Consider the following 65,704-nt stretch of genomic DNA (forward strand, 5'->3'; position numbering starts at 1 on the left):
AACAACTAAACATCTTTTTTTTATGAATGTAAAGAAATATTAAACTTATGGGATCAACTTCGAACCTTTCTGTCTTCTAAAACAATAAATTTAGATTTTATTTCCTGGCAAAACATTCAATTCGGTTTATCCATTAAAGAAAAAAAAATTGGAATTTTTAATCAATATTCTAATAATTGTAACAAAGTATTATATCCATAAATGTCGCTATGCAAAATGCTCCCTCTCAATCTCTGCTCTCAAAAATGAACTTTCCCTTTTCAAAAGATGTCTGAGAAAGATGCAGAATTTAAATGCAATTAAATTGTTTGAGTTAATTGAAGAATTTCAGTTGGTAGTCCCCACTGATTAATTTACTTTAACTACTATTATTATTTTATTTATTTTTATTTATTTTATTTTATACTTTGTTCCACACTGTGCATTTAATTGTATTTTTCAAAAGTAGGAGTTGTGATATTTCTTCTTGTATTGAAATATTTGTTATTGTCTTGTTATTTGAGATTGTTACTGTTTTCTTATATATTCAATAAAAAAATAAAAAAAGTGGAAATCTAAAAAAAAAAAAAATTGTTTGCCAACCGCCATTACAGCCAACTGATTCTGATTAAAACTAATTTTTGAAATAAATTATTTTGTGTATTTTTTTTACATAACATTTGCATACACAGTAATCTAGCGTACTTTAATTAAATAAATCAATTCAAGCTAAAATGTAAGAGTCTATAATTAGGCTATACTGAGCCTGATCTATTTCTACCATCTATTTGGGGGATATTTATTGCCACACTTTGGGCCACTTAAAACCAATTTAGCATGCTGACCTATGTCCTTATGACCACAGTGTACCAATCTTCTGATGGCTACTTCCAGCAGGATAATGCGCCATGTTATAAAGTGAATCATCTCAGAATCATTTCTTGAAACTATTCCACTTAAGTAATTGTGAATTGAGCATATTGACAGACAACATTTTATTTTTTATCTTAAACGCAAATTTTTAAAAAAATAATTACTGCTCTAAATGTATTGCTCTGTCAGCTAAAGATCTGTTTTGGTCTCTATACTTTAATTAAATAAATAAATTCAAGCCAAAATGTAAGAGTCTATACTGAGCCTGATCTCTTTGTATCAGAGATTTTCTTACCTTTTAGAAAGATGTCACTTGGGGTAAAACCCCCCCTGCAACCCTGGTTTGCATTTGTATAGCTCACAGCATGTTCATTTACATGTTAAAGCCTCCCCTAGAATTCCATGGGGGGGAGGCATGGGGGGAACACTGCCTAAGAGAGTCCACGTCAATTTCTGACAATTTACGGGAGTTTTCGGCGAAGCCTGCAAATTGCCGTAAACTGCAGCTAACCTGAAGTTCCACGACAATCTACAGTGCCGTATATTGACGAAAATCCCACTTTTCATGCAGTGAGATATACTCAAAAATAGTATTTTCTGTGTTGGCAAAACAAAGTACAATCAGGCAGTAATATCCAGGTTTTTCCTCTATACATCCTTATTGCAGACATAAAGCAAACAATCCCTGAAGTCTTTCAGCAAGGAGTTTGCATTTTCTCCCTGTGAATGCATAGGCTCTGTGCTTTTACTCCAGCTTACTCACACAAGTAAAACACATGACTGCTACATCAACTGGCCTCTCTCAATTGCCCTTAGCTGTGAGTGTGTGAATAATGGTTTGTCCTGTGTGACTGTGTTGCTCTGTGAGGGACAGTAGACCTGTCCAGGAGATAAGTACCATTTGCAGGATGGATGGATGGATGGATGCATGGATGGATGGACGGATGCATGGATGGATGGATGGATGGATGGATGGACGGATGGATACATTGATAGATTGATAGAGGGATGCATGCATGGATGGATGCATGAAAGGATGCATGGATGGATGATGGAGGCATGGAAGAAGGCATGAATGTATTGTTAAATGGATGGAAGGATGGATGGATGGATCCATGGATGGATGCATGAAAGGATGCATGGATGCATGGAAGGAAGCATGGATGATTTGATGGATGGAAGGATGCATGGATGGATGGATGGATGGATGCATGGAAGGATGCATGGATGGATGCATGGATGGATTGATGGAAGGATGCATGCATGGATGGATGCATGGAAGGATGCATGGATGGGTGGATGCATGGAAAGATGCATGGATGGATGATGGATGCATGGAAGGAAGCATGGATGCATTGATGGATGGATGGAAGGATGCATGGATGGATGGATGGATGGATTGATAGATGGATGCATGGAAGGAAGCATGGATGCATTGATGGATGCATGGGAGGATGCATGGATGGATGGAAGGATGCATGGATGGATGGATGGATCGATGGATGGGTGGATGCATGGAAGGATGCATGGATGGATGGATGGATGGATGGATGCATGAAAGGATGCATGGAAGGATGCATGGATGGATGGATGGATGGATGGATGCATGAAAGGATGCATGGATGGATGCATGGAAGGATGCATGGGTGGGTGGATGCATGGATGGAAGGATGCATGGATGGATGATGGATGCATGGAAGGAAGCATGGATGGATCGATGGATTTTGAGACTGACATAATACATCTGTCTGCGAATGCCATTTTTGGCATTTTGAAGGCCATATCTGTCATAAAATGGGACAGATTGACCCAGTATTCAAGGTCAGGCAATCAGTAGGAAAATTCAAAATCTTATTAAAAAAAAACAAACATAAACAGACAGAAAAGAAGCATGGAGCTGTGGACCACAGCGGCTGCAGGAAGGGGTCGAGGCACCACCCAATCACTGACACTCTGCTTTAACAGTTTAGTCCATCCTCTCAATAATAGGCAGGATCATCTGATGCACTGCCAAAGAGATGCAGCCCTGAGCCACCCAGAGACAATAACCAGAAAGTAATTTGACTATGACAAAACACAGCAGATAACTTAAAAGTTTAAAAAGTATGCAAGCCAAAATAAGAAAAGCTTACAGTAAAAGAGAGGGCTGTTTTTCCCCCCAAAGCGTGTCAAGACAACTCAGCATGACTAAAGTGGGAAACCCCACCAACCAATCATATCTGTCCCCGGCTTCATCGCTCACCACCTTGCAGAAGCTAAAATTTTCATTGTCAGGCACCAAATGAAAGATAGGCAGGTATGCAGTTTATGATTATGTGTAAGTCTCCTCGTGTGTGTGTTCATGGTGGCGTGTGTGTGTGCACGCTCCCTATTGAGAAGGGCCTCTTATTTAGATAACATTAAGTCAGGATGTGCTGCTGGCCAAAGCCTACAAGACTTTGAGACAAAGTCCTAAACTTTATGAAAATACAAACCCAAATAGCCTGTTAAACTGCACCCTGTAGCAATACCTGATTAGAAGCAAAATAGAATAAATTACGACTTAGGCATTTAATTGTTATTTTAGCTGGAATTTCTTTCTATCACAACTTTGAATTGCAGCTGGAGGCAGAACAGACTGTAAAGTGCAACGTAACGTACTTTCAAGTGGTATGTTTTCTTAGTGCTAGCTGTCCCAACCGGGGACATACTTACATACATTTATATCACATTTTTGCAGCTATTTCTAGAAATAATCCATCTTCAGTTAGAATAATACATTAAGCCACCAATGAAACATTTTCCATCTGAACAAGGAGCAATCAAATCATCCCTTTAGACGTCTTCTGGCATGAAGTATGAACTACAAAATGAAACATGATCATTTGCTCCATAGCTCCTTGTAAATGTGTTCCAACATTTCAGCTTAATATTTTTACAACCATTTAACATAAACCATCATAATTCTTTTTTTTACATTTTCACAAATGAAAGTCGAAGGTCTTTTATTTAAGGTGTTTGTTTCTGTTCAAACCCCTTTTCGCCAATACTCCTGAGGAAAATGTAATAAATCAGTTACACTTTCAATTCAGCTGTGCATTAAAGAACATCAGTGGATAAACAGCATCTTGAAGCCCATGCCAGACATCATGACCCAATGTTTGAGCATTGCACAGCTCACTAATACATATTTCTAAGTGGAAGAACTTGGAAAATAGCAGGATGTTCAAATACTTATTTTCCTCACTATATGAAGTTTACTTTGACACTCTGTTTTTACATTTATTAAAAACACTCTCCTCTGTATTGTTCCATCTTTAGATCACAAAAAAAATATCCTTTCTGTTCAAAACAACATTTTTAGTTGGAACTGTAATAATAGAGACTCTAGATTACATTTTTGCAGAAAAAACTGAATTTCAGAAATTAAAGAAAAATAAATTGTACTTGTTAGCATTCAATCTTATATATTTAAAAATGTTTTATATATTAAGTTATTAGCTTGACTGAATATGTATTTATGATATCAGAAATATTTTTTTTTATATATAGTTAAAACAATACAATGAAGACCAGTAACAATAGAAATGTAGAATTCTGAAATGTATTTCTAGATGTCCAGAGTGTTTATTCTAGATATGAAAAATGTAATTTTGTTTGAAATGGTAATTTTGACAGGGATTATTTTTTTTAGATATCAGAAATACATATTCAGTCAAACTAATACATATCAAAACAGCTTGCCATAGAGTGTTGTAACCACAATAATATTATGGGTTTATTTATTGAATGGTATTGGATCTATTTAGGTCAAATCACCTGTCAGCAGGTGTAAATGAATTCTAAAAATGTTGTTCTAATAGATAGGACCTGTTCATCATATCATGGGGTTCCTCCCGTTTGATTTTGTCAGTGAATACTAACTGGCTGTTTGAATTTAGTCCCATAGAATGGCTTCAGATTGTGCCAGTAGGCTCAGTAGGTTTTTAACACCAAGTGAATCCTAATCCTAACCCTACGGTAATTCCTTTTCCCCCCACGGAATTAATTCATCTATTTATGTGTAGTCTGAAAATAATTTCATTAGTACTTTATGCGCTGTAAAAATGAATAAAAAAAATGATCCACATTTCAAACAAATAAATTTAATCCTGTTTACTGAGTTGTAGAATCCTCTCCCTATAAATATTTAATTCTCTGTGGAACAATGCCGATGCGGCGAGAGAGGACACTCCAAATTTACTGAACAAGACCCCGACCAGCTTAGCTCTGGCGAGATTGTTAATATGCCATCTTAAACAGAGGTAGAGTAAACGTTCATTGTGACACAGAAAACTCAAAGTTTCCCTTTTTTCATGTTAAGAAAATTGAGAGTTTTAAGAAAAACCTGCTAATTGAAATGGACCCAGATTCTCAAATAAATTATGTAGGCTTGGGAATAAACAGACAAATAAAAGGATTTATGTTTATGATTCATTTTCATTCAAAAAAATTTAAACAAGAGCAAATGGTATAGATATTGCTTTAAGATGCTGTAGAGAGGGTTTAAAAAACATTTGACATGTCTAACTGACCACTAGATAGCATGTACTCTCATGCTCTGTCTCTTTAAGCTTTGCTAAATATTTAGTTTCAGTTTAGTTTGAACAGAGAATAATTTAATCTATTGTTTGGGAAATCCAGAGCCACAAATTAACCTAAGAGAGCTGAAACAATTACATTAAATTATTTATAGCTAACTCTAGAAAAACTAATACCAATATCCTAAAATTATCCTTGCGATTTTGTGTGAAAGGAGCTGCCTCTTTAATATATTTTATTTAAACACTGTAATCCATTAAATAATGTCTGAATGGTGTCTCTTTTTTATTTACTGCATAAAACATGCAAAGACCTTGGGGAGAGGGCTACTTTACCCTGAAAAATGTTTGCTTCTCTGTGGCATCCACTATTTGGTTAACTTCTAAACCGTCCCTTCCTGTGGTGTGTTTCAACATCCTGAAATATGTAAAATAACAGTAGCCAAGAGCCGTAAATCCCAGCTGTGCTTTTACTTATCAGATGCAAACACATGCACTGCTCTAAATCAGTTGAAGGTTCTTTTTCCTTTTCTCTCTTAACCTGGAAATGTACATCAAGGTTTAATGAAATTTCCCACTTTGATAAAAGAAAAAACCCTGAGAAAGCAGGAACAGTTATGAAGATTGATGTTTAATTAATTCTGGATTAAGAAAAAGATAACTCCATAATGATTAATAGGCAGCAAACTAGAGCAGCTATCCAAACTGAAAACACGTAGACAGGAAGTTATATTCCCCTCTGATGTATGGGCTCTGTGGACTGTGTCTTTCAAGCTCATTTTCAAAGTAGAAAATAGGAGGGGAAATGAGCATTGCGAGATTGTAAAAGATTTGGCTTGGGTGTGTGGAAAACTAGCCTGTTCTTGGCTGAGGACGCCAAAAAGCCTCACAGCTGCTGTGCCAATTGTATTAGCAGGCTAATTGGAAAAGCCTGAGAAACAGAAGCTCACTGAAACACCTTTATAGCTTGTCTGCAATTAGTTTTCCATGTGACTGCTTGGGAAGAATTAAGTTATTTTTCTTCAATAGCCATAGCCAGCCCTGTGGGAAATATAACTTATAACATTTCACAGCCAATATAATCAGACTACAAAAGATACCCTGGAAGACAAAGAGGAAAGGCCTTCGTTTTGTCAAAATAAAGGCAGTAGGACACATTAACTGATCGAATGATAAATAACACGAGCTCAAAATAAGTGAATTTGCCCTTAATTTCCAGAGGTGTCAAATAATGAAGTACAAATACTTCATTACTGTATTTAAGTACACTTTTTAGGTATCTATACTTTACTCCATTACTTGTTTTTCTTACTACTTCTGACTTCTACTCATTACATTTTCACACAAGTATCTGTACTTTCTATTCCTTACATTTTTAAAACACATGTTACTCTTTACTTGTGACTTCAGTTTAATGTTTATAGATATTTATTTCACGTCATGTGCGCCATCCAATGCAGATCATTGGCTCCATCCACATCTAGTGAAAACTAGTGTAATTGAATGAGTCATATAACGCAAACACTCATTGGTTAGCTAAAGGAAATCATCAGAAGCAAGCAGGTGTTCTTTAAACTGCAAACGTGAATTTTCTATGCCATGCTACAATGTTGGATTCAGAAAAAGATGTTGAAATGTCTGAAAGGTCGGACACAGGCCAGAGCGTATCGGAAGATGGAGACCAACAAGACCTCCCTCATCCTTGGCCCTATCTCAAAGAATTTCTCAAAATAGTTGAAAAATTGAGCTTTCAATTCATATAGTGTCATCTGGTCGTTTAAAGGTTACTTTATACTTTCAGTACTTTTTGGAGCACATACTTTTTCACTTTTACTTGAGTAAAGAGGTCAAGTTGATACTTCAACTTTTACCAGAGTGTTTTTAACTGCAGTATCTATACTTCTATACTGTGTGTACCTTGAACACCACTGTTATTTGAACAGATAAATGAGATGATCTACCAATGAAATTAGTATTAGTCAATTATGTCTTTGAAGTAAGATTTTTTTTTTTTCATTTTAAATATAAATTATCTTATTGTCTTACCTGCTCATTTCAAGAAAAATGACTTGCATAGATTTCTGTTTTTCACTGGAAAAACTATCTAGACATAAGCTAGAATTTCCTAAATTAAGTGTATTTACCCTTATTTGAGTAGGTAAATTAGATAGTTTGCCAATGGAATTAGTATTTTTATTCTTAAAATAAGATACTTAGATAACATGCACTTGAAATCAGACAATGCAATTGTGTTTTCTTATTTTATGTGGAAGTTGTCTTGTTCTATTGGCAAAATGTCTCCCTTACCTCCTCAATCCAAGAACAAATGTACTTATTTTAAGAAAAAATTACTTATCTAGATTTAATTTTTTTCCAGTCTGCAGTTAACTCACACTTTGTAGGAGAGACTTGCTGCTCTTGGTGCTGTATAAAAGACACAAGGCCACCTACAAACCCAGGAAGCTGCTGAATTATCACAATTACAATAACTACATGGTTGCTAATGTGGGAGTTTGGAGGAGTTTTCGAAAGTCACTGCATGGGACCTTAAAACAACTGGAGCCAAGATATGAGGCTAGCAGTGACATACTTCTCCACCGCATCCCAATGCAAATCTCTGTGTCTTCCCACAGTGGCTCTTAAATGACCAGAAATATGGAATTGGCAAAGGAATTCATATATGAAGGACAGTATCTAACTTCAGGTGTTTTACTAGTACAGTACCATTAAAAATGAAAGGAAGTTTGCCTCATCATGCAAAATGTGTTAGCTTGACAAAAAGAAAAACTAGAAACAGATGTAATCTGTAGAAGGTAAATACCTTTTCAGGAAACATTAGCCTGCTTATTTACCCATCTAAGTAGGTTTAGGAGTCTAAAAAGTGCATGTACTTCCTGCAGAAGACGAGGAGAGCCCACCTGCCCCCACCTGTCCTCCCCACCTTCTACAGAAGCACCATAGAGAGAGCGTTCTGACCAGCTGTCTCACTGTGTGGTGTGGAGGCTGCAGCGCCTCAGACTGGAAGAAGGTGAGAACAGCAGAGAAGATAATCAGAGCTCCTCTTCCCTCCATAAAGGACATTTCATCCCAGCGCTGCGTGTCCTAACCCCTTAACATTTATCAATGACCCCCACCATGGACTTTTCTCCCTGCTACCTTCTTGGAAGATGCTCTACCAGCATTGGATGCAGGTAGAGCAGATTCAGAAACAGCTTCTTCTGTGAGGGCCTAGGTGCTGGAAGAATGCAGACAGCCAGGCTAGGAGAAATGAGCAAAGTTTATTCTTTGGTTCACAGGCTGACAGTGAAGGAATGTGTCTCTGGAAGCAGGGGCAGTTGGAGGTGGAAGGCAAGCTCTCTGCAGCAGTTGGAGAAGAGGGAGGTGGGTGGTGTGGCTTGGTAGCTGGAGACTGATTTGGAGCTGGATCCTGGGTAAATAGAGCACAGGTTAGATTAATTCGTTCAATTTCAAAAGCTGAAGAAATAATTTCCACAAGGGAGAGAAGTTGGCACATCTACCAACAAATGGTGACCATCAGGCAGTGAGCACACAGGAAGCCAGGCTTTAAATACTGCTCCAGATGAAGATCAGTCTCAGGGGTTACAACCTAAACTGCACCTAAACAGGCTCAGACACCACATCTTCCCCACCACCATCAGACAGCTGAACTGTTAAGAAAACTTTTAATCATGTCACCAACTACGCATCACACTGATAACGCCAAACCCAAATTCTGCATATTTGCACCATACATTTTTAATGCTTTGAACTTTCATATCAATGCGTTTTTCCACCATTTTTTTTTCATTTCAAATCTTATTTTTCAACCCTTAATGTTTGATAGTTGTTTGAAAATTACCATGTTTTAGCTATGTCTACAGTATAGACCTGCCATCAGTAAGTATATCTGGAACCCACCAAACAATTGGACTAAATAAAGCCATCAGAATGCAACGATTCATTAGTCTACAGTATAAACAGAAAATGTCAATAAGAGGCACTAATAGTCCTCCAGGATAAAGCAGGTCTTATTTGGCAGCAGAGCTGCCAAGGTGTTGCAGGAAGTTGTTTAGACCTCAATTTGGACTATAGGACATTAACCAAAGCATGACGTTTGGCTTTTGGCAGACTAAAGAACATATTATTTGGTGACTAGCAGTCAGTTTTGTTTGAAGGAATGTAACCATGTGGACTTTATTGAAAGAGCTGCACAAAGATTATTTCTGTGTAACTGGCCAGTCTTTTCTGGAGGAGCTGAGTCATCTCAACTTTTTCCAACTCAGCTGTTCCATCCCTGGTCTATTCATGAGGCAAGCCAAGCAGTGTCCCCACAAACCACAGTCGCTACCTGAACTGCAAAAATAGCCAACCAACCTGATGCACTGACTATGGATGATGTTAAGCACCATATGTGACCACTGGCTGATTCTCAGTCAGCGACTCCACCTGAAGAGTTGGAGCAAAATATGCTAATGTCTAAATGGTGTCCTGAAAAAAAAGAAAGTGGTAACTAGCTGGATCTATGCATGTGAATAAGGGGGGATCCAGACTTGGGTCGGCATTCAAAACTTTGCTTACTGCCTAGTAGGGTTGTCAAAAGTATCGATACTCAAAAAAGTATCGATACTGAAACGTTGTATCCGGATACAATACTCGTTTTTAAAAGTATCGATACAGTGCCGTCACCAGTGGCACCTAAGCAGTCATTCATCTAAAGTGCAGAATAAAGGACAATGCACTTTCAGAACACTGTGTGATTGAATAATTCTGTGCTCTTTTCAGTTTGAGACTTTTTTTTTGTGAGAGGTGCAGCTGCTGAGAATGATTTTTGTTTCTTAACTGGTTTGGCTAGTGTCATTGTTATGTGTGCAAAGCATAGCCAAGGAAGGAACACTTCATTTTATAAGTTTTTTATCAAGCTTGCTTAATATTGTGCACAGCATACAACCTTTATTGTATTTATTTATTAATGAAAATATTTCTGTAGAATTTTGGAGTCTTTGTTTTTATCCTTGTAGTATCGGAAATGGTATCGGTTATCGAATATTTTCCTTAGTATCGGATCGATTTGAAAAGTTTAGTATCGTCAACCCTACTGCCTAGAGAGTTTTGTATCTCAGCAATACAACATAACTCCCAAACAGTCCAAAGGTCAAATTCTGGATTTAATCTGCTGCTCTGGCATCCTCCCTCTCAACATAACAGCTGATGAACTCCCCATAACTGATCATTTCTTCTGTCTTTTGCAGTGAATCTTACTCTCTCTATCTCTAACATATCACGCCTCATATCTTTCCAGAACATAAAGTATATTGATCCCTCCACCCTCACTTCAGATATCCACTCCTCCTGCCTCCTTGACTTTAATAAGTTGTTCTCCCCTGATGATCAGGTCTTTTACTACAGCATTGATCTCCATAATATTCTTGACTCACACTGCAAAAACAGTCTCCAAATGAGTAATAATGTCTTAAATTATGGATATTTACCCTTAATTTGAGCATGTAAAAAAGATGATTTGCCAATGGAATGAGTATTTTTACTCTTAAAATAAGGTATCTAGATATTATGCACTTGTTTTTTCTTATTTTAAGTGTAAATTGTCTTGTTCCATTGGCAAAGTGTCTCACTTAAATCCTTAAATAAAGAAAAAATGCACTTATTTAAAGAAAAAAATACTTATTTAGATTTAATTTCTACACTAAAAATGCACTTTCTCCACTGAAAAACAGATTTGCTTCTTTCTCTGTCCCCGCCTCCTGGTTCACCCCCAATCTCCGACGCATGAAAGTCAAAGATCCAGGAATCCGTAGCCGAACAGGAACTGACAGATCCAGGGTCCAAGGAATCACAGGAGGGCCCAGGCACGTTCAGAATTATATGAGCCCAGCAACGAGTTCAGACCGACATGCTTGGATAGAGACAGGTGGACCCAGTGGTTGAAAGGAACAGAGACAAGACGTGGTACCAGGAGAAACTGCAGAAATTTAACCTTGCTCCGTTCAGGGGCCAGGATCACAGGACATAAAACTGACTCCCCCTCACACCTTGAGCCGAACGGGCTCTGTAGAGAAGAGCCAGGACCCAAGCTCCACCCGCATGCTGTGCCCAGAATGGGCTCAGCGGAGAAGAGCCGGGACATGATCAGGAGACAGGAGACAAACACCAAACCCTCTCTACACACCGGCTCTGGGAGCAGGGACATGAACCATGGAAATAACTCAAACTGAAACTTCCAAACAGAAACTACAACAAAAAGGAATAACTAATGACCCGTTAGCTGGGCTGAACCATATGTAAAGCAGAAGGACTAGGTGGATAAGATGAAAGATATTTAAAGAGCGGGGAGGGTATGGCATGAATGAGGTGAGTAATTAGTTAGCTAATTGGGGCTGCGATCATGACAAGAACTGAACTCAGTGTTTTTCTACTGCATTTTGCACCATATCTATTTATGTTGTGCCATATGCCATGATCATGGTTTTTGGACATTGGGAACCAGTGTCCATATTTCATCTTGACATGATGACCAGAGGAGAACATGCAGCTTTGGTGAATAACAGCTCTGAGGCCCCCCCTTTTTAGTCAAGGCCTCCAAAGCAGTCACAGGAACTCCCACAGAGCAAAGCAAAGTGCATTTATTTCAAAGCTGTCTAAAATATGACCAATCACTGGCAGAGTGACTTTGTCCTGCCTTGTCCCATGCTTTATTATGCTCATGAATGCCCTTTGCCAGATCTGGAGAAAAACCACAGATTTTCTCGCCGCTTTACCCTGAATTTCTTCAAAGGTGCATGTTTATTTATAACTTGAATAAAAATTTCTCTGAAAAAGGTCTTGTTCAGTAATTTTTTTAAGACCCCTTCTGCAAACAATACAGGGTTTGCATTTTGGAATCCTATTGCTTCTACATGCAGCAACCACACAATGATCACTTAGATCATTACAGAAGACACAGTGGAAGAGAATTTATGAGGCACATTTAGTTAAGATCAAGTCAATCAAGGTAGATTTATTTGGACTTTTGGAATTAGGCCTGATGGGATCATTGACTGACTTAGTGAGATTAATATAATAACAAAACCCTTTAAAACCATCAGAAGTTGCACTTCACCAGTCCCAGTTGAAATCTCCTGCCAAAAGTAGTTCAGTGTAATTTAACTGATCAAAAAGCTGTTTTAATGAATAGAGTACCTCTTTTAAAGCAGATGGAGGCCTGTAACACCCAGCCACAGTAATATGTAATAATTTGGCTATTTCTACATCCAAGGCCAAAAATTCTAGTTGTTTACCTATTTAATTTTCCTGTTGGAACGGTGTACTGTAGATTGACCCTGAGGTTCTGGTGCCTATCCGCCTTTGGCCACCCCTCAATGTACATTGGTTATTGCCGCCTGGCCACCATTATAAAAAATGTTCTGGCTCAGCTCTGCTCTGAGCTGGCCTGGTGTCTCCTTGGGGTCCCCCCAGAGCAGCTGGAGGAGGTTTGTGTGGATCAGGAAGTCTGGGCATCTCTGCTTAGACTGCTGCCACCGTGACCAGGCCCCCGGATAAAGCGGAAGAAAATGGATGGATGGATGACTTTTTGTTAAATTTTCGGCGTTAGCTGGACGAGAACCTCCCAGGAGTGCATTTCCTCTCTGCTAGCTTCATGCTGCTCTGCTTGTTTGCTCCTCTGAGGTCACGCGGAGCCACAGGCTGCACTAGTCAGGCTCCATCACTGTGCAGTGTTACCTTTAAGAGGCAGAGGGCTGAACATCTTTGACAGCTTTGGAGTTTCAACCCCTGCATGCTCACATTCTTCACCTTTCAAAGCGAGGTGTGGTTTTAAAACCAGCTTACACCTCTGTGTAGACACCCTGAGGTGTTATGAAAAGTGCTTTAAGCTTCCGATTCACATTGATTAAACACTTTGTAAAAAACAACAAGCATCCACTAACAGCATTCCAAGCCCCTATCACATGAGAGACCATAGGAGAACAAGTTACTCTCTGTGGAAATGATGGGAGAAAGTATTTAACATGCATCTCTTCCTGTAAAGAAGTTTGTTTCACCCTCCAGCTATGGAGATGATGGGTCAGGGCAAGGTGAAACGTCAAGCTTAGCGGCAGTAAGAAAACAACATCAGGAGGAATGAAGCAATGTGCAGCTGAGTAGCTTTGAAGAATGGAAGCAAACACAGTTCATCTTTATCCTGAAGAATTTCACTAAAGCCAGCATGTTTTACTTTTTCTGCTAACTTTGCAACTTTTCAAAATTCAAGATATATTATTATCAAAAGATCCATATCAACTGTAATTTTCCTTAATACAGATCAAAGTTTTTTTTATAGCAGAGATGAACCAATATTAAATTCTGTAAATCCTGGAATTTTGTATTTTTTCACATTGTCATCATTTTACTGGTGAGCTAATTGTTCACCCTTACATAAAATAAAATAAAAAAAGTACTTATTTTTATACACTACATAAATTTCATTTCCATATTAATCTTATCTATTTTAATGACAGAATATCAGAAGCTTTTAATTTCTCTGATGCATTTTTCCAAGCTGGAACCATAGCAGGAAGTTGAAACAGGATTCCTTCTCGAGCTTCGTTCAAAAACTCCTGGAATAATGGGATTGAAATTTTAGCCTTTTATTTTAACGCATATTTTTCTCACTTTGGAGTAATGTAGTGATTGTTTTCCTTTATCCAAAATCCACTGGAACAGTTCACACCTGAATGCTGCAGGGCTAAAAGTAATGGAAGAATTTTTATACAAAGGTTGCCTATATTCACTGATCAGCAGCTAAAGCCCCTGTCACACCTTGATGATTTAGGCCCCGTCCACACGAAGACGAACCCTGGCCTAAACGCACAAATTTTTCACCAAACCAGCCTCTCATCCACACGAAGCCGGCGTTTCGGGGGGCTGTAAACGATCTTTTTTTTATTCAGCCTTCAGAGTGGGAAGATTTCGAAACGCCGTTTTCGCGTTTCCATCTTTACGCTCTAACCGCAAATTTTTTTTTACACGCATGCGTCATAGCGTCGCCTCTATAAGAGGATAAGAGACAGTGTGCAACTTGCACACTGTCTCTTATCCTCTGCACTGTTCACACTTTGACCACTGCTGCACTTTTTGTATTTTTCTATAACTCGTGCCATTGTGAAATATCAATGCAACGTTCATAAGCTGTATGTAACGCAATTTCGTTCTGTATGCACCCTGTGCATACAAAATGACAAATAAATAAAGAAGTCTAAGTCTAAACACGCATGCGCGACCAGTATCACAACAACAATGGCGCCGTTGCTGCTAATGCTACTCCCCCTGCTGTCGGGCTTACAACAGAATCTTCTTCTTCTGGAATATCTCCAGGAAGAACAGAGCAATATCGACGACATAGTTCAACACCTGAATTTGACTGAACCACGAAAATGGACCCGCAGGGCAACCATGTATAAATATTAGTGCGCATGCCCAACATTTCGTCGCCTATTTTTGCTTTGGCACCACAGCGCATCTTACAGGCCTGGCATACATTTTGCAGCGTTTTCATGCATTCGTGTGGACGCTCACATTTATTTTACGTCTCCGTCTTTACGGCAAACGTTTTGGAAAATATCAGCGTTTCGTGTTCGTTTTGACTTCGTGTGGACGGGGCCTTAGACCAGCGTATGCCTGACGTATGAAAAATCTGGCAAAAACGCTGGCATTAGTTGGAAAAGTTATTGCTAAGTTCAGTAGCATAGTTGTAAAAAAAAAAAAAGAAGAAGGGGGAGGGTGAATTTTTTTTTTGGAAGTATACATATCCTGGTTGATATAATCTATTAATCTAAGCAATATGGATTGTATGGTTGTTCCATGTCAGGTACGCCGGTCATTGACCTTGATCAAGGCTCCTTACAGTAGAACTGCAGTCAGTCAGTGGCATGGCTATCACTGCCCCTACATAGAGACAAATGCAGAGGACTAATTTCCCATTGAGATCAGCTTCATAGTCATGGAAGGCCACTTATTTGATTTTATTTACTTTGCTCAGGCTACTCGTAAGCCCACAGCCCACCAAATGTTCAAAGGGCAAAATTATTGCCATCACTGTTAATATATAGTCGAAATTTTACACATTCAGTAATAAAATGTCACAGGGGGATGGTATGGGGGGGGGGGGGGGGGGGGTCATTTAAGAAGGGGGATGCCATCCCCTCTCATCCCCCCTCAACTGGATACCTTTTGTGTAAGTTATGAGCTCGCTGAAGCACGTCGACATAGGGCAAGTATGTTGGGAAATTTTGAGCATTCCCAAAATTTCCCAATGTATTGGGATGATGTATGATGGTTGATGTACATTAAGCGTAAGTTACTCATAAGTTGGGGCGTACTTATCAAGAACTCTCTTTCGTATGTCAACATATCCGACGTGTTCCAGACGACCGCTGAACGGGTTTCTAACTTCCAGCTGCTGTATAATGCCGTATTGGCCGTGTTTCAGTATCCGTTAGTTCTCCTCCAGACTTCATCCCCATCATAAGCCCCATTTACTCTACCCTTTTGACAGTGTACTCAGATCGTCCGAGCATGGAAACCGAGATGTGTGTAAATGGCATGCTAAACTGAAACGGACCGTGCCAGACACAACCAAACTGTGCTAAACTGGTACTAGTTCATCAGCAGGGCTCAGCACGGTTCACTTCTGACATGGTTCTGAAATAGCAAAGAGTGCATGAGCAGACCGCGTCATCTCCTTACAGTCAGCCTCCGTAATCATGAAATTTCACACATTCACAATACTAGCTTCCCTACCATGCCACATGATTACGCTGCCGTGTGTTAAGCATGAGTTAGGCTGTCATTGGACATAATTTCTGGGCTCATTATGAATACACTGTGTATAAGCCCAAAATTGAACAAATACATAGAAAGTTCAACTTATGCCAGCCTTTTAGGATTCTGGGACGTCAGCCATACTCTAGATAAATCGTCAAGGTGTGACAGGGGCTTTACTGAACATTTTTGATGATCAGCTCAGTGATTAAATCTTTTTATTTTAAACAGTCAACCTGCATTTTTGTCCATAGCATGGCAAACCATGACCAAGGCACTGTAGCACCAAAGCTGCGTGACACACATTTCCGTGATTCCCACATTTAAAACATCTTGAATCTGAACATTTAGAGGAAAAGCTTTTAATCAAAGCTGTAGAATAGGAGATTTTGCTGATGTACAAAGCTGTAAGAATGTTCTTCCAAAAAAAGTTAAAAAACAATCCACTGGACCCGTTTTGCTTCCCATGTAGGAAGCTTTTTCAATGATGTAAAAATTTTGTTTTAATTATTTGACAAAAAATAACTTACAGTACAGAAAAATGTACTGCATGAATTCAAAAATACAGTAAATATAAATATCAATTTTTTTACTGGAAATAAAGCATTCCAACCAACCTGGGTCTATTGCATCAAACAATTCCCTCCTAAGCCAAATAACTAGGTGTGGTAACCTTGTTGAAAACAGCTGCAATCAGATGGTTGCATTAACTGGCATTCCTTTACATCATTGTGGATCTATTTTATCCTACTTTTCTAGACAGATTTTGTTTTTTTAATCAGCCACAGTACAGGGTTTAAGCATGATTAGACTGTTTAAATAAGAAATTAACTCTCAAAATTATCAAACTTTTAAGTTGAAGTTGTGTTTGTCCAATAGTGGAAAGAATCAAAATAATGGTCAGTGTAGAACCGAATGTCTCAAAAAAAGAAACAAGAACTGTTTTTTTGTTTTGTTTTTACGGCTTTCACGGTTCTTAAGATTATAAGGTAAAAATTTGATATTCGATCTTAAGTCATATTTTTCTCTGTTTCAACTATAATGTATAAGTTTACAAACATTTTGACCCCTTTCTGACTGCATAGTTAAAGACAACGGGCAAGAATGTAGCAGGTGCCTTTGTCCCATGCACAGTGGGGCGGGGGGGGGATTGCATGCCCATGTAGGAGTGTCATGTAGAGGGTGTTGGTGCAACGGTAAAACTATATTTTCTGCCAACAAAATTCAAAGAAAGCCAGCACCAACATTAGTTCACAATGTGCAAAAGTAACATGCCATTAAATATTGTGATGAGAAAAAACAAACACATTCTTATTAATTAAAACTAAAGTGCTACAAGACTTAAACTGATCTATACTTTACTCCATGACTGGGGAGCTTTAAATATTCTTTGCGTTTTAAATATTAGATGCATTATTTCACAACAGTCATACTGTTGATGCCTTTCCAGAGCAGGTTTTTATATTATTTCAGTGCAAAAAGTTTCAGTCTGTATAATTCTTATTGTAAGTATATAAATCTTTGGGTTTAAATCTCATTGAGTAATTCCTGGTTAAAAAAGGATGCTGATAATAAATAATAAAACCAAAGACGATCATTTTTTTTTATTTTATTTAGAACTTTATTGAGATTCTTTTTAGAAGACATTAAAAACACAGCTTAAAAAGATTGTTTCACAGTGGCTCATTGAAAAAGAAATGTAAAAACAAATCAAAATACTGTAACTTTTCCAAACACTTGTATGACATTCTTCAGCTCAGTCTTGTTTGTTCCACAGGTTGCATCATCATCATAGCATGTAGGAAAACCTTGAGGGATTTATGCTCATCTGTTTTTTTACAGCTTCTACACCCAAAACATCTGGGATCTCTCCCTCCGTGTGCGAGATTGGATGTGTGACCTGGCAAACGCTGCAGAAAAGAACATTACAGGCTGACAAGCGACGATTTCTACACTCTCATTCTCACGGCGGGATGAGTTTTTCATGGTGCTGCTTCCAGCTCTCCTGCCTGGTTTCCCTCGGTGAGGTCGTCCAGCTGTGAGACACAAACAGTAAAAAGATAGAAAACCCTTATAAAATTCCATTTACAGAATACAGGGCCGGGTATAAACACTTTGTTTCTCTATTCAACTCTTAAATACCACAAAACATAATTAGAAAAAAACACTTTATGATGAACATTAAAGCAAAGTCTCAAATTTTGAGGAGATTTGGGTTTTGAATTGTCGGTATCATGTCATATATGATACCACAGTGCTTCTATAATGGCATATTTTTGAGAATACCATTTAAGTATATAACTAATTAAATTAGAATATAATAAAAAAAAGATTTATAGCAACTCTATTAAAAAAAAAATTATATGCATTCATGACACGCAGCCTGATATATTTATATAAAGTATTATTTTGTGTGTTATATTTTGATTATTGTAGCTGAAAACTCAAAATTCACAATCTCAGAAAATTAGAAGACATCTGGTATAACTAACATTCACCACCTTTGAAGCTAGCAGCTTTCCTCTAAACCTGATGGCGGCAGCAATGATATCACTTAAAAAATGTCCCACTTTGACATTTTAAAGTTGGTGTATTAACCAAAAAGTGACAACAGAAATATAGCAATCGTTGCACGCAGCATCACCGCGCAAGTTAACAACTGGCCATCAAACCGCAGTAATGGAGGCAAACAGGCGTGGAACTCCAAGGATAGTTGAGAAGAAAAAGGAGAGTCCAAGATTATTAGGTGTAAAGAGGTGCAAGAAGATGTTTGAGGGATAAAACTGTAAAACTGGAGTTGCATTGGGTAAACAGTCTAACAGCTCAATAAACTAAAAGATCAGGAAGCTTTCAGATGTTACTGCAAAGTTTACCGACATGAACATGTCCTTCCTGGTAGTTCTGCTGCACTCCCAGCAGATGGCGCCCCATCTGTTTATGTCCTCTCATCTCACTAAATACTGGGGTTTTATTTAGCCTCAAAAAGGACAATAAAAACACTATTAGAACGAATGCTCGGATTATATCGACTTGATTGCAGACATATAGCATTACTTTATACCTTTAATAGATGGTCCAATTTTCTGAGTTATCGAATTTGTTGTTTTCATTAGCTGTCAGTTATAAAAGTAATGTAACTTAAAACAGTTCAGATACATCAGTCTGTGTGCGATGAATAGATATTATATACAAGTTTCCCTTTTTGAAAAAGAGTTCCTTTGGACAAAAAAGATAAAGTTGGAGGAAATGGTTCTAGGCCCCCAAACGGCCCTGGGCCCAGGGTGACTGACCTGATTATCCCTCCAAATGAATATTATTCTGCAGCAGGAGGCTGTTGGGTCAAAATCTATTCTTTTAGAGAAACACAGAAAATTGTTTGTCAATGCAGCTCTGCCTCATTCCAAATAAATACAGTGGGAAACAGTTGCATTGTTGCAAAAATCAGACAGATCAGCCAACAAAGCGCCTCATAGAGAAAGAGGGGTGTTTTTCTTTCTTTAAATTGTAATTTTATATTAAATTGACCTTTTTTTTTTTTTTTTAGGTTTAGGCAAATAAAAAATAAAATCAGGAAGTAGAAAAAAAAGAGGAAACAAAAATGCATTGTTTTCCTTAAAAAGGAGGAAAAAAAATTCTGTTTCAGCAAACAAACTTGAAAGTGAAGTAATTTCCATAAGTTTTATGGAAAGTATGGTTTAAGTGGAGATTGTATAAACATGTATAAACATGGATTATCACCACTTCAGCAGCTTTTCCTGGTGTTTCTATTATTGCATTTATCTTTCGGCAGAATCTCTCCAATCATCTCCTGCTTAGTTTATCTTAAAGCTAAACAGGAGATCAAAAAGACTTTGATTGATCCAAGATTGTGAGACCTTGTTAAATGAACACTTTCTGCTGAGTGATGTCAAGGAGGATAAATAACCCAACATCCTCCAATGATCTCTCCATGGTTTAACAACCAGCTAAGCTAGCTATTATTAGAATTAAAACTGTTTAAGTGTTTAACTGTAAAAGTTTAGGGCTGCGATTAAACATTTTTTTGCAAATCGATAAGTCAATTTTTTTCGATTAATCAATCAATAATCGGAGGTGAACCAGGTGAAATTAAAACTTTTCCCCTAGAACAGTTCTGGGTAGAGCATATTGACAGATGAAAAGTTTTTTTATATATCTATATGTATAGATATAGATATAGATATATATATCTATATCTATAGATATATATAGATATATATAGATATATATATCTATAGATATATATAGATATATATATCTATAGAGATATATAGATATATATATCTATAGAGATATATAGATAGATATATATATATATATATATATATATATATATATATATATATATATATATATATCTATATCTATATCTATATCTATATCTATATCTATATATATATATATATATATATATATATCTTCAATTCAAAATGTTTACCAAATGTTTTTCTTACAATTTTGGTGTAATAACTGCTCTAAGAGGGTCTCTGTCCATTAAAGGCATGTTTTAGAGTCTCTTCACTCCCGTTATCGAATAATTAATTAGTTGACGATTATTTCGACAATCAATTAATCACGATTAATCTGATTGTTTCAGACATACTGAAGTTTGCTACAGTTATGCCTCTGCAAACCTCATAATGGATTTTATTCCTTTCACATTGCGCTTTCCAGATCACATTCTCTTCAATTCTGGGTGCAAGCTTTTGGTTGGAATGAGAAGCATTTCTATTGGTCTGCGTCGACATTATAAACAATAGCAGGTATTCATTTGGGCTTAAAGTCAAAGGGAAGCGGCTGTTCCAACCGTTTTCAAACCGTTTTCAAACTTAGTGCCAGTAGGTTCCCAATGGGAAATTCTATTGGGACCAAGTAGCACTAAATTGGTGACTTAGAAACGACACTGTCAAGGAACGCTATGGACAGAGGAAACATGCAAGAGGAGGAGAGTTTAGTGTCGGAGGTCGTGGATGAGTCTCCTCAGTCATCCATTTTTTATTTAGAGGAGGAAAGCGGGGACGAAGATGTTGTGGGAGAGGACGCCAGGGCGGCAGAAGCTTGGTTTGGTGTAGAAGGCTTCCAGCCGTACATGTTTGAGCCCTTGCCTCGCAACGCTGCCAGTTCTGTTAGCTCTACGCCTGCTGAAGACACAGACGTCCATCCCTGTGAACACTGGGACGGAACTCAATGGGAAAGGAAAGGAGTCTGATTCCTTATTTCAACCGTTGCGTATATTAGCTGCGACATATGAATCAAGATGCTATGACCAAATAAATTTGATTGACAGATGACCGTTGATATATGATTGGCCGAATTTAGGTGTTCAGGCTGACGTATACGGTAACTAACTGGCCTGCATAAGATAAGGAAAAAAACCCACAGATTTTAGGACAGGATCTTTTCCTAAAACAGAGATTTTCTACATTTTGGGACAATATCGAAAGAGTCCATTTATATACATGTTTAAACCAGAATGATTTGACATTTAAATATTTTTTCAATACGACTTTAAGTGAAGAGAATGTAATCTGTAAAAGGCCTTTAAAAAGATAGAAATTTGCAAAAAACTAAATCTGTAAAACAGAAATCTAAAAAAGATTCAAAACTTTAAATCTGTAAACATTTTTTGCAAGAATAAGAAAAAAACAACAATTATAAGGCTTTGCAAAGATTAACATTTGGACAACCCATACTATTTAGGAAAATATAAATTTTGCTTGTAACAATGTTTGAACAAAATTCACTCCTTATATTCTGAACCTTTCATATCTTTAGCATATAAAAGTAGAGTGGAAGGAAAAAAAAAAAAATAAATGAAAATATTTCCCAGGCCCTGTAACTTGGAAATAATCCAGCCGCTTTCTCTCCAATGATGTCAAACAGAATATTTTTTAAATAGAAACTGAATATAGAATATATATATATTTTTTATTTTATGATAACAAGCAAACATGATTTAGACAGAAGAAGAAAAAAAGTCTCCATGACATGTGGGCCTGAAATATTTTGCTGGGTCAGCAGTTTACAGGAAGGGCGTCATCTCCTGTGTGACCAGCAGCGTGATGTAAGGCAAGATACACAAACCCACCCATTCTCATTTTAATTCCTTAATAAAGACTTTGCATTGACTACCAGTCATTTTTAACTATTTAATAGCCTTAATAAAATTCCAAATCCCATTTTAGTCCTTAAAAAAAAAACAAAAAAACAAAAAGAGAGCACAGCGAGATCCTGGCCTTAAAGGTCAAAACACAGAATTTTCTCACTTGGTTGCAAGTAAAATAAATAAAAGTGTAAAAAGTGAACCTCTTGGGTGTCAGCAGGCACTGGGATGTCGTCTCCCTGTTCAGACTGTAGCTGGCCTCCATCAGCCTCTTCATTGCTCTCTGCTGCCACCTCCTGGGTTTAAAAAGAAGTGCAGTTTTATTTAATCCTTTTCTGATAATGTTCAAATCTGAGAGATTTTCTATTTAAAACCTTCTAACGCTAAAACTGGCATTGATTCCTAAACCAAACTCAGTATGAAAGAACCAAGAATTCAGGTTCCTAAAGATTTTTGGTAAAAAGCTGAAAGACTGACAATTATTATTATTTGACTTGTATAGAATACTGCCACTGGAAAGCAGTGATAAGCACCTCACAAAGGAAGCCAGGTGGATTCTGGGAACTCGTGTCGTCTGCAGCCTCTGACGTTTCCGGATTGTCCGACGTTTCCGCGTCGTCCTGCTCCTTCGCAGGTAACGGCTCATGTTGGTCTGTGGAGCCGTTGCTGTTCTCGTTGTCGCACACAGACTGCCTCTTGGGTGTGTTTACGCTGCTGAGGCTGAGATCAGAGTCTGACGAGCTGACGCTTTTAGATGGGATGCTGCACTCCTCCGCTGCAGCGCTCTCTTCAGAAATGCTCGGAGACTGTTGGGCGACTCTAGTGGCAGCGGCCTCTTTGCCATTCTGGGTCGAGGGATGAATGGAGACGTGATCAGCTGGGAAAGCTGTGTTGCAGGGGATGGGGTTAGAGATGACCAGCGACTTTCTTTTCTTTGACTTTCCAGCCGAGTTGCTTGAAAAGAAAAGAAAATTCTCTTAGTATGTAATAATTAATAAATATAGCAAAAAATAAGAAATGAGATTAAATTAAAACCAACTCCCTTTGAAATTACAAACTCAGGATTGACATCTTGTGTAACCATTTTAATGCAGTGCAAAAATTGCAGTAGATTAAAATGTTTTCTTTAAAATATCTGTATTTTCCCTTGTTTTGAGATAGGAAAGACGGAGTGTTGGGGCCAGGCTAGAGATTTTTTTATTTCAAGAATAAAGTTGTAATACTATCAGAATAAAGTCGTAGTCTTAGAAGAATAAAGTCTTAATATTATGAGAATGAAGTCATCATTCAACAACTAGTTTCAGAAAGAAAGCTTGGAGCTCCGACCAGCTGATTATGGCCGACCAGCTGCATCAATCAGCAACCTGAGTCCACTTTGACATCCTGCCCAGTTTGATGCTGGTGCTAAAAGATTTCCATATTGGTCAAACCAGACCCGAAGCATAACTTCACATGATGCTCCACATTGCTCTTTTTAGGGAAGAAAGTGCTTCTTGTAAGAATTGTCATAAAATACAACTTTATTTTCGTAATGCTACGACTTTATTCTCAAAACAGAAAACAAATCTCTAGCCTGGCCCTAATACTCCGTCGTAAAAGACTAATTGCCAAAGGAAAAAGATCATTTAGGATAAGAAAAAGTACCTAATATATAATGAACTTATTTTGAGAAAAAAAATCATTTATCCACAGATATTATTTACCTGTTAAAGGACAAATATTGTCTTTTCAAGAAACCTTTAAGATCAGTTTTTGCATCATTGAATAACAGTGAAGGTATTTTTTCCTTCTACAGCCTCACAGAGGTTTTTTTAATGGGATGTCGTTTGCTTAACCCCTAGAACCCTACGGACCCACCGGTGGGTCCAGCTGCCACGTGACCTCGTAATTTTAACAAACCCCCTAGTATTGATGTAAAAAACACATTTGGCACAGTTTGGTGACATTTTTGGATAAATGTGCCAAAATGGCCTCTCTGCCTAAGAAATTTCTCACTAATACCATTCTAAAATAAATATGATTCATCTGATTGAGTCCAAATTTGGTATATTTTTACACAACATTTAGATTTAAAAGTCTGTACTACTTTTTTGTGCTATAAATAATATTTTGGTAGTGTTTTGCAATGTTTATTTCAAAGAAAATTTTGGCGAGGTTCAAAAAATGCAAAATATTTTGTATTTTGTCCCTAATATTTCAGGCAGGGTCAAAGCTACAATGGTGCTGACACCAGAAAACCATTCTATGACATCTTACCTTTACAGACATACCAAAAGTTTCTTCTTAAATCTAATAGCTGTGAGGCTATAAGTGATTTACTTTTGTGTGTTTTTGTCAGGCAGGAATGTATTTGTACCCCCTTAGGGTGTAAGAGGTTAAGACCGGGTCTCCGTTCAGGGCTTTTGCTTTCAATCCCACCAAAAGCATGGCTTCAGTTGATAAAATACTTCCACTATTTGATCTAGTTGGTATCAGTTGACCTCATGGCCGAGCAGAGAAAACCTCCCACTGAGGGGGAATTCCTAACTCCTCCATTTACGTATACGAGTTTGCAAGTATAGAGAGATCTACTCATTCATTGTAACAGAGGACCAGTTCTTCCATTAGGGTTAGTGAAGGAATCTGTTTAACTGATTGTTCAAGTTGTGTGTGTGTGTGTGGGGGGGGGGGGGGGGTGTTTACCGATTGATGGAGGATATATGGCTACTTAGGAAATTGGAATATTAAAGAATGCTGTTTTTTTTCTTCATTTTTTTTTTCTTCAACTATAAAAAAAACGGGGGAAAAAGAGCCAATTTCAAGTCTCCAGAGACGCGTCTTCAGCTCTTACCGCACTTATTTTAGACCCTCATAATAAGAGCTACTCAGTTTTATCTTTGATTCAGGAAAGACCTAGATTGTTTTAGGTCTTTGTGCTTAATGAGGGGTTTATCGACATGTTCTGATAAAAGACTATTACTCTATAACAGGGGTAACTAATTAAAAATCAGTGGGGTCTGAATAAAGAAAATCCTCAACCAGTAAAGGTCCGGAGACATTTTTAATTATAATCTCTTACTTTAAAACGGAATTTAACACTGAAATAAACTGAGGTGTTTATGCATTTATGTTATACATTGAATTTTCAAAAAAAAAAAAAAAAAAATTACATTTTAAAGTGTTTTTTCAATTTCCTTATTTAAATATTTTACAAAACACCTGAATTGACCATTCGTTTAGTTTCTTTCTTTTTTCTGTCTTAATGAGAGGAGTGGGCTTTATGCTGCCCTGCAAGGCTTTAAACCTGGGTTTAAATGGAGACTAAGCCATTCTCAAGCACATATCAAGGAGCTAATTTTGAGCCTGGATCCAGATTTATTTTTGATTCTGTTCATGGTGGAGAATCCTGCTTCACAGCAGCAGGTTGAGCCAAACATCCTCTAAATGTTCAGGGTCATCTTTGAGCACCATTTCACTTTTCTTTCACCAGTTCACCGCAGTTCTTCCAGCAGTCCACACTTTCTCTGCTCTCTTTTTCTCATCATCTTCTCCTTCTTTCCCATCGCTCGGCTTGCCACAGGTTTGCCTGCTGTGTCTAAAAGTAGCAGCAGCAGCAACCCAGACTGACAGCAGCTCATTGGCTAATTTGTATCACATGTAGCCTGGTGCTGGACGCTCCGGAGGGCTTTACCGTATTAACAGGAGAAGCAGCGCAAGTGAAGTTAGACACTGTGATTTATAAATGTTTTAAATCAGGTTGGGTTCAGATTAGCCAGTAGATGGATCCGGATCCGGACCACGATCCGCTAATCCGTGACCTCTGCTCTAAAGGCTTGGTCCTTTATTTGTTCTTTTCAAGAACGGTCTTTCCTTTTTCATTACAAGTCATACATCAAGTAAATTAATAGATCATGGAAATACTCTGAAACTACTTTGAGGAATATCAAATTATCCTTTAGTGTAATGGCTCACAGACTCTAAAACTTAATTTGCTGAAAGAACATCCTAATTACATCAACAATAAGCAAACTAAATTTCCAAACGTATGTACTGCAAGCATTTATTTTAAGATTAATCGACAAAATGCATCAATAGATGGATCAATCACTAAAGGATTTACTAAAGTGAATGAACTCATTTTAACGGAGTAACTACTATTTCCTGTCAGTGTATTTTGGGCAATAACTTCAGAAACAATCGCTGATAAGAGGGAAACATTTTGCTGTTCTTCAGGAATCCCCTTCAGGGTTAATGTATGGTCACCATGTCCTGCAGAGTGAGGGCAGCCAGCACACCAAACCAGTCACTGCACGTTTCCCAGCAAACATCTCCTCCACAAACAAACAGCTTGTCTGGTTTACAAACGTCTCATGGTTTCAGACGATCCTGTTGTAATGAGCCTCTTGCAGAAGCAGAGGGATATAGTAATTACATTTCAGATGCTTTGAAACAGTGGTTACTGGAAGGAGACCTGCTACAGCAATACGTTTAGCTCTATTCCATCATGGTGAGCAGTGATTTAAGGTATCGGTCTCTGTGTGACGACATACTGCCAAAATATTCGCTCACCTGCCTTGACTTGCATATGAGCTTGAGGCAGGGTTGGTCCACCCTTTGTAGCAAGAAGCTTCAGCTCTTCTGGGAAGCCTGTCTACAAGGTTTAAGAGTTTGTTTGTGGGAAATATTGGACCATTTGTCCAGGCGTTAACTGCTGCCGGAGGAGAAGGTCTCTGCTAAAAGGACAGCGTGTAACTAAAATTATCTTTATTATCCAGTTTAGCTTTCATAAATATATGTTCTGTCAAAGCCCGTCAACAATCGCATCAAAATAAGGCATTTTTAGAGGCACCCAATGGAGTATGTTGCCATCTTTGATAACCGTAGCCCAAAGGTGACAAACTTGTCAGCCTTTGATATTTAAAATGTGAAGTAGCAGCCATTCAAAATGGCCCTGAAGGTCTGGTTATCCTCTCGCAGCAGTGTGTTGCAGTGAGCTTGTCACAGATATTTTTGACTTATGCCCAATATTAAAGCGCTGTGTTATTCCACGCCACAACGCAAGAGGGACAATCAGGAACTAGGTGTGGGTCTAGATTCGGCCGAGGCATTGTCGAAGTGGGGGGCAAGTTTGTGCGACAACGGAGGGACATGAGGGCCAAAAAGAGCGGGCATCCAGGTGGAAAAAGGGTCACAGCGTTCTCACGCATCTAGCTTTTCCACAATGGCAGTCATACAAACAAAACAAGTCGGTAAGGTACCAACAGGAAATACGCATAGTGTAGATTGGATGTAGATTTGACCAATCGCAGGCCTCCCGTTGGTGGTCACGTACGGTTTTGGAGAGGTGCAGCAGAGTGTCCAGAGGTGCGCCAGAGCGGAGGGGTGGGGGCACATTTGCGTTCCCTGCGAGACACAGGCAGACAACCTCATTTCTGCGAATAAATCAGCCTTTCCAAGTCAAACGCCAACCAAATGGCAGCCAACTTCCAGCCACTGGAGTGACCCCTTCTTGCATAGTTATTTACTCTGACTCCACCCTTTCACTGAATTACAGGGTGTGACCAGGAGATGGCGCTTTTCTTTAGATCTTAATGTCCACAAATCATGACAGAAAGAATATGTTAGTACAAAGATTTATGTTTAAAAAGGAATTTACCAGCCACGGAACAGCCAAGGGCCCATCAAGGAAAGTGGGGAAATTTTGAATGGGAGCTACGCTATATGAAGAAGTGTCATCGGTGGAGGATTAAAAGACGGCTGCAGATCATTCTACATGCAGTCTACTGTTTAAATGGAGGAACAGGCCACGTACTCTTGCACAGTGAGAAGGAAGTGGAGAGTAACTTAGAAAAGGAGCTATAACTACGCGGAGACGAATGATGAGGGGGCGGGCCTTCAAAACAGACGTAGAGATTTCAGGGCAGCATTCCAGCAACTAGTCTTGCCCCCCCCCAGCACAGACGGTTAGTTTTTCCTAACGAGGTCGGTGGCAACATCCATCAGTTTCAGTTATTCCTCACAGAAGTTATACCAGCAGGTGACACTTCATCCAACAGGTGTTGACATCGTCACTTTTATGACACCACAGCTTCAGTAGAAGTTATTACCAGCGTGGCACCAGAGCACACTTCGCAGCCGTTGTAATTCATGCAGTGCACCACAAGATGGCAGTAAATGTTACACACTGAGGCTTTAGGCTAAAATCTGAGCTCTTCCACACCAAACTCTTCTCTCCATGAATCCTACTTTGTTTTCTGGTGAACTCGCTGTTCCTGAGTGGATCTAACAGCACAGACAGTTGAATATTAACAGTTAAGAGCTTTTATGACTGGACTCATTGTTGCTCATGTTGCATCCAATTATTGAACCAAACAGAATTCCTGTGGTGAAGCAACCTTAACAACCAATTTCATTTATTTGGATGGATGACGGGATGCTCAAAGTGGATTTAATAGGAGGGAATCCCAACAATTGTTTAAATTCTGGAAAAATTTGTTAACATTTATTTCCCAGGTCCCTCACTAAATAAAAACATTACAAATGTTGGAGCTTAATTAGTGTTCGATTGCTTCGAAAACGCTCAGTGCCATCAACGTCATCTTTGGCTCCCAAAGTTAGGGCTCAGGATAGTTCACTCCAAAAAACATTTCCAGTCAGAAGATTAAAGCTATAGTGGAGGATGTTCTTTTTCCGGGTGGATCATCAAAATAAGTGCTACACCTAATTGTCTATCATTCTGGTGATATGTTTACGTAAGGCCGTCCTATGTTCACTTATGGATTTTAAGTTTGACATAGTGGAAAAATTGCAGATCTTTTGGAAAGTAAGCTAGTATGAGTGATGCAAACGGCCACTTTTAAACAAACATGCACGAAAATGGGATCATGCATGCTCTTGCACGTGTTTAACAGCTGTTCCCTCTCAGGAGCAGGTACAGGGTTGTGCATGTGCATTTTTTTGCAAGTGGTGAGGGCGGATCTTTTCAAAAATTTTGCAAACATCCTCCACTATACCTATAATACTTAAATTTATCAGTTGCATGAAGAAACTGTAGCCATGAATTAAACAAAAAGCGACATACCTATCCAAACCCTTGACGATAAAATTTTTGCCCGAGTGCTGCGTCTCCAGTTTCTTCATCACATTGTAAAGATCTCGGTTTAGCTGGAAGAAGAACAGGGTCGTTACAAAAGAACCTGCCAGAACTTTCCATGTTTAACAGAAGAACAGTTGTGCAGGATTTCTTACCACGCTCATTTCTTTATAAAAGACATCTCGCAGGTTTGAGATGTTTTGGAACACAGTAACGTAACAACCGATCCGACTGCAGAGAAAGAAATCAGCTGAAATTCCCTTCCATCCATGAAACACCTTATCTGTCTTCTCAACTTTGGTCACATAAATTCCACCTAATCTGAGTCTGGTTTGAGTCTCTGCTGCTGATACCTCTGATAGAGAACAGGCAACTCCTCCCGCAGCTCATTATTTATCTCTTCAAAGACATTCTGGGCTTTGTTGAACTCCTCCTCAGCCTGACAAACGGGATTAGAAAGATGGTTACGGAAATAAAACCTGAAACTACAGCTGTCAGCAGATGGAGTTTCTCCACCTTTGTGATTTTGGCTTCATCCTTTTTCTTTGCGCTCTGCAAAGCTTCCAGGTGGTGACGAGCCGAGTCGTAGTCCACCAGTTTTCGCCCCCGCTTTGCGACTCGTTCCTTAAAGAAACAACAACAGAAGAGTTAAAAAAAAAATTATTGCTTTAACGAGAATACAGTATTTGGAAGCAGAGAGAAGCAAGCCGAACATCAAAGATCACATTAATCCAATGTTCCATCTGTGGGTTATAAATAAATAAATAAATTTTTTAATATAAAAAAGTCCAGCTGTTAAAAACTGAAGTTTATTCTTGCGTTCACTTATGCTACGTTCACACCTAAAGCAGCAGAAGCAGCTAGTTTACATGCAGGGTCAATGGTTGACGCGCATCAAGGCGCAGCAAAAGTGCTTGCAGCACGTTTGGAGCAGCGCTTCATAAGATTCTGAGCATCTGATGCGAAACGCTTTAGAAGCAGCAGCTGCTGGAGTTGGAAAAAATTAAACTTTTGCTGCTCGACATGTCACATCAACCAATCAGAGAAGCTGATCTGGGAGCTGACAGGAAGACAAACACAGCGCTGCTGATGCAGAGCGCTATGATCACTCCTCTGAAACAGTTTATTAATGCCAAAATTAACTAAAATGTCGAAACATGCCGGCAAAATAGGTTCGCTTTTATTATCCTCGTGCCTGTAGTTTGGATTATTTACATGAAAACCCCTTCCAGCCGCCGTGAACAGTAGCAGCAAACCACGAAGAGGCGACCGGGCCAGAGGCTGCTATTGAATGGGATTCCCACTGAAAGAACACCGCCAGTGTACGGGTGTCTGAGCGGCTCCCATAGAAACAATATTTGAAGGCAGGATGGTAATCTGGACGAACTGACTGCACTGAGGAAGTTTTCAGGATTTTCTCACTTGAAAACATTGAAACTACGTTTTACCCACTGATCACATAAAAAGGATAGGTTAGCTCCGCCCAACGCACATCAGTCCCACTTTTCGACCGAGCAGCTGGAGCAGCAAAGATGCTTCAGTCGTGCGTCAGAACTAAACTTGTACAAGCATCAAAAATTGAAGCACTCTTCAGTTTAAGGTCTAACCCTGCTTTGTTAGCATCCATGTTATGAAAGCCCTCCTCGTTGCAAAACCTCCAGAACCTTTGCAGGTACATTTTCATTTCTAAAATAAAATCCATCTACTGAGTCTTCAGCAGCTCAGATAAAGGCAGTAAAAGAGACTTGTTTGGTAGATGCAGCTGCTTTGTGTGCTTTGTGTCGATGAGCAGAAAGATGGTGCCTGCTAGAGACAGGCTCAGCAGTATTGCTAACTCCTCAGCAAGAAAAGTCACTTTTGGCTGTCCTAAAAGACAGCTCCACCTAATTAGCATTTTGTTGTGTCAATCAGCTGCAGGAGATTCTGAATCTCATCGATTGCTCTTTATTTCTTTATCAAATAACGGGTGCTAGAGAAGTCTTGAAAAAATAGTTTAATGTAGCAACAAAAGCGCCAAGTTGGCAACACTGGAGCTCAGATAGGGGTGAGTGGGTATTTCCCCTTATGATGTCATAAAGGGCATGATATTGAAACAGCTTTTTAAGCAACCTTGAAGCTAGTTAACAGTTTTATCTCTCTGCTTCTTGCTATATGTCCCCTTCTGTCTCCTTGAACTCAAGTCGGCCTCACAAGATGGCACACACACTGAGCCTGGTTCTGCTGGAAGTTTTTTCTGTTCACTGTGGCTACATGCATACTTGATGTGCCGGACAGGGGTGGATTTAGGAAATTTGGGGCCCTAAGCAAAGACAGGCAGGGGGCCCTCTGAATTGAGAACACATAAAACAGACCTATTATTAAGGATACAGAAATTTTAGTAGAATAGGCATGCATTATTTGTTCTATGTCCATCTCTTCTTGTTGTTTTCCTCTCTATGTTTTGTACTCAGTTGACTTTTCATGCCGTCTCTAAAGGAATGAAAGATTTTTTCCAAGCACTAAGCTCACTTAGCTGATTGCTCCTTCCTGTGTTTCCAAAAAGGCAAAATTAAATAACCCAGTCCTTCTTTTCACTGTAGACAAGCCATGATCTGCTTCTCTGTTCTCCATTTTTTATTTTGATGAAATAATAGCTGCATGAATCATAAAAGTGAGACACGCTTAATATTATAAGGGTTCTGATTGCCTTTTAGCAAAAGGAGTTTTATCAAAAACAAATAATTAATGTGCACAAATAAGGAATAGTTGTATTAACAATACATGTAAACACCTCACCCCAGGAACTTGGGGCCCTAATATTGCCTAATGGTAAATCCCCCCCGGTGCAGAATTGCTGAAGAGTCAACGACTAAGTGCAAGAACTAAATTTGGCGCCACAAGCTTATCCAGGAGGAGCAAGTTAGTGACTGGATGCAATTAACTGTTTTTCCTTGACTGAAACATTTAATCAATGTGTTGTAAACTAGTGCTATATAAATTAAATGAACTGAATTGGGCTGACATTAGCTAAAAGGGAGAGAAACGAGTGAGAGGTCAAACATTTTTTGCATTTCTGAACTTAGAACATAGGCTTCAAGTGAATTTTGCATAATATGGGACCTTTAAGGTTCGGGGGACCGCTCTGCCAGTGACGCCATATGGGTGTAGAACAAATAAAAGATCATTCTTGCCACCAGCTAAGTGTGATGGGCCCCTTTAAATACAACCAAAGATCAGTGTGCAGGATGAGATCCAAGTAAAGATGAATCTCCTACCTTGACCTCAGGAAACTGGCTGGTGTAGTTCTCCATGGGGCGGACCAGCTGGTCACTTATTTTCTCCTCAAAGTCGTTCCAGAGGAGATCCTCACTCTGAGGCACAGGAAGAAACAAAAAAACTAATTTATTAATCAACCATTTAAAGCTACAGTGTGTAACTTTTAGCGACATCTAGCGGTCAGACTGCAGACTGCAGCAAAATGAACATCTCCCCCCCCCAACGGTACGGCGAGCGTTACGGGACAAAATGTCTTCCACGACGTCCGCATCACCTACCTTCTCAAGTGATGAGGTTTGTTTACATAGATAATTTTACAGATAGTATTTCATTAGTCTGTGTAGGGTATAGATTTCATGTAGACTTTAGATAATAAATATACCCGTTATTTTTTCTACATCGTTGTGACGTTTTGGCGATCTCGCAATCGCTAGTTTGTTGGCTCTGCGCTGCCGTAGCGCAAAGATGTCTGCCTCCATGGCTGCGAGACCCGCTCCTATGTAATTACAAATAACGAATTCTAAGGCAACGCAAATATTAAGGTTAAGAGGCTGAGCTCGTAGATGATGATAAATAACATAGTTATGTATAATATATTACATTTCTGACTGTATATCCCTGTAATTATTACACACTGTAGCTTTAACACAACAATTTAAATAATGGACATAAATTCCTTCCCCTGGTATAGATCAGTAAAATGCCCCAGAAAATAATATTCTCTTACTGCTGTGGCTCAATGATACTAATATTTTGAACTTGAGCAAACTGATTAGGTTGAGTTTGATTAGTTGGATATATATATATAAAGAACTGTTACCTTACACTCCTCTAGGTTTATATATAAAGCGCTCTAATAACTCAGTATAGGAAGTTCTAATAACTCCATCAAAATATTTTGTTAGACTGTGGACAGTTTATAAATACCTCAAGAAAAAATGAAAAATTCCCAATAATGTACATTTAATTTTCTTGCAGTCTTTAACCATCTAAACAAAAACACTTATATTTACTTCCAGAGAGCCTGATGGTGCTGGATCCCCAGCTTCCCTCCCAGTATGCAGGAGCCTACAGCTCATAAGACTACTGAATATTTAAAGGTCATATTCCTGATAGTGACTGCAAAGATGATCAATTGAGGTTTAATCTCTCCAACATTCATTACAGCAAATAAAGAAAAGCCAATCTTCACTGCATTTGCTGCCGTGCATCTGAACTTTCTCACACACTTTGCTCGAAGTTAGTAGTAGGTGTCAAAATGCTCTGATGCATGTCTGACTTCAACGTGCAAAAGCTTCCAAGATGAGGCGTCGGATTGACAGAGGATCGAAATGTGGAGTGATGTCTAACTTCTGGTTTCTCATAATAATAATTTAAATAAATAATGTCATTAAAAACTAAAGCACATCTTCCCTCCTTTCTCCAGCCAGTCTTTAAAAGTTAAGGAAAAGTCTCATTCATTCAACCATTCATTAAACATACATATAATCCTTTATTGTCCCACAATGGGGACATTTCTGGTGTTTACAGCAGCAACAAAAAGATTATAGAAAAAAATGGTCACACTGATGTGGACCTCAGAAAAACGTATAAGAATAACATCATAGTGAAAAGCTAAAAAATCAACAATAAAATACAGCAATGTAAAGTGTGAGATATCTATATCTCTATATCTATACATATATAAATAAATTATACCACACAAAATGTACCACCATTTTTGTCTGATTACTTTAATTGACTGTGTTTAACAGAATGTACATTGCCTTTATTCATTTTCTTTAAAAGAAAGGTCTTTCAAAAAAGGTAATTTTGGAAATTGCTTGACCTTCAAACATAAGAGTAGATTTACTGGATTTAAAATGAGCATAACAAATATTAACAAGGAGCACCTTTGGTTAAATACAAGCTTGTTTGTGAATTACTGAAGTTGCTCATAGTTGATAAAGTAGCAAAAAGGGACACTAAGATATCACTCTATTACTAGTAATATTGTGCAGAAAAAGTGCTCAAAGTATATTTTTGTCAGAAAATTACTCAAATAAATGTAACTAGCTACTACCCAGCTGTGCTGAAAGGTCTGATGTACACAGAAACTCACCTCTGTAATGACAGCGAGGTCCTGCTCCCCGTTCCAGTCCGATTCATAAATGTCTCGTAGGGTCAGGGACAGGCGCTTCGAGGTTTCATGCACCGCTGTGGAAATACATTATAAGTCTTAAAAAAAAAAAAGGCCATCAGAAAATGTCATCATGACTCTGCAGGCTTTGGCGCCTGAGAAGGCATTGTTTCAAAGAGCGTGTGTTTATGTCGCTACACCCATAAAAAAGACCAGAACAGCAGTTGTTTCCTGACTGGATGTGGGAGAAAACAAACAAACAGAAGCAACTCATTCTTGCAGATGAATGATATGTTTTTTGCTTTTTTTTTTTTTTAGCAGCTGCTGTTTTTAGTACAACCCAGCAACGAGGATATGGTTGCAAAACAGAACACAAATCTAGGAATAGCTTCGATTCACTTCCCCATCTGAGTAGCTTTACTGCTGCATTCTCTAGATGTGCTTAAACTCACTTTTCACTGCTGCATAGTAGGCTTTCACGTCTTTAAACAATCTGGTTCCGTCGTTCTGTAGAAAAAAAAAAAGAAAGGCGGAGAATTGAACAGGTTAACCACAGTGACATCCAGTAACTGCATCCGATCTGGGCTCATTGAGCCTCATCCTAAAACTGCCGTCAATATTTATCTGTTGGTATGCATGACGTTTTGACCACAGCCCAGTTTATTTCCCATCAATCAACTCCAAGTGTTTTACTGACCACAACCAGCTTTAAATGGTTACAGCAGTTGATAAGGTGAAGTGAAAGCAGCAAGCGTGTCACTGTCTGCACTTCCTTCCTGTTGCTCATCTACATTTTTTTTCCCTTTTCTAAAACAGGCATGTTTAACTTACCAAAAACTAGCATATGCAAGTTTTCCTTTGTCTATATTAATTTTCCTCAGTCCATTTCAGAAAGAACAGCTTATTAACAATTAAACAATTTAAGTGGAGCATTTTATTTCCATGGCGTATGCAAACTAAACTATTTTTACTGTGGTATGAAGCTTCTGTTTGGCAAAGGCAGCTCTAAAAACTGAAATTACCCCAATCCTAAAATGAGTGCAGTCAAAGGGAATACACAGAGCAATTAAAAACTGAGCAACATGAAAGAGAAGAAAAACAAATCAACACTTTCAATCAGACAGCATTTTGGTAACGTTAGATATGATGCCAACTGTTCAAGTAGGAGAGGAAACCTTGAAACAGACATGGTCAATTTAAAAAACAAAAGTAGAATATATGGAGTGAACTTTGTTCCATTACTTTTGCAAATGTAAAACAAAAATGCAATCCAGAAATGAAACTTAAAATTTTAATCAAAATATGGTTTCAAGAGTAACTTTGCCGTTTTCTTTAATTAGATTTTTTTCGCCTTGTCAAATTTAATTTATTTTTTTACCAATTACCGTATTTTCACGACCATAAGGCGCACCGTACTAAAAGGCGAAGTCTCAGTTATGTGTGCCATTTCTGTATTTAACACACACATAAGGCGCACCGGACTATAGGGCGCATTTTTTATATACAGGTACATGTCCTCTACTACCTTTAAATACCTCTACTGCGTATTTTAAAAATACAGCGGGCCCAAAACTGAGTATGACTGTGCTTTATTCATGTATTTATTACAAAGTATTAATCAAACCTGCGAGCTGGCCGTGAGACAGACACATCGCAGATGACACAGCGCTGTGATTACTCCTAAATTAACTTAAAATCCTGAAACCTGCCGACGGAATATGTTCGCTTTTATTGCCGGCATCCTGGTGCCTGCAGTTTAAATTATTTAGATGAAAAACACCTGCCAGCCACCGCGGTGAGGCTGCTGTTGAATGGATTTCTGCTGTCGGTGTACCGCTGGTATGTGGGGGTCTGAGCGCCTCCGACAGAATTAGATAATCTGGATGAACTGACTGCAATTAAGTTTTCAGGTGGACTTTCTCACTTAAAAACATATTAAAACTACTTTATTCCCACTGATCACAGCAAATATAGCTGCAAGATTTAGATTATTTAGATGAAAAAACACCTGCCAGCCACCGCGGTGAAGAGCAGGAGACCCGCCCAGAGGCTGCTGTTGAATTAAGTTTTCAGGTAGAAAAATAGAGCGGGAGCAAAACTGAGTATGTTTGTGCTTTATTCATGTATTTATTACAAAGTATTAATCAAACCCCTCAAAGTCCTCATCCTCTGTTTCTGAATTAAACAGCTGCGCTAAATCAGACATGCCAATTTCCCTTTCTTCGCTGTCAGAGTCACTTTCCGTGCAGCGCAGCTCCTCAGAAATAATGCCGGCTTTTGCGAAAGCTTGAACAACAGAGCCAGCAGACACGTTAGTCCAAGCATCTACAATCCATCCGCAAACGGTGGCGTAACTTGCCCGGCGCTGCCTTCCACTTATCCTGAAACTGTGGTCTCCGTCTGTCATTCATCGCTCCCACGCCGCTCGCAGCCTTACTTTGAACGGCCGCTTCACACTGAGTGTCGAGCGGTTGAAGTTCCTTTGTCAGACCCCCCGGGATAACGGCGAGCACAGCATCCATTTGATTCACCTTTTTTTTCACATCGGCTGTGAGATGGGCACGCAGCGATGGTGATGCGTGGAAAAAAGCACCTGGTCTCCTCACATACACCTGCCTTTCATCATCTCCAGCCTTTTTCATTTGCGTTAATGTCATCAGAGCGCTGTGTCTGTCTCGCTGTCAGCTCCCAGATCAGCTTCTCTGATTGGTTGATGCGGCGCGTCCAGCAGCAAAACTTCAATTTTTCCATCTCGAGCAGCAGCAGCGCGTTGGCGGTGCGTCAGATACTTAAACGCTCCCGAGGCGCTGCGGCTGCTGCTCAAAACGCGCTGCAGGACCTTTTGCTGCACCTATACGCGCGTCAACCATTGACTTTGCATGTAAACTCGCTGCTTCTGCTGCACCTGCTGGGTCCGGTTCACACCGATGTCGAGCGGTTGAACAGCGAGCACAGCGTTAATTTGTTTCCCCATGTTTTTCACATCAGCTGTGAGATGGGCACGCATGGAGTTACATATTAACAGCGATGGTGATGAGTGGGAAAAAAAAACACCTGGTCTCCTTACATTCAGCCACTCTTTCATCATCTCCTCAATGAGGTGGTCTCAAAAGTCGCAGTTACAACACACATAGGGCGCACCGCACCAAAGGGCGCACCGCACAAAAAAAGACGTTTAAGTGCGCCTTATAGTCGTGATAATACAGTACGTTTTTCATATTCTGTTGTTTGGAAAAAGGAGTGAAGATGCCTTTCTACTGGTCTGTGTGGATGTTAAGACAACATTTTTATTGGTCAATGTGCATGACAACAATTTGTATTTGGCTGGAAGAGAATGTTTTAAAATTCAATTTGGTATTTCAATCTGAAAAGGAAATCTGGAAAAAAAGAAGAATCTGAGAAACAAGGAGATATGCTCCCAAAAATATTGTTTTCATTAATATCATTAATTTTAATAAGAAGCATTTTAAAAAGCAGGGGGCGATTAAACATAAAGCAATGCTAGGCAGTTGCATGGGGCCCCAAGTTCCTGGGGGCCCCATAAAACTTTTCACATGTATGGTTAATACAACTATTCCTCATTTTTGGACAGTAATTATGTTTTTGATAAAAATCCTTTTGTTAAAATGCCATCAGAATAATTATAATATTAAGTGTTGTCTTCTCAGTTCAGAGGGCACCCTGCCCAGCTTTGCCTGGGGCCCCAAATTTCCTAAATCCTCCCCTGTTAAAAAGGTTCATTTCTGGATTTATTTTGTTTTATTGCTATTTACAAATGGTTTTCTTCACTTGGAACAATAATGAAAATGTTCACTCTTTGATTCGATTTCAGTTACACAAAGTAAAGTTAATTTAGCAACATTTCTATGGACCCCATAAAACTATTAATTTGGGTAAATCGACAGCCTTGACTCTAATTTTTCAAATGTCTGTTAATAAAAAAATAAAAAAATTAAAAACAGCACGCATCTTTAGACATTTAGCTGCCTAGTATGCAGAGGGTTGCAGGGAACACTGGAGCCAATGGTCAAAATCAATAAATGGACTTATGCAATGGTAATGTTACATTAGCAGTCCTCGGATGTTAAGCAAGGTCACAAAGGAATTAACTCTCTGACTAATAAAAGAGCCTTTCCTTATCTATTAAGACCCATAAAAATATTGTGACAAAAACACTTATGGTTCCCATCATTAATGATTACAACACTCAAAATGAAATACTCTAAATGGCCAAGCAATTTTGTTCAAAGAAAAGCTGATCCAAAGTGAGGAGACTAAACACTATGTGGTTTTATTTAAAAAATATATATAATAATTAAATTAGGTCTAAAACTTCAGTTTTTGATAAAGCCTCTAGTTCGAGTGGCTCAGGTTATCCGGAGCCATCTCTCTAATTGTGCTGCTATAGGCTTAGGCTGCTGAAGGACATGGGGCCACTTTTCTTATTTTAATCATTTCATCTATAGTCTACACTTCTGCAGTACTACTTAGTTCACCTTCTAACTATGTTCTCTTATATCATCATCTGGCCTGGCAGTATCAGGGTTTCCCCTGGGAATTTCTCGAGGTGTGGGGGGGTGAAGGGTTATGAAATTAAACTTTAATTCTTTAATAGTTAACTACGTCACTATTGTTAAGAGGTAAAGTAATACATTCATTTTAATAAATTACCTGATTCTACGTTTCATACATCTAATTTTAAAAGCAAAAAAAAGTTTTTGCAAGGCGCATGCATTACGTGAATAACTAATCTGTCTGGTTATCGTGTATTTTCAAAGAGCAGGGGGGGGGGGGGGGGGGGGAAGATAATTGATTAAATTTATATTGCTTTGTTATCCAGGACTGAATTATCTGCAGCTTTGTCCATGTTATCCAGTGACAATGAGAAAACAGAGCAGGTCTCTTCACTCAGACTGCATGCAGGATATTCAGGACAAAGCAGCTGCCTGTGATGCAGCTCTCAGGGAAAAAGGGAAGTACTCACTGTAACTAGCTACCATCATGAGACGTTGCCATTTTTTTTTTGTTTTTCTTTTGCTGTGAACTCACCAAAATAAATATATATATATATATATATATATATATATATATATATATATATATATATATATCTCATGATATTTTTGATTAATGCCCAATATTGAAGCTATGTTATTCTACCCCACAATGCAAGAGGGCCAATCAGGAACTAGCTGTGGGTCTAGATACGGCCAAGGTGGTGAGGAAGTGGGGGCAGGTTTGTGCGACAATGGAGGGACATGACGGCCAAAAAGAGCGGGGGATCCAGTTGGAAAAAGGATCCCAGTATTCTCTCGCACCTCGCTCTTCTAGCAGGTCCATCTTGACGAGCCGTTTTCCACATTGGCGCTCATACAAACAAAACAAGCCGGTAAGGTACCAAACAGGAAATACACATAGTGTAGAACGGATGTAGACCAATCAGAGGCCTCCTTTCTGCAGCACTGTCTGCAGTCACCTACAATTTTGGAGAGGTGCAGCAGAGTGTCTGTGGAGGGGGCGGGGCATATCAACATTCATTGCGAGACACACGCAGACAACCTGGTTTCTGAGAATAAAACAGACTTAAGTTGGCAGTACTGGACTGTTGTCTCCAGCTTTCCTTCACAACAGAGATCAGATCAGTTCTTCCTGTTAAAAGGGAGTTTTTCCTCTCCACTGTCACTACAAGCATGCTCAGTGTGAGGGATTGCCTTCGAGTCAATAAGTCGATGCAATAAACTGATTTTACTTGGATAGAAAACTTTAAATCAATTTGACTTTATGATCTGGTGAACTGTAAAGTGCCTTGAGATGACATGAGTTGTGAATTGGCGCTATAGAAATACACTGTAGCCACCAGTTAGCTTCAGACACCAACCATCTTCACAGCGAAGAGCTGGCAGTGCCATTGTCAATTTGAACATTTCATGATATGTAAATTCATTTAAACTCTTATTATAATCACAATATGCTCACAAATAATTATTTTTTGTTGGCAATATGCTTTACACTGTTCTAACATAGTTTTAGTTCAATTTAAAGGTATAGTATGCAACCGGTGATGATTTTCCAGCAAGGCTCCCCCCAGAGGGCGAAAGTAAAAGTGCACTGTCGTAAATATGCTCAGCTGTTCTCCTGGTTTCTCCGTCACGCCAGGCGCGGTTGTTTTGAGCTTAGCAGACAGGCGAACGCAACAAATCACCATGTCTACTGCGGTAAGTGACTATTTTGTTCCAATTTTCGAGTTTGAAAATTTAGCATGTTAACTAACCATGATAACTTCACAAATATCACCACTGCGCTAGCAATGATCATGCCTTTCACTGGGGGCGTGTAGCAGTTCTCGCCATAAAGCAAGACCGACTCTCGCGATGCACGAGACTTCTGAGCCTGTGGGTGCGGGCCGAGGGCTCCTGCAATTGCAAGTACGGTATTTCCCCTACAGACCACCAGGGCGGCCAAGAAAACCTTTGTTCGACCTGAAATGACTCATTTAATCCTCCAAAACGTTATGGAACACATTAATTAACTGAAAAATGTTGCATAGTATGCCTTTAAGAAAGTGACTGCTTTTATTTTGCTGTGGTGGTTCACCAAGATTAATTACTTGTAGCAGAAACACTGGCTGTGTGGGGGTATCAGCTGAGTTGCTGCCATCAAACCCCTGCAGTTACAGCTCATAATAGTTGGGCCAGCCTTTCGGTGTTTAGTCCCTTTTTCTCTCCTAGACATTGCTATTTACAGGGACTAACTGAATGTGCTCTCCTTCTTCCTTTGACATGAAAACTGTTTCAGGGTTAACTGTTTCTTTCCTAGCCAGAACCACAAGTCGGCCTCAGTAGATGGCTGCTCACACTGAGCCTGGTGTTGCTGGAGGTTTCTTCCTGTTAAAAGGGAGTTTTTTTTTTCCTTCTTTAACATCACGCTTGGTGTGAGGAATTGCTGCAGGGTCTCTACATGCTCATCCAGTGGGATTTAATCCTGCAAAGTTAGTGACTGGATCCAAGCAGCTGGTTTTCCTTAGATAAAAAAACAAAAACAAAAACACTGAACTAATCTGACCGAATTGTGTCTGTAGAGCGTTGAGAAGTGTTGTTAACTGCAGCTATATAAACCAACTGAAATGAATCTTGGTCCGGACCAAGTCTCAGCTTGCTACACAGCTTGATGTTTTAAAATTCAGTTTCCATTCACAACACATGTCATTTCAAGGTACTTTACCAGATCATACAGTCCGATTGATTCAGTTTTCTATCTAAGGAAAACCAGCTGATTACATCGACTCATTGACTTGAAGGCAATCCCTCACACTAAGCATGCTTGTAGCGACAGTGGAGAGGAAAAAAAAACTCCCTTTTAACAGGAAGAAACCTGCAGCAGAACCAGGAAACACACAGACGAGCGCGGATGAAGAGAGCACATCCAGCCAGTCACAGTCAGAGAAACAGGACTACACTGGAAAGGCTGATCTAGGCCGATCTCCAACATCTATAAACAAAGGTGTTGATGGCAGCAGCACAGCTGATATTTCTCTCGAGGAAGCTTTTTCATTTCAGCTTCTTGGATGGGAAGCAAAATTACTTCAAACTTGGAAACTAACCAGTCCATCTGTCCATCACCTTCAACCATTCCCCATTCAACATAACCTCAACTCTCATTCTTTCCCTTTCTGTATGGAGGGACTTTTGTTCCTTTATAGTTGCAAGCAAACTGCACATTTTGTAAACAAGTCCTAGAATTAATTTCAAAAAACATTTTAAGATTTGTAATGTAACTTTGCCTTTTTCTCAAATTTTTTTAAGTTATTCTTTTTTAAATTTTCCTTTGTTTTTTTTTTATTTTTTGCCCAAATTGTATTTGTTTTTACTAAAATTATTTTTTTCACATTTGTGATTTGCATTCTTTTTAAAATATTTTATTGATTACATCCCCTTCACTACAAGCCTAATATAAACGCTTGCTCTTGTGCACGATGACAAAACTTTTTTTGTTGACATCCCTGCAGACCAATAGAAATGCATCTTTTCTTCTCTCTCCAGTGGAACGCCTGTCTCAGAAGTGAACAGAATGTGATCTGGTAAATGCAGTCTAAAAAGAATGGAATTTGTAAACTCATTCTAAAAGAAAATTGAGAAAATTGAAAGAAAGAAATACAAAAGAAATTACTGTTAAAAAAGTTGGAAAAATATAAAATTGAAAACATGCAACAAGTTAAGAGAAAAAAAATAAAGACAGGAAAAAAAATTTTGAATCTGAGAAAGCTTACTCTCAAAACCTTTTTTTTTTATTGAAAAGTGTCATTTCTGGGTTTCATTTTCTTTTCAAATTTACAAAAAACATGCTTTATGCTTGCAAAAATAATTGATGAAAATGCACTCCATATTTCTAAAGCCGGGTTCAAACCCCAATAGGTTGTGATCGCCCCTCCTGCATCAGTAAGCCTGGTTGCTGCCATAGCATTGGATGAGGTCAAAGTGACTGGTTAAACGTTAAATATAGCCGTGGCATTTGGTTATAAATGTCATAGAAGCTTTTATGCCGCTAACCCTTCAGTAGAACAATAGAGACCACAAAGCAGCAGTTTGACCTGAAAAGCCTTGAAATAAAAATGGCTCACCAAACTTTTTGCACGTGCTCCAACAAAAATGCCACCTATGGCTGAAACACTGACATACGATCACACTTCATACGCCAACTATTCTTGTTTGTCTTTGGTGGCAACATTGTTTAAGAAGGCATTTGGTTACATTAAATGTTTGATTTTTCTAATGTTAAACAATTAGGTGAGTAAATCCCAAATAGTTTGGATATAATTTTGAAACAAGACACCAAAATATTCCTCTTCTGGATTTAGTCTGAATATGTACATCTTGGAGAGAACTGTGCTGCTTTCTAAATGTCACCCTCACACTTTCTCTTTTTCTTTTGCAAGCTCGAGTTGCACCAGAGGAGAGTGGAAGACTGTTTCAATTCCTCATACCAAGGCCAAGCTGATTGTCTGAACATGTGGGTTGGCTTTATTTCAACAGCAGACACAAAACATGGATCGTTTAGTCTCAACAGATTTTTAAACCCAAGGAGATCTACGGTGAGGAGGCTCTAAGAAATGCTGCTAAACTATTAAAGCTTACCGTAAGTTTCACAACAGACTGACAGAAGTGTGAAGTACCTGTTGCTTGTTGAGTTTCTGGAAGGACAGCTCAAACTGCTCATCCTTGGTCTCCATGGTTTTGCCCAGTTTTTGAAGAACCTAAGAAACAAATTGACATTTCAATAGATAGCTATGATGATACCAACACACACAGAAAAACTGTAATTAAGTAGATAATTAAATGATAACAAGTCCAAATGGATGCCTTCTTAGTAAAGGTCAATAAAACTGAATACCAGACGAATTGAATCAACTTTCAAAGAGCAGCACTGGGCAACGCTTTAAAGGCAACAACTTATTTTTCAGCTCATATATATATATATATATATATATTTATTAGGGATGCACGATATAATCGCCCCCCTATCGGTATCGGCCTTAAAACTGAATATCGGCCACCCCACCGATATTTAACCCGATATTTGATCAACTGAGTTTCTAAAGTCTAAAAAAAAAAAAAAAAAAAATACTACTACTTCTTCCTTAAAAAACTTATTTTTTACAGACTTAAAAACTTCTAAAGACGAGGGAAAAATATTGATACATTAAAATATCACAATATCTTCATATGCTGATATATTGCCATTTAAAAACACCATATCAATCTCTTTTACTAATGAAATATTGCTATTTGTCATCGTTATGCTACGAAATCCCCCGAAAATTCACAAAATTTTGGCATATTTTTATGTTGATATATTGACGCGGTATCGATCTATTTTACTAACAAAATCTCACAAGAATTTGCAAAATATCACGAGAGTTTGTAACAGAACGATGAAATTTCACGAGATTTGGAAAGTAAAATGGATCAATACCGCGATTTTAAAAATCTATTTGAAATCAGCATATGAAAATATATTTGAGTATATTATTTTTCAAAGTGTCAGAAATGGATAACAAAACTGCTATTTTCAATGACTACTTATTTTTGTCCAGCTTTAACATCGGTATCGATATCGGTTTGTAATTTTAGTGCATATATATATATATATGCACTAAAATTACAAACAGAAATTAGTAAATAGGATGCATAATTAGAAATCTTAAAAAAATAAGTTTCACTTTACAGGAGTCTAACAAGATGGATTTACAGGAGAATCCATCTTGTTAGACTCCTGCTTTTAAGCCGGGCATGCACTGTGCGATTTGTTGCCCTTTTCCGGCCAATTTTGCAGTCACTTTCAGCCTGATGGTGCTTCGTGTAGTGCACATGCGATCACGAGGGGTGATCAGCCTCTCACGACCACCTCCTGATCAGGAATCATACGGTTGGGAGAAAATCAAATTTGAAATTCAGTCGGCTGTCGTAGGGTGGTCGTGGGCAAATCGCTCAGTGGGCAAACAAGGATTCTTCTTCTTCTTCTCAGATCTAAACACAGAAGCATGGCAGGGATGCAATGAGTGAAATTGAGTTATTTCTGTAAAATTGACAGACCGTAGTAGCCACGTTTGCTCAGTCATGTTTTGTCCAAATACGTCGTCGCCTTTTCTGTTTTGACCTTTCAGCACAAAATTGCACGAATCCCCAAGGTTTCACTCTAGTGAACTTCATATTCCCCTTCTACCTATTTGGCTTCCGGATAGACGAGTCCGAGTAGCGCCATCTCACTGCGGAGCTGAGTCCCACATGGTTTTTAGACGTACAGTGTGAGTAGGTAGATCGCATCAGGGCATCGGGTCGCACAGTGTGAGCACACATCATGAGCTGTGAACTCGCACTGTTTCGCCATACAGTGTGGACTGTAGCTGCGTGCAACGATTGAAAGGAAAAAAAAAAATAATAATAGTAAAGCGTACACCTGGCTTCAGCTGTTCGAGACGGACCCAAATTTGGTCAGCCAATCACATTGCTGTAATACTGTTTAAGGCGGGATATATATCCATGACCAAAGCAGGAGCTGCCACACCCACAGCTGAACCAAAAAGCAAACCTGGCAGAGCAGCAGGACGTACATGTAGCTTGTGCCATCACATCCGCTTTGTATAATCCATAATTTCATGTTTGAAAAACAAATAGCAAGAGTGTAAAATTATAAGTTCTGGTTTCCAATGGAGTCTCCTGCTTGAGGCATTTTCATTTGTTACAGTTGTTGGCCCAAACAGCTCCGAAGGATGTGCTGAACGTCCCTCCTTTCCCCAAACAGAATTAATGGTTCAGACTGATAATGTGGAGGAACAGTCTGAGCGTGCATCAACCTGGCTTGTCAGGTTAGCATATAATTACTTGAGAAATATTCAAATTTGCATCACAGAACCTGGAGAAAGATTTATCTCCCTTGCAAAACTATTGGGACACAAGAGAATAAAAAAGAAACCTCATTAGAGTTTTTTTTTTATTTTATTTTTTATACATATTTGCGCATGCAGACATTTAACCAATGCATGTCACAACCTGTCAAGGGTGAACCCCTTTTTTATTGGGTTTGAAGTTCCTGGGGGCCCCATAAACTCTGTTTACGTGGTTAATAGAACTATTCCTTATTTGTTCACAATAGTTATGTTTTTGATAAAAATCCAGCAAACCATAAAAACATAAAACTGCCTAGGAAATGTGTGGCCCCAAGGCAAAGAAAGGTAGGGGGCCCTCTGAACTTGGAAGACAAGACATAAAACAGACCCATTATACAGATAGAGAAATGTATTAGAATAGATCTCCATTATTTGTTCTATGTTTTGTCCCTCTCTTCTTGTCCCTTTTCTTGTTGTTTTCCTCTCTATGTTTTGTACTCAGCTGACTTTTCATGCTGTCCCTAAAGGAATGAAAGGTTTTTTCCAAACACTAAGCTCACTTAGCTGATTGCTCCTTCCTGTGTTTCCAAAAAGGCAAAAGTAAATAACCCAGTCCTTCTTTTCACTGTAGACAAGCCATGATCTGCTCATCTGTTCTCCATTTTTCATTTGGATGAAATAATAGCTGCAGGAATCATGACAGCAGATAAGATAGAGGAGAGCAGGAGGTGGGGTTACCAATCTACTCGCTCTGGAGAGCAGAGTTCGCTGCTTTTAGATGTTGCCTACAAAGCGTCCAGCAGAATGAAAAAGACGCTAGATTTGATTCAAGGAGCTTTTTTGAAATCGAAGTGCTAGAGGGGTCTGAAAAGTCACTAAATGTAGCGACAAAAGCGCTTAGTTGGCAACACTGCTCTTCAAACTGTTTGTTTTTATACGGTTAACTTCTGTCTGTTTGGACCTTTCTGAACATGTGCAGCAAATGGACTGATCCAATATGGTGGACACTGAACGGGGGGGGGGGGGCTGAGACGCACTTAATATTATAAGCTAAGCGTTCTGGTGGAACTTTAGTGAAAGGATTTTTATCAAAAACATAATTAATGTGCACAAATAAGGAATAGTTGTATTACCCATACATGTGAACAGAGTTTTATGGGGCCCCCAGGAACTTGGGGCCCTATAGGCCACTGCCTGGTATTGCCTAATTGCCCACTGCAACCAAACAAGTGGATTTTTGTTCAATTCAAAAATGTAGATATAAAAAATGTTGAAGTTCTTAAAAAATGATCTAAGATCTTAAATGATATGAAATGGCCGATTCTTATTTTATTATCTTATTTATTTTTGCATATATTGGTCTAATGTACAGTATCAGCAGGCTGTAGATGAAGTGGTCAAGCTGACCTCCTTATCACAACAGAGTGATACTCAAACACGCAGCAGATACCGAACCAAAGGAGTAAAAATGTGGCTATCCACACACGATTCTTCACGGTCCACCGATTACAGCCTCCTCAAAGCTCAACACATTCAACTAAATCCTGAGCATTATGTACCTCCTTTCATTTTCTGTCTGTGGGAAAATAAAAATCACAGAGTCCACCTCATAAACTCTCTCAGTTCTAATACAGTAGTAGAAAGAAAAATTGCAAAGCAATGTTGTTTCTTTTTAGAGTTGGTGGAGAAAAATCAAACCTGTTAACCAGTGAGTGAGAGAAAGAGAGCAAGCAAGAGGAAGTCAAAGTCAGGAAGTGCCAGCTTAGTGTTTGTAGTGGAACAGCTCTACAGCAGAGTAACAGTAATCAGAGGGAAGGTTTCACATGAAGACAGCTTTAAACTGAAATGTTTGCAGTGAGATGGTTCTGGTTTAAACACTGAGCGCTGTAAAGGTTCAGGTTTGGCCCTTTTCTCCAATTTCTTTCATGGTTTCTGTTAAATAACCGCGTGCTCTTCCCTTTGGAGAGAACAAATACATTAAAAGAGCAAAAAAATATTTTTATAATTAAAAAGTTAGTTCAGAAGTCTCTTAGGAAACAGTCCTGGATTATAATTATTTTATATATCATAACTGGTCTATATTCTCCAAACTGCTGGCAGCGTTTAACGCCTCCTCCTGCCAATAATCATTGAAGAAGATCATCTCCTCCTTACCTTCTCCTGCGCTCTGTTCAGGGACTTCTGGACCCGCTTGGCGAGGAGTCCAGCTCCAGCCTGGAGGTTCGGGCCCACTTTATTCTCAGCCATGTCTCTGGGTTCGCTTTAGATCAGCTCTCGGTTCTTCCGTTCTTCTCTCTTCTGCCACTTCCTCAGCTTCTCTCAGCTGCGAGCTCAGCTTAAGGCGATGGAGGAGGAGCAACAAGACATGCGAAACCCAGACAAGCTCTGCAGAGAGCTGCTCAGCAGGAGAGGAGCGTCTGCATCATCATCATCATCATCATCATCATCCACCTGGATCTGTTCAGACTTGCAGGAACATCCTGCGTGTCCTGCTCTGTCTCTGACACATCAGCCTCCCTTGAGAAACTTTATTTGTTTTCCACCTGCGGGCCTTAATTGTCAAGGAGTCTTGCAACACCGCTCACCTGCAAATGACGGCCGTAATTTACTCTAAACGCATGACGCGGAACTGATTCATCGACGTGACGTAGACAACGTTATCAAATATTTCTTCTTTTTAACTATACAAAACAAACACGGATTCTACGGAAGACGATTAGTGCCACTGAGGAAATTTAAAAAAAGTTTACTGATTTTTAAATATTATTTCAGTTTTATATGAGAAAAAAAGTCAGAATTCTCAGATTAAAGTCAGAACTCTGACTTTTTCCCATATCATACTGAAATAATATTTAAAAATCAGCTAACTTTTTTATTTTTTCTGTGGCCCTAATATATATAATTTTAAAGACTAAACTAGCTCTCTTGTTTTAATCACCTTCTGTTTTTCCATTAATGAAACAGCACCCTGAAAAAGTCAGCATTCTGAGAAAAAAGTCAGAATTCTCAGATTAAAGTCAGAATTCTGAGATTAAAGTCAGAATTCTGAGATTAAAGTTAGAATTCTGAGATTAAAGTCGGAATTCTGAGATTAAAGACAGAATTCTAAAATGAAAGTAAGAATTCTGCATTTTTCCCATATTAAACTGAAATATTATTTAAAAATTGGTTAACTTTTTTCAGTGGCCCTAATCCTCTTCTGTAGATTCCAGAGACTATTTCAACTTCAAAATAAATTCATTATCGTAACTTTTAAACTTTTTAAAGGCTTTTAATTCTTTCCAAGCATGGTTAATTTGTGGTATGGAAGACCGTTTTGGTCAATAAAAAAAAAAAACGATGAAACATTTTCCCACATCTTATACAGTAATAAATAAATCGGGAATAATAAAATGAAATATACATATTTTATATAGTTATGATGTAATATCAAACAGGTAAAATAAAAAAGAAAGCAATTAGATGTTGTTATTTAATGGCATAATCCTCAGAACCATGAGTGGTTCTAGACAGGGGCCAACAGGGGCACTGGCCCCTGGCCCCTGTTATGGCCCTTGTACTGAAGATATAATATTAAAAGAAATTCTAATGACGATGCGCTGGAACAGACATGGTTACTGATAGGTCCTTTGGATCTATTTCATTTTTTTTTTCTTTAAAAAAATCTGTTTTATTAATTATCAAAAAACAATAGGGTGATAGCTTCAGTAGTATAGAGATAGGATCCCAGTTTTCATCTGCTAAATTTATTTCACAACAAATACAAAAAAAAACTCTAATTTTTACAGCTGAATTTATCAGGGTTTCTTTTAGCTCTCATTCTGATTTTGCAGAAAACTGTAATTCTAACTAAAATTAAGCTAAAAAATATGTAAAATAATGATCCATTGATGATTATTCCTTGCTGAGCTGACTTTTCCTTTAAAGGACTTGAAAATTATGCTTCAGCTTAAAGGAATAGTACACCCAAAACATGATTAGCCTTCATTTTCTACTCACCCCCATGCTGAACAACACTCTGGAGTACTTTTTTGATATCTCAAATGCATCTGGAGATCTGGGAGGCTTCTTGCTGTCTGCTGACATTCAAATAATGGAGGTCTATGGTGCCCGAGACAGAAAGGTCCATAAAAGTCCACAAAAAACGTGTCAATATTCCTCCATACTGCTCGTCCAATGTATTCCAAGTGTCCTGAGTGGGTAGCATCCAGAATTTACTCGAAACAAAGTCATTTAGAATGTTTTTAGAGCATAAACTTTAGTGTATAGGATTTCCTGAAAGCGCGCACATGCGCGTTCACGACGCTACGGAAGCCGGCAGACCAAACCAGATGAAAGTGCGCATTCACTTCGGCAAAGAACTCCTGCTCTTCCTCAACACTGAAGTCCTCAGACATTTTTCTTTCGTTGTTTCTTTCTTTGCACAGGTAAACAGCACATTTCTTCTTCTACGCTTGCATTATTGGCAGAGCAGACGCTGAATGCGCACTTTCATCTGGTTTCGTCTGCCGGTTTCCGTAGCATCGTGAGCGGACATGCGCGCTTTCAGGAAAACACTACTGTTTATGCTTTAAAAACATTCTAAATGACTTCGTTTCGAGTAAATTCTGGATGCTACCCACTCAGGACACTTGGAATACATTGGACGAGCAGTATGGAGGAATATTGACACGTTTTTTGTGGACTTTTATGGACCTTTCTGTCTCGGTCACCATAGACCTCCATTATTTGAATGTCAGCAGACAACAAGAAGCCTCCCAGATCTCCAGATGCATTTGAGATATCAAAAAAGTACTCCAGAGTGTTGTTCAGCATGGGGGTGAGTAGAAAATGAAGGCTAATCATGTTTTGGGTGTGCTATTCCTTTAAGTGGTCAATTATTCTTCAACTGTTAAAGGCTTAAACTCTATTCTTTTAATTTTAAGGGTTTGGTCCTGTCCTGTTTAATAATAGATGCGAAAATGTAGCGTTGTTTGCTCAGCATTGGAGGCTTTAAAGACATTGTCATAAATAATTCATTACTTCTGTTATCAAAAGAACAGAAGACATTTTTATTTATGTCAATTAACTCACTTATCAAATAAAGATAAGACATTATGGGCTAAGCATGGAACAAATGGAACTGGAGGTGTGACACTCTGTTTAAAAAAAGGGACATTGGTTATCTATGTTGACTAAAACTGACAACATAAACCTCATAACACTTAACATTTATGGTTTTTATAAAGTAATTTTAAACAGAGTTCTGCTGGACGAATTACTTCAGATACTTGAATTAAACACCTCACTGAACATGTCCTTTTGGGTGGGGACCATAAACAAATAGCTGGGTAGATGGCCTCCAAGATTAGGCGAACAAAAATGCAATGGTCTGATAAGTAGTTTTATGATAGATAATAACCTAATTTATGTTTGGAGAACTTTGAACCCGGAGATGCTGAATAAAACTTTGACCTTTGAGGCTCACATCAAACACCTCTGCAAGACCTCCTTCTTCCACTTCAGAAACATCGCCAAAGTTTGTCTCAAAGTCACTCCTGCAGATGCAGAAAAGCTTGTCCATGCTTTTGTCTCCTCCAGGCTGGACTACTGCAATGCGCTCCTGATCGGGATCCCTGAGAAAAGTCTTAAGAGGCTGCAATACATACAAAACAGCGCTGCATGACCATATCACCCCCTTCCTCAAATCACTCCCTCCTTACCCACCAGTGCATCCATGGGGATGCTCCACCATACCTTAAGGAACTTCTCACCCCACAGACCTCAACACGTAACCTCCGATCTACTGCCGCATTTCTGCTGAAACCACCAAGGACGAAGCTTCATACAATGGGAGATCAGGCTTTCTGTTCAGCTGCTCCCAGGCTGTGGAACGCTCTCCCTGGCCACCAGAAGACCCCACAGACTATGGATGCTTTGAAATGTAGCCTTCAAACCCACCTTTTTAGGAGAGCTTTTAATTGAACTCTTCCCCCCTTTTTTATTGTGTTTGATTATTTTATCTTTTCTTTTACTTTTTATTTCTCATGCTCTCCATGTAAGGCTTTTTATTTAGCACTTAACTGTTTTACTACGTAGCACTTTGGGATTTGTTTAAATATAAAGTGCATTACAAGTCCAAAGTATTATTATTATTATTATTATTATTAAAACCTAATGGACAATGGGAACCAAGGTTGGATTATTAGTTAATAATATCAGATTTCCTAACAAACGCCACAAAATCAGCAATCTCTAAAGTACCGCTATCTGATCAGGATTTTATAAGCTTAAAGTTATAGTGGAGGATTTTTTTAAAAAGACCCACCCTCTCCACTTCAAAAAATGAATAATAAAAATGCACATACATAATTCTGTACGCACTCCCGAGAGGGAACGCCTATTAAATGCGTGTGAGAGCGTGCACAAACCCATTTCTCCTCGTGCACGCTCTGTTTGAAAGTTGCTGTTTGCATCGCTCATACAAGCTTACTTTTCAAAAGAAGATCTGCAACGTTTCCACTATGTCAGAAAGAACACCCTAAACCAGGGATCTTCAACGTTTTCCAGGCCAAGGACCCCCAAACTGATGACCAAATGGAGCAGGGACCCCCTAATTATATATATCGTATGAAACTGTGTTAAATCAAACTGGTCCTATAGCCTAGTCACTCTATTACAGATGGAGTAATGTAACTAAAGTAGGCTAATCCCTCCCTGGGATTATTAAAGTATTTCTGATTTCTGGTTGATGGGACAGGTGTTGTGAATGAAACGGTGCCCAGCTTGAAAGAGCTCCTGTGTGTCACTGAATGTGTGCATTGATGACTGAAAGACATCTTCTGCCTCCATTTATCTGTTTACTACAGTCTGTTGAATTCATGTTAATGTGGATTTAAAGACATTTCAATTCAGGAGGGAATATATATACACTATATTGCCAAAAGTATTTGCTCACCCATCCAAATTATTGGAATCAGGTGTTCCAATCACTTCCATGGCCACAGGTGTATAAATTCAAGCACCTAGGCATGCAGACTGTTTTTACAAACATTTGTGAAAGAATGGGTCGCTCTCAGGAGCTCAGTGAATTCCAGCGTGGAACTGTGATAGGATGCCACCTGTGCAACAAATCCAGTCGTGAAATTTCCTCGCTCCTAAATATTCCACAGTCAACTGTCAGCTGTATTATAAGAAAATGGAAGTGTTTGGGAACGACAGCAACTCAGCCACGAAGTGGTAGGCCACGTAAACTGACGGAGCGGGGTCAGCGGATGCTGACGCGCATAGTGCGAAGAGGTCGCCAACTTTCTGCAGAGTCAATCACTACAGACCTCCAAACTTCATGTGGCCTTCAGATTAGCTCAAGAACAGTGCGCAGAGAGCTTCATGGAATGGGTTTCCATGGTCGAGCAGCTGCATCCAAGCCATACATCACCAAGTGCAATGCAAAGCGTCGGATGCGGTGGTGTAAAGCACGCCGCCACTGGACTCTAGAGCAGTGGAGACGCGTTCTCTGGAGTGACGAATCGCGCTTCTCCATCTGGCAATCTGATGGACGGGTCTGGGTTTGGCGGTTGCCAGGAGAACGGTACTTGTCTGACTGCATTGTGCCAAGTGTAAAGTTTGGTGGAGGGGGGATTATGGTGTGGGGTTGTTTTTCAGGAGCTGGGCTTGGCCCCTTAGTTCCAGTGAAAGGAACTCTGAATGCTTCAGCATACCAAGACATTTTGGACAATTCCATGCTCCCAACTTTGTGGGAACAGTTTGGAGCTGGCCCCTTCCTCTTCCAACATGACTGTGCACCAGTGCACAAAGCAAGGTCCATAAAGACATGGATGACAGAGTCTGGTGTGGATGAACTTGACTGGCCTGCACAGAGTCCTGACCTCAACCCGATAGAACACCTTTGGGATGAATTAGAGCGGAGACTGAGAGCCAGGCCTTCTCGTCCAACATCAGTGTGCGACCTCACAAATGCGCTTCTGGAAGAATGGTCAAAAATTCCCATAAACACACTCCTAAACCTTGTGGACAGCCTTCCCAGAAGAGTTGAAGCTGTTCTAGCTGCAAAGGGTGGACCGACGTCATATTGAACCCTATGGATTAGGAACGGGATGTCACTTAAGCTCATATGTGAGTCAAGGCAGGTGAGCAAATACTTTTGGCAATATAGTGTATATATATAAAAAAAAAAAAAATGAATCAACCAAAAGTTTCGCGACCCCCATGCAGTTGCAAAGAAGCTAGGAAGAAGAGACAGCAGTATAAATGTGATCAGATTGGATCAAATGAACCAAATGTGTAACTACTTAGCATTGTAGAGCTCAACGTGCTTCCTGTAAGGTGGTCAGGTCAAGAGTAAATTATTAAAGCTGGAGAAAATAATTATGTATGCTTTCATTGGTCAGAAAAAAAGACAGCAGAGAAACTCTATAAAGTCTTTATTGGTCAATAATGAGGAATGCAATTTTACTTAGTAGCTTTCCTGGGGCTTTACTTCATGGGGCTTTGGTCCCACTACAGAGCTGGTACTTTCTCGCATTCCCAGCCATTGTTAAAGGATGGGCTGCATCCAGCAGCAGTACTTTTTCCACAAGCGGTGGCAGTAACCCATAAAGGTGAGGTTTTGCTTAGTCAAGATAAGTTTATAGATGATTTCAAGCAAGGAAGTATACATCAAAACCTCATCTCTGTAGTATTTTTCATTGTATTATATTTCAGCCAGTTATATGCTCTGGCCAGGTGCAAGTTGATTAAAGAAAAGTAAAATAAATGCGACTTTTAGTGCATAAGGATTAACTAGAACTGAAGGGAGAACCAGTAGCCTGTTCTACCAGCGCCACTTGCTGGATTGAAGGGATAGTGCAGCTTCATGCTAAATGTGCTGAGTAATGAGAAAGCATGCTATTTAACCAGGATTCCTATTACCAGGGCAATAAGATCCTGGGGCTTTATATCCTGAAATGAGTTTTTGTAACTTGGGATGTCTGTGGATTGACATTAAAAATCTCCTATTTAGGGCTATAAATGCATGTATTAAAACATAATCAATTAATACATAATCTAAAACCGACTACTTTGTTAAACACAGATTACCAACTTCTTTCTGGGGTTGCTGCAAATTAAAAGAAAGAAACTCATCTTTGAATTGTGAAACATAAACTGTTTTTTATGCAACCAATACATAATAATCAACTTATAACTACCTGACTGCAGTGACTTGTTCGATGAAATTGGGTTTTACAATATTTTTTTAGACTTAAACAATACTTTTATTATGTCAAGCTTCATAATACAGATGCTATCTTATTTGCCTTTGAACAAATGTGCTGCAGTGCTTTATATTAACATGAACAGTTCTGTCTGAAATAAGAAAATGGCTGCAAAGAGATTTCACCATCTTTGGAAGGATGCTACTAGGCTCAGTGTGAGCGGCCATCTGCTGAGGCCGACTGGGGTTTAAGGAGACAGAAGCAGGGAAACAAAAAGCAGCTGTAAAAGGCGGCCCCGTCCAGGAAACACACAGCCAGGCAGACGAGCTCCGAGCCAACTCCCATGTCAGAGGATGAAGAGAGCACATCCAGTTAGTCACAGTCAGAGAAACAGGACTACACTGAAAAACATGCCGATATCCAACATCTATAAACAAAGGTGTTGATGGCAGCAGCACAGCTGATATTTCTCTCCAGGATGGAGTCACAGCCAAACAGGAACAGACCAGATGGAGCTACTATGAGAAAAAGCAGAGAGAGCAAAACGATAGAGATTTAACTAACAGATTCTGCAGAGTGGGAGAATAGAGATACAATCAAGCAGAATAATGAAAAAGAGGTCCCTATGTCCTCCAGCAGTCTAAGCCTATAGCAGCATAACTATAGAGATAGTTTAGGATAACCTGAGCCACTCTAACTAGAAGCTTTATCAAAAAGGAAAGTTTTAAGCCTAGCCTTAAAAGTAGACAGGGTGTCTGCCTCACGGACTAAAACTGGTAGTTGGTTCCACAGGAGAGGAGCCTGATAACTAAAAGATCTGCCTCCCATTCTACTTTTAGAAACTCTCTGAACCACTAGTAAACCTGCAGAATGGGAGCGAAGTGCTCTGTTAGGAAACTAAGGAACAATCAGATCTCTGATAGAAGATGGAACTTGGCCATTTAATGCTTTATATGTGAGAAGGAGGATTTTATGAAGAATGATGAGAAGCTTGACCGTCTCCACGGTCAAGTTTCTCCCTATATCTCTGCGCTGATAGAGCTCCATACTCTGTCCCATAGTCTGAGATCAACGGGCCAATCATTGTTATTGGTTCCACACACTTGTTTTAAAACCAGATGGGATGGTTCACTTCAGGCAGTGGATCCGAGGCTGTGGGATGCTTTGCCTCCTTCTTTAACTTTTTTATTTCTTTTCTTTTTTATTTCCTTCTTTATGAATGCTGTATGAATTCTGTTGATTCTTTTAAATAGCAACTGAAGAATAATTTAAAATGTTGATATACATCGCACTCTGTTTTATTGTATTGCATTTTTACTGTGAAGCACTTTGGTTTTATCTGTGAAAAGTGCTATAAATATTCATTTTACATACTTTACTAAAACTAGTGAATACAAAAAAAGCAGTGGTGTCAAAAGTACCCACATTTGTTACTTAAGTAGAAGTATAGATACTGTAGTATAAAAAAACTCTGGTAAAAGTTGAAGTATCAAGTTGACCTCTTTACTCAAGTAAAAGTGAAAAAGTATGTGCTCCAAAAACTACTTATGGTATAAAAGTATAAAGTAACCTTTAAGAAAACGCCAGATGCCACTATATGAATTGAAAGCTCAATTTTTCGACTATTTCAAAAAATTCTTTGAGATAGGGCCAAGGATGAGGGAGGTCTTGTTGGTCTCCGACTCCATATCTAGATTCGCTCTTGCCTGTGTCCGACCTTTCAGACATTTAGACATCTTTTTCTGAATCCAACATTGTAGCATGGCATAGACAATTCACGTTTGCAGTTTGAAGAACACCTGCTTGCTTCTGATGATTTCCTTTAGCTAACCAATGAGTGTTTGCATTATATGACTCATCCATGGCATGAAATATATATTTATAAACATTAAACCAGGGGTAACTAATAAAAAATCAGTGAGGACTGAATAAAGAAAATCAACCAGTAAATGTCCGGAGACATTTTTAATGATCTGTTACTTTAAACAGAATTTAACACTGAAATAAAATGACGTATTTATGCATTCATGTTATGCATTGAATAAAAAAAAAAGATTAAAAAAAATAAAAATAGAAATTTTCAAATAGTGCATCCTGTTCTATCTGAGAGGAGTTGACACTTGTATGACTGTATTCCTGTATATCCATCAGTAGTTAAAGGACAAGAGTCAGCAAATGCAAATTCTGCCTGTAAAACAATGACAGCGCAATTGTCGCTGTACGATCTGAAGCCTCATTTGGAGCTTTTAAACAGGCTTTTGAAAAACTTTGATAATTTGTCGCTGTAATATTATATATTTTTTAGAATAAAAAGCTAGCAGATGTGCATAATCAAAAAATAACAGAAATAGAGTTATAGAGCATTCAGTATTATAAGAAGGCCCACACTGTTTCTGAATAAATACATTATTGTATGAGTTAAGTTCTTTTCCGTTTATGTCTCTTTCCTTGTAAGTATGAAATGTCCCATGCTCTTGAATGCACCATAGCTGTCTGACGCTCGCGAATGCATCACGCTGGTCTGTTTAGATGCGCGTTTGATTTTCAGCTGAAGACAAAGCTCTGAAGTTTTAAAACCCACGTCGGATAATCGCTGTTTATTTTTGTGTGTGAATAACAAGAGACTACAACAAATAAATCAGCTTTACCTCGGACAAAATCTTTGGATTTAATGTTGTTCATAACATCGCAGTCCGCTAATCCGTGACCTCTGCATTAAACCGAAGCCAAGAGTAACGAGTAACGTTTGTTTAAAAAATGTAAGGAATAGAAAGTAAAGATACTTGTGTGAAAATGTAATGAGTAGAAGTCAAAAGTAGGAGGAAAAATAAGTAATGGAGTAAAGTACTGATACCTAAAAAGTGTACTTAAGTACAGTAACGAAGTATTTGTACTTCGTTACTTGACACCTCTGAAAAAAAGGAATGACCAAGGGGAAAACTAAGGATAAGAGAGTGGACTGGAGATAACTGAAGCCATAATACATGATCCCAAAAATGCTGAACAGAGATAACAAGGAAGAGTAAAACTAAGAATTCAAAAAGGATAATAAATCTTGACAACAACATGGAATATCATAAAATAAAGCATAACTGAGAAGCAAACATGAAAAATTAAACAGAACCAAAAAGATGGAACTATATTCTGTGTGTTTGTGATAATTCTGAAGTAAAACTCAACTTTTTTTTTATGAATCACTAAAATCAAAAATGGTTTTGATGATATTCACAATTAATCTAGATGCATCTATGTTGAAAAATATACAAAATGTTTTTTAAGGTTATGAGTTACAGGAGACCCGCGATTTGAGAATATGTTGTAAAGTTGGAAAATGCAATAAACTCTAAATATTGTCTTCAACCCAATAGCATGCATTAGCGAGCCAGTTTTGATAACAGGACTATATGACTGGTAAATGACTAAAACATTAATTTGGTCAGCTGTATTGTTTTTCTTGTCCTTGTCACAAGTACAGCCCAACAAAATCCACTCTCTGCATTTAACCCATCCCCTTGAGGAGCAGTGGGCTGCCAGAGGGCAGTGTGATGTTAAGGGTCTTGCTCAGGGACCCAGACTGCAGGCTGTCGGGATCAAACCGGGTACTTGCAACCTGCTCAGAGCACAAGTGCACTGCTCTAACCACTAGGACAACAATCCCCCTAATTTTTTATTTTTTTCCAGAATAACCCAGGCTTTATTCATCAGTTATTTCTGGAAGGTTCCCATTTACACCAGAAGATGGCAGCAGTGGCGCAAAGGGACACAGTAGGTGATGGTAGAGGAGGCCTGGCTGACTAAACTGTGTTGCTCTACACGGACACCTGCTGGAAGTTAAACAGTACTGCATCAGACACACAGTTTATATGATTGTATAGAACAGGGTCCGAATAAAGAAAATCATCAACCATTAAAGGTCGGGAGACATTTTTAATTCTGATCTGTTACTTTAAACAGAAATTAACACAGAAGCAAAATTAGATTTTTATGCATCCATCTACATAAATCTAAAAAAAATAGAAAAATGTTTCCATTTTAAAATCGACATTGTTTTTGAACTACAGAACAACAATCTTTCAGTTTTGTATATAGAGAATTTCCTGACTCACTTTATTCATAAAACAACTGAACAGACCATTATTTTATTTTGTTTCTTACTTTTTTATGAGAGCAGTGGGCTTTATGCTGCCCTGCAAGGCTTTAAACCTGGGTTGGAGACAAAGTCATTCTCAAGCACATATCAAGGTGCTCATTTTGAGCCTGGATCCATATTTATTTTTGATTCTGTTCATGGTGGAGAATCCTGCTTCACAGCAGCAGGTTGAGCCAAACATACTTGTAGGCGACTATCATCCAAAAAATAGTCACTGAGAGGAGAGCAGGGATCTGTTCGACGCGCTGAATCCAAGGAGGAAACATAAAGCTTTTCTGCAGTTAGGGATGTTTATTGTACTCTTTTTCTGTGAGGCATTGTACAACAGGTCGATTTGCAGACTTATTTGCTTACAACTTGCGGTCAACAGAAATATTGGCACCCTGTCTTAGCCTCTCTCTGAATCAAACAAACAAAAACAGCCTCAGAGCAGATCCAGGTGATATTAATTAGACAATCACTCAAACACATGCCAACACCCACTTATAGCTCCACCCACACATGCCCATACATACCTTTAACACATGCAGCCTACCCTTAGAGACATTACCAAAATGAATCCTTGCCTCTACATTCCGGCCCCTAATTATTATGATATAATAATTACTAAATAATAAGAGAAACATAGTATAATCTCACACAAAAAAACATGTATAGAAGCTGTGTTTTCAGATCAGCAGTTTGAACAGAGAATCTGGTAGAAAATGGTCTGTGCCACAGGTTCTATGTTCAAAGTGAAGTAGTATCAACAACAGAAGAACAGCAAATCATAACAAATAATCCATCAAGTATCCTCGGCTTCCTGAAGCAGGCAAATCTTTGTGACAGGTCTGTCCAAACAGCTTGTCTTGGTCCTGATCCTGATTTTTCGAACGAGTCCTTTTCTGTCTTTATAGACTTCAACAACTCTCCCCATAATCCAAGAATTTCGGGGTGCAGAGTCATCTACGATGAGCACGATGTCTCCAGGAGCAAAGTTGCACTTGATTTTGTTCCATTTCTGACGCTCCTGAAGCAGTGGTAAGTATTCTCTTGTCCATCTTTTCCAAAACAAATCAGAGATGTACTGTACTTGTTTCCATCTACGTACAGCATACGAATCTTCCTTCCGGAAAACACCAGGTGGGAAAGATGGTTGACCTTTGAGGAGGAGGAGATGATTAGGAGTCAGAGCCTCCAAATCATTTGGATCTGTGGATGCTTTTGTTATTGGTCTGCTATTGAGAATAGCTTCAACTTCACAAAGCACAGTGTGGAGGCTGTCATCATCCAGAGTTTGAACTCTTAAAGTAGAGTTGAGGACCTTTCGGATTGAACGGATTAACCTCTCCCAGACTCCCCCATGATGGGAACCACTAGGAGGATTAAACTTCCACTTTATTCCTTTCTGTGATAGTTCATCATGAATCTGAGCTTGATTCCAATGCTCCAGAGATCTTCTCAATTCTCGATCGGTGCCAACAAAGTTGGTTCCATTGTCTGAGCAAAGCTCTTTGACTTGGCCTCTTCTAGCTATAAAGCAACGTAGTACATTCATAAAGGAATCTGTCTCCAGTGATGCCGCTACTTCAATATGCACAGCTCTCAGAGCTAAGCAGGTGAATATAACTCCATATCTTTTGACTTTGGATCTTCCACGTCTCACTTCAAATGGACCAAAACAATCCACTCCCACTGAGGTGAATGGTGGTTCATCTGGAGAAATCCTGCTGAGTGGCAAGTCTGCCATCTGTTGGCTTGCTGGGACTGCCAAAACCCGTCGGCATATAACACATTTGGCCAAGATTCTTCTTATGGCTCCACTGGCTCCAGTAATCCAGTAATTCTGGCGTAGCCTTGCCAACATGTGGGTCCTGCCCCCATGGCCGACTTCTTTGTGCACTTGTCTAAGGATGAGGTCAGAAACATGAAGATCATTGGCCAAAATCACTGGATGCTTTGACTCTTCAGGCATTGCTGACTTACTGAGCCTTCCACCAACTCTCAAAATACCATTATCAAGAAATGGATTTAATTTGTATATGTGGCTTGTCTGTTTCACATTCTGATTCTTTAAGAGACTGGAAAACTCATCAGGAAATCTTTTCCGTTGGCACAGTCCAATGATCTCTAGCTCTGCCTCTTTCAGGTCCTCCACAGAGAGAAAAACGGTGAACAAATCCTTGACACTCTGCAGCTCTTTTTTTAGAACAGTCTTCTGTTCATTCTCATCCATTTTTGAGTGTGACAACAGCCCCTTGACTTCCTTCCTTTTCTTCCAGAGACTTAAAAGTCTGCTTTTGAATCTTAAGACCCAAGCAATCACTCTCTTTAACCGGTTCCATGAGGATGTACGGTCAATCAATTGAGAGAGTGGGTCTTCTTCGTCTTGGGCTGCAACAACATTTGTCAACACGCTAATTTTGACTTCAGGATCATCTTGTTCTTGTTCCTTTAAGCTGTATGGAATTGTAGGCCACTGCTCCTCTGCTAGCAGAAATTGTGGGCCAGACATCCATTGTTCATTCTTGAGGAAAGTTTTTACTCCAAGTCCTCTTGAAGCAATATCTGCTGGATTGGACAGAGTGCTTACATATCTCCATTGAGTTGCCTCAGATGCTTTAAGTATCTCTCCAACCCTGTTGGCCACAAATGTTCTGAATCTGGATGTTTCATTTGTGATGTACTTCAGCACAGAAGTGCTGTCGGTCCAAAAGACAGAGTCGAGTAGTGGCATCCGCAGCTCCTTTCTCCAGAATCTGTCCATACGTGCTGCTACCACCGCTGCCGTCAGCTCCAGTCTAGGAATGGTAATTGGCTTTAATGGAGCCACTCTGGCCTTTCCCATGATGAGATTGCTGCATTGTTTTCCATCAGTGCTGCACAGCAAGAGGTAAGTAGCTGTTCCATAACCCACCTCACTTGCATCTGCAAAATGATGCAGTTGGGCAGAAGTCACAGAACCAAAATCCACTGGCTTAAAACATCTGCTGACTTTGAGGTCCTCAAGTAGATGAAGCTCATCTATCCAGTTGGTCCACTCCTTCGCAATTGGTGTGGGTATAACTTCATCCCACCCAAGACCTTTCTTACACAGATCCTGCAAGATTAGTTTGGCTTTTAGAACCACTGGCACAAGTACTCCAATTGGATCGTATATTGAACTGACCACAGACAAAAGTCCTCTACGGGTATAAGGCCGATCTTGGATTGAGATTTTGAATCTGAATGCATCTGATTGCACGCACCATTGTACACCCAGTACTCTTTCAACAGGAAGTAGGCCATGGTCCAAATCCATGTCCTTTATGTCCTCTGCCCTGTTCTCTTCAGGGATTGCACCCAATACAGTTCGACTGTTACTCATCCACTTCTTTAGGTTGAATCCTCCTCTGGCACAAATGGCCTGAAGGTTGTGATAGAGTGCAATAGCCTCAGATTCAGAGGGAACTGAAACAAGACAGTCGTCCACATAGAAGCTGTGCATTATGCTATCCACCACCTGCTCACTGAAGGAGTTTCTGTTATCCTCTGCACATTTTCGCAGAGCAAAATTTGCACAGCTTGGTGACTAGGTTGCACCAAAAAGATGGACACGCATCCTGTACTCCACCATGGGTTGAGAGACGTCCCCTCTTGGCCACCAGAGAAACCTTAGCATGTCACATTCCTCAGCTGATGCATGCACCTGGTGGTACATAGCCTCAATATCTGCTATCAGCACGATGGGTTCTTTCCTGAATCTGGTTATGATGCCAATCAATGAGTTGGTAAGATCAGGTCCTTGTAGCAGCTGTGCATTGAGTGATGTACCTTGGAATGATGCAGCACAATCAAACACCACTCTAATCTTCTTCTTCTGTGGGTGATATACCCCATGATGTGGGATGTACCAAACTTTGCCACTGTTGCAAATCAGATTTTTTGCAGGCACCTTTTCAGCATAACCACAGGAAATGATGTTATGCATATAGGTCGTATAATCCTTGTGAAATATGGCATCTTTTTGGAACCTTCTTTTGAGATTCAAAGCACGTTGTTCTGCTAGCTTTCGGTTATTAGGCATGTATACATTCCTGTTCTTTAATGGCAAACCAATTGTGTAGTGACCATCCACCAGCTCAACAGTGCCTTTCACCATTTCCATAAACTGGCAATCTTCTCTTGATGGACCCAGTTGTTCTTCATGGCTGCACTCAGGGAAGTCTAGCTGGAACTGTTGTTTCCACAATTCATCCAATTTCACTACAGAGATACGGTTAGCAGTGATGCTTGGTTGATTGCAGTCAGCTTCCCCAAATACTGGTCCATTAACAGTCCATCCTAAAAATGTCTGAACGGCATATGGCCCTCCATTCTCACTTGGAATCACTTTTATTGGTTCCAGTGCTCTGGGTGCATTTAAGCCAATCAAAAGCTCAACATCTGCTTCAATTTCAGGTAGATGTACCCCTCTCAGATATGGCCACCTGAGCAGATCCCGCTCCAGTGGTATATTACTCCTGCACACAGACATTTTCTTTTGTGTAAAAACATCTGGCAAGTCAAAATAGGTCACTTTCCAAGCCAGCAACTTCCAGACCAGATACAATATAGCTTCCTACAAGCTTTTCCTGGCCCATAGTACGTAGAAGAATTTTAGTTCCTCTTCCAGAAACATTTAACTTGTTCATCAGACTTGATGTACAGAATGAACCAGAACTGCCTTGGTCCAAAAAGGCATATGTTTCCACAATTTTTTGGCCCTTTTTAGATTTCACCTTGACTGGCACTATGGAGAGTTTACAGTCTTGGTCACCGGCCCCAGTAAGACCACTACTTTGCACTGCCACCAGAGAACCACCCACAGCTGCGTCTTGCTTTGGCACACCTTCATGACCTTCAACTTGATCCTTATTCTTTGAGTGAATATGAAGCATGCTAGGGTGTTTAGCTCCACATGTTTTACATGTCAGTCTCCTCTTGCAGTCTTTACTTATGTGCCCTATGCACAGACAGCCAAAGCAGACCCCATGCTCTCTGAGAAAAGTGATTTTCTCTTTATGTGTTCTTTTTTCCAATAGAGAACACAACTCCAATGCATGTTCACTCTTGCAGTAAAGGCAGGTCTTTTTGTCAGTTTGGACTTCCTCTTTTTTTACTTGACTCTTTCCATCAATCGCTGCTACAGTAGTGGCAAAACTACTTTTTTGTTTTCGTGTTCGACATTGGTAGTTATCTTTGCTCCCATCTCTTTGCATGATCTTTACAGTGTCCTGTATGTTGCCAAATACAGGGTCTGTCACAATCTTTACCTGACGTTCAATGAAGTTCACAATGTCAGAAAAATTAGCTCTTCGCTGACTGGTTTCTTGAATATCACAAGCTACTGACCTCCATTTGTCTCTTAGCTTGTATGGCAACTTCTTGATCACCATCAGCATGTTAGAAGGCATGTTAAGCTCAGACATGTACTCTATGCCATCCATTGCATTACAGCATCCTCTTAAAAAGAGACCATATGCTTGAAGAGATTTAACATCCTCTGCTTTAACCACAGGCCAAGAGAACGCTTTGTCCAAATATGCAGATGCAATCTTTTGTTCATTCCCAAAATGTTGTTCCAACAATGCCTTTGCCTTCAGATATCCTCTTTCTGGAGGCATTTTTTGACAGCTTCGAACAAGCTCTCGTGGTTCTCCCCTTGTGTACTGAGCCAGAAAGGGCAAACAGTCTTCACTGTCTTCTGTTCGCCTTTCTACATTGTGCTCAAAGGCTCTCATAAAAGCATGATAGTGAATTGGATCTCCATCAAACACCTGGATATCTCGTTTTGGCAAATGAGAAATGTTATGTTGTTGTGTGAGTAAAGCAGAGATTTCATTTTGCCTTGCCATTATAGATAGCAAATTGTTACCATCAGCATTGACCGGCAGCTGGGTATGTGACGTGACACTTAACTGAGAATTTAAAATGTTATTTGACACATTAGGTCCCATCAGGTGTGCAGTTTGACTCTGCTGGGGTATTTGAGATCCAACATCAGGAATAAGTTTTCTTCCACTTGACTTTGTCAGATGAGGCTTGAGTGTGGTATGAGCGTCATACCCTCCTTGGCCACCAGGCACAAATGAATTAGCTTCAACATTAAGAGCAGCACAAGCCCCTTTGGCCACATAGGATTCTATGCCACTTGATTTTATACTTTTGCTGCCTTTCACACTGCTTC

The 65,704-nt window shown here is 39.2% G+C and overlaps 1 protein-coding gene across 1 annotated transcript; it reads right to left on the reverse strand.

Annotated features, from left to right (window-relative positions):
- Positions 1–17,830: 17,830 nt before the first annotated feature.
- bin2b (bridging integrator 2b) lies at positions 17,831–48,560 on the reverse strand. The gene is made up of 12 exons (XM_038283118.1): positions 48,328–48,560; positions 43,960–44,040; positions 35,243–35,297; positions 34,773–34,867; positions 32,671–32,766; positions 29,933–30,040; positions 29,770–29,855; positions 29,572–29,647; positions 29,405–29,487; positions 22,878–23,298; positions 22,548–22,640; positions 17,831–18,259 (listed from the first exon to the last, which is right to left on the reverse strand). The coding sequence occupies exons 1-12, from the start codon at positions 48,418–48,420 to the stop codon at positions 18,206–18,208; spliced, it is 1,341 nt and encodes a 446-aa protein (XP_038139046.1). The 5' UTR covers positions 48,421–48,560; the 3' UTR covers positions 17,831–18,205.
- Between the last annotated feature and the right edge of the window lie 17,144 nt (positions 48,561–65,704).

The sequence above is a fragment of the Cyprinodon tularosa genome, unplaced genomic scaffold (assembly GCF_016077235.1).
Source record: "Cyprinodon tularosa strain WSP-4 unplaced genomic scaffold, ASM1607723v1 ctg1044, whole genome shotgun sequence".
Classification (NCBI taxonomy): domain Eukaryota; kingdom Metazoa; phylum Chordata; class Actinopteri; order Cyprinodontiformes; family Cyprinodontidae; genus Cyprinodon; species Cyprinodon tularosa.

Excerpts from the sequence above, each read along its gene's own strand:
- bin2b (XM_038283118.1), bottom strand. The coding sequence starts at position 48,420 with ATGGCTGAGAATAAAGTGGGCCCGAACCTCCAGGCTGGAGCTGGACTC. Across the intron at positions 30,041-32,670 it reads GCCAGTTTCCTGAGGTCAAG|GAACGAGTCGCAAAGCGGGG; the intron begins GTAGGAGATTCA and ends TGTTTCTTTAAG. Across the intron at positions 29,648-29,769 it reads TTGCCTGTTCTCTATCAGAG|TCGGATCGGTTGTTACGTTA; the intron begins GTATCAGCAGCA and ends CTTTCTCTGCAG.